Here is a 57177-nt window from a genome sequence, read left to right on the forward strand (position 1 = left end):
AAATTTTTGGGGAAAAAAAAAGGGGGGGGGGGAAAAAAAAGGAAAAACAAAAAAACAAAATTTTCCCCGGGGGCCCCCCCCCCTGGGTGGTGAACAAAGGGCCCCCCACCAAAAAGGGGGGGGGCCCGCCTGCAAGGGGGGCGGGACATCCCAGGGGACAAGCCTTTTTTTTTTTGGGCCCCAGGGGACTAGTTTTTTTTTTTTTTTTTTTTTTTTTTTTTTTTTTTTTTTTTTTTTTTTTTTTTTTTTTTTTTTTTTTTTTTTTTTTTTTTTTTTTTTTTTTTTTTTTTTTTTTTTTTTTTTTTTTTTTTTTTTTTTTTTTTTTTTTTTTTTTTTTTTTTTTTTTTTTTGGGGGGGGGGGGGGGGGGGGGGGGGGGGGGGGGGGGGGGGGGGGGGGGGGGGGGGGGGGGGGGGGGGGGGGGGGGGGGGGGGGGGGGGGGGGGGGGGGGGGGGGGCTTCCTGCTAGCGGTACAGGCTTGGTCGTCCGACACTACTTCACTCACCCCACAACAGCGGCCTTCTAATTCCGAGCCTCGCCTGACATCTGTTGGAATGCTGGAAGTACTACAAGCAATAGCGTCCTACAGGCACGCATGAACTTTTCTTAATTAAGTCAAATTAAACTAAATTAATTAATTAATTAATTAATTATTCAGTTAAATAATTAAATCAATCCTGCTCTGGCTAGAGCTTCTTTCCCTTCCCTCATAGTAGGCAATCCCCAGCCAAGGCTGCTTGTCTTGTTTTATACCAGTAAAGGAGAAAGTGCACGCTCCTGGAAGTACTGCAATACCAGGTCGATGCGTGGAGTGGACGGAGCAAGCCCCTATTCCATCTCCCTGTTCCAAAAATCAATTTAATATATGGTCCCCAGATAGGGGCGTATCAGATATTAAACTGATAAGAACAGATACTACACTTGATCTTAGCCAAAAGGCCGAAGCGATGCCACAAACTCCCCAGGCCAGCCAGCCCCACCGTCTTGCCCATGCGTCAGCTGCATGGTAAGCATCAACTTGGCAGGAGGAAGCAGCTGCCCTAAGACAAGCGCCGAGACGTGAACCCATGTGACATTCCACGGCCTCGTGACAAAAGCGGCCCACCTTGGAGCCAAGGCCTGATACAAAGCCCAAGGGTTGCCACAACGGCGGAAAAACCCTCGGAGTTGTGCGGAAACGAGGTAGCCGATACAGCTGGGAGTGGGAGTGGGCGTGGGGAGGGAGGGACAGTCAGTTGGTCCCTTTGGGTGTTTGGCTCGTGGTGGGATTTGGGGAGGCGGGGTAGACCAGGCAAGGAAGAGGACGGCTTTAAACCACCATCTCCACCTCCATCCCGCCCTAGATGCCCACAAAACAAAGAAGGAGACGTCAGTGAAGAGCGGTGACGAGCTAGATATCCCTCGAGACACCACGTTCACAACTCTTCAGACACCACGTTCACACCTGTTGGAGATTGAAGATGAAAAGGAAAGGCACATCCGGGCCCGCCTGTGTGAACAAGGCCTCGAACACAGGGGGCGCTGCAGCGACATCAGACAGCCTGCAGGACTGCTTCGTGGTTTCTGGGAGCTTAATAAGGCTTCCTGCTAGCGGTACAGGCTTGGTCGTCCGACACTACTTCACTCACCCCACAACAGCGGCCTTCTAATTCCGAGCCTCGCCTGACATCTGTTGGAATGCTGGAAGTACTACAAGCAATAGCGTCCTACAGGCACGCATGAACTTTTCTTAATTAAGTCAAATTAAACTAAATTAATTAATTAATTAATTATTCAGTTAAATAATTAAATCAATCCTGCTCTGGCTAGAGCTTCTTTCCCTTCCCTCATAGTAGGCAATCCCCAGCCAAGGCTGCTTGTCTTGTTTTATACCAGTAAAGGAGAAAGTGCACGCTCCTGGAAGTACTGCAATACCAGGTCGATCGTGGAGTGGACGGAGCAAGCCCCTATTCCATCTCCCTGTTCCAAAAATCAATTTAATATATGGTCCCCAGATAGGGGACGTATCAGATATTAAACTGATAAGAACAGATACTACACTTGATCTTAGCCAAAAGGCGAAGCGATGCCACAAACTCCCCAGGCCAGCCAGCCCCACCGTCTTGCCCATGCGTCAGCTGCATGGTAAGCATCAACTTGGCAGGAGGAAGCAGCTGCCCTAAGACAAGCGCCGAGACGTGAACCCATGTGACATTCCACGGCCTCGTGACAAAAGCGGCCCACCTTGGAGCCAAGGCCTGATACAAAGCCCAAGGGTTGCCACAACGGCGGAAAAACCCTCGGAGTTGTGCGGAAGCGAGGTAGCCGATACAGCTGGGAGTGGGAGTGGGCGTGGGGGAGGGGGACAGTCAGTTGGTCCCTTTGGGTGTTTGGCGCTCGTGGTGGGATTTGGGGAGGCGGGGTAGACCAGGCAAGGAAGAGGACGGCTTTAAACCACCATCTCCACCTCCATCCCGCCCTAGATGCCCACAAAACAAAGAAGGAGACGTCAGTGAAGAGCGGTGACGAGCTAGATATCCCTCGAGACACCACGTTCACAACTCTTCAGACACCACGTTCACACCTGTTGGAGATTGAAGATGAAAAGGAGAAGGCACATCCTGGCCCGCCTGTGTGAACAAGGCCTCGAACACAGGGCGCTGCAGCGACATCAGACAGCCTGCAGGACTGCTTCGTGGTTTCTGGGAGCTTAATAAGGCTTCCTGCTAGCGGTACAGGCTTGGTCGTCCGACACTACTTCACTCACCCCACAACAGCGGCCTTCTAATTCCGAGCCTCGCCTGACATCTGTTGGAATGCTGGAAGTACTACAAGCAATAGCGTCCTACAGGCACGCATGAACTTTTCTTAATTAAGTCAAATTAAACTAAATTAATTAATTAATTAATTATTCAGTTAAATAATTAAATCAATCCTGCTCTGGCTAGAGCTTCTTTCCCTTCCCTCATAGTAGGCAATCCCCAGCCAAGGCTGCTTGTCTTGTTTTATACCAGTAAAGGAGAAAGTGCACGCTCCTGGAAGTACTGCAATACCAGGTCGATGCGTGGAGTGGACGGAGCAAGCCCCTATTCCATCTCCCTGTTCCAAAAATCAATTTAATATATGGTCCCCAGATAGGGGACGTATCAGATATTAAACTGATAAGAACAGATACTACACTTGATCTTAGCCAAAAGGCCGAAGCGATGCCACAAACTCCCCAGGCCAGCCAGCCCCACCGTCTTGCCCATGCGTCAGCTGCATGGTAAGCATCAACTTGGCAGGAGGAAGCAGCTGCCCTAAGACAAGCGCCGAGACGTGAACCCATGTGACATTCCACGGCCTCGTGACAAAAGCGGCCCACCTTGGAGCCAAGGCCTGATACAAAGCCCAAGGGTTGCCACAACGGCGGAAAAACCCTCGGAGTTGTGCGGAAACGAGGTAGCCGATACAGCTGGGAGTGGGAGTGGGCGTGGGGGAGGGGGAGGGGGACAGTCAGTTGGTCCCTTTGGGTGTTTGGCGCTCGTGGTGGGATTTGGGGAGGCGGGTAGACCAGGCAAGGAAGAGGACGGCTTTAAACCACCATCTCCACCTCCATCCCGCCCTAGATGCCCACAAAACAAAGAAGGAGACGTCAGTGAAGAGCGGTGACGAGCTAGATATCCCTCGAGACACCACGTTCACAACTCTTCAGACACCACGTTCACACCTGTTGGAGATTGAAGATGAAAAGGAGAAGGCACATCCTGGCCCGCCTGTGTGAACAAGGCCTCGAACACAGGGCGCTGCAGCGACATCAGACAGCCTGCAGGACTGCTTCGTGGTTTCTGGGAGCTTAATAAGGCTTCCTGCTAGCGGTACAGGCTTGGTCGTCCGACACTACTTCACTCACCCCACAACAGCGGCCTTCTAATTCCGAGCCTCGCCTGACATCTGTTGGAATGCTGGAAGTACTACAAGCAATAGCGTCCTACAGGCACGCATGAACTTTTCTTAATTAAGTCAAATTAAACTAAATTAATTAATTAATTAATTAATTATTCAGTTAAATAATTAAATCAATCCTGCTCTGGCTAGAGCTTCTTTCCCTTCCCTCATAGTAGGCAATCCCCAGCCAAGGCTGCTTGTCTTGTTTTATACCAGTAAAGGAGAAAGTGCACCGCTCCTGGAAGTACTGCAATACCAGGTCGATGCGTGGAGTGGACGGAGCAAGCCCCTATTCCATCTCCCTGTTCCAAAAATCAATTTAATATATGGTCCCCAGATAGGGGACGTATCAGATATTAAACTGATAAGAACAGATACTACACTTGATCTTAGCCAAAAGGCCGAAGCGATGCCACAAACTCCCCAGGCCAGCCAGCCCCACCGTCTTGCCCATGCGTCAGCTGCATGGTAAGCATCAACTTGGCAGGAGGAAGCAGCTGCCCTAAGACAAGCGCCGAGGCGTGAACCCATGTGACATTCCACGGCCTCGTGACAAAAGCGGCCCACCTTGGAGCCAAGGCCTGATACAAAGCCCAAGGGTTGCCACAACGGCGGAAAAACCCTCGGAGTTGTGCGGAAACGAGGTAGCCGATACAGCTGGGAGTGGGAGTGGGCGGGGGGGAGGGGACAGTCAGTTGGTCCCTTTGGGTGTTTGGCGCTCGTGGTGGGATTTGGGGGAGGCGGGGTAGACCAGGCAAGGAAGAGGACGGCTTTAAACCACCATCTCCACCTCCATCCCGCCCTAGATGCCCACAAAACAAAGAAGGAGACGTCAGTGAAGAGCGGTGACGAGCTAGATATCCCTCGAGACACCACGTTCACAACTCTTCAGACACCACGTTCACACCTGTTGGAGATTGAAGATGAAAAGGAGAAGGCACATCCTGGCCCGCCTGTGTGAACAAGGCCTCGAACACAGGGCTGCAGCGACATCAGACAGCCTGCAGGACTGCTTCGTGGTTTCTGGGAGCTTAATAAGGCTTCCTGCTAGCGGTACAGGCTTGGTCGTCCGACACTACTTCACTCACCCCACAACAGCGGCCTTCTAATTCCGAGCCTCGCCTGACATCTGTTGGAATGCTGGAAGTACTACAAGCAATAGCGTCCTACAGGCACGCATGAACTTTTCTTAATTAAGTCAAATTAAACTAAATTAATTAATTAATTAATTATTCAGTTAAATAATTAAATCAATCCTGCTCTGGCTAGAGCTTCTTTCCCTTCCCTCATAGTAGGCAATCCCCAGCCAAGGCTGCTTGTCTTGTTTTATACCAGTAAAGGAGAAAGTGCACGCTCCTGGAAGTACTGCAATACCAGGTCGATGCGTGGAGTGGACGGAGCAAGCCCCTATTCCATCTCCCTGTTCCAAAAATCAATTTAATATATGGTCCCCAGATAGGGGACGTATCAGATATTAAACTGATAAGAACAGATACTACACTTGATCTTAGCCAAAAGGCCGAAGCGATGCCACAACCCCCCCAGGCCAGCCAGCCCCACCGTCTTGCCCATGCGTCAGCTGCATGGTAAGCATCAACTTGGCAGGAGGAAGCAGCTGCCCTAAGACAAGCGCCGAGACGTGAACCCATGTGACATTCCACGGCCTCGTGACAAAAGCGGCCCACCTTGGAGCCAAGGCCTGATACAAAGCCCAAGGGTTGCCAACGGCGGAAAAACCCTCGGAGTTGTGCGGAAACGAGGTAGCCGATACAGCTGGGAGTGGGAGTGGGCGGGGGGAGGGGAGGGACAGTCAGTTGGTCCCTTTGGGTGTTTGGCTCGTGGTGGGATTTGGGGAGGCGGGGTAGACCAGGCAAGGAAGAGGACGGCTTTAAACCACCATCTCCACCTCCATCCCGCCCTAGATGCCCACAAAACAAAGAAGGAGACGTCAGTGAAGAGCGGTGGCGAGCTAGATATCCCTCGAGACACCACGTTCACAACTCTTCAGACACCACGTTCACACCTGTTGGAGATTGAAGATGAAAAGGAGAAGGCACATCCTGGCCCGCCTGTGTGAACAAGGCCTCGAACACAGGGGCTGCAGCGACATCAGACAGCCTGCAGGACTGCTTCGTGGTTTCTGGGAGCTTAATAAGGCTTCCTGCTAGCGGTACAGGCTTGGTCGTCCGACACTACTTCACTCACCCCACCAACAGCGGCCTTCTAATTCCGAGCCTGCCTGACATCTGTTGGAATGCTGGAAGTACTACAAGCAATAGCGTCCTACAGGCACGCATGAACTTTTCTTAATTAAGTCAAATTAAACTAAATTAATTAATTAATTAATTATTCAGTTAAATAATTAAATCAATCCTGCTCTGGCTAGAGCTTCTTTCCCTTCCCTCATAGTAGGCAATCCCCAGCCAAGGCTGCTTGTCTTGTTTTATACCAGTAAAGGAGAAAGTGCACGCTCCTGGAAGTACTGCAATACCAGGTCGATGCGTGGAGTGGACGGAGCAAGCCCCTATTCCATCTCCCTGTTCCAAAAATCAATTTAATATATGGTCCCCAGATAGGGGACGTATCAGATATTAAACTGATAAGAACAGATACTACACTTGATCTTAGCCAAAAGGCCGAAGCGATGCCACAAACTCCCCAGGCCAGCCAGCCCCACCGTCTTGCCCATGCGCCAGCTGCATGGTAAGCATCAACTTGGCAGGAGGAAGCAGCTGCCCTAAGACAAGCGCCGAGGCGTGAACCCATGTGACATTCCACGGCCTCGTGACAAAAGCGGCCCACCTTGGAGCCAAGGCCTGATACAAAGCCCAAGGGTTGCCACAACGGCGGAAAAACCCTCGGAGTTGTGCGGAAACGAGGTAGCCGATACAGCTGGGAGTGGGAGTGGGCGTGGGGGAGGGGGGACAGTCAGTTGGTCCCTTTGGGTGTTTGGCGCTCGTGGTGGGATTTGGGGAGGCGGGGTAGACCAGGCAAGGAAGAGGACGGCTTTAAACCACCATCTCCACCTCCATCCCCGCCCCTAGATGCCCACAAAACAAAGAAGGAGACGTCAGTGAAGAGCGGTGACGAGCTAGATATCCCTCGAGACACCACGTTCACAACTCTTCAGACACCACGTTCACACCTGTTGGAGATTGAAGATGAAAAGGAGAAGGCACATCCTGGCCCGCCTGTGTGAACAAGGCCTCGAACACAGGGCGCTGCAGCGACATCAGACAGCCTGCAGGACTGCTTCGTGGTTTCTGGGAGCTTAATAAGGCTTCCTGCTAGCGGTACAGGCTTGGTCGTCCGACACTACTTCACTCACCCCACAACAGCGGCCTTCTAATTCCGAGCCTCGCCTGACATCTGTTGGAATGCTGGAAGTACTACAAGCAATAGCGTCCTACAGGCACGCATGAACTTTTCTTAATTAAGTCAAATTAAACTAAATTAATTAATTAATTAATTATTCAGTTAAATAATTAAATCAATCCTGCTCTGGCTAGAGCTTCTTTCCCTTCCCTCATAGTAGGCAATCCCCAGCCAAGGCTGCTTGTCTTGTTTTATACCAGTAAAGGAGAAAGTGCACGCTCCTGGAAGTACTGCAATACCAGGTCGATGCGTGGAGTGGACGGAGCAAGCCCCTATTCCATCTCCCTGTTCCAAAAATCAATTTAATATATGGTCCCCAGATAGGGGCGTATCAGATATTAAACTGATAAGAACAGATACTACACTTGATCTTAGCCAAAAGGCGAAGCGATGCCACAACCTCCCCAGGCCAGCCAGCCCCACCGTCTTGCCCATGCGTCAGCTGCATGGTAAGCATCAACTTGGCAGGAGGAAGCAGCTGCCCTAAGACAAGCGCCGAGACGTGAACCCATGTGACATTCCACGGCCTCGTGACAAAAGGCCCACCTTGGAGCCAAGGCCTGATACAAAGCCCAAGGGTTGCCACAACGGCGGAAAAACCCTCGGAGTTGTGCGGAAACGAGGTAGCCGATACAGCTGGGAGTGGGAGTGGGCGTGGGGGAGGGGGACAGTCAGTTGGTCCCTTTGGGTGTTTGGCGCTCGTGGTGGGATTTGGGGAGGCGGGGTAGACCAGGCAAGGAAGAGGACGGCTTTAAACCACCATCTCCACCTCCATCCCGCCCTAGATGCCCACAAAACAAAGAAGGAGACGTCAGTGAAGAGCGGTGACGAGCTAGATATCCCTCGAGACACCACGTTCACAACTCTTCAGACACCACGTTCACACCTGTTGGAGATTGAAGATGAAAAGGAGAAGGCACATCCTGGCCCGCCTGTGTGAACAAGGCCTCGAACACAGGGCGCTGCAGCGACATCAGACAGCCTGCAGGACTGCTTCGTGGTTTCTGGGAGCTTAATAAGGCTTCCTGCTAGCGGTACAGGCTTGGTCGTCCGACACTACTTCACTCACCCCACAACAGCGGCCTTCTAATTCCGAGCCTCGCCTGACATCTGTTGGAATGCTGGAAGTACTACAAGCAATAGCGTCCTACAGGCACGCATGAACTTTTCTTAATTAAGTCAAATTAAACTAAATTAATTAATTAATTAATTATTCAGTTAAATAATTAAATCAATCCTGCTCTGGCTAGAGCTTCTTTCCCTTCCCTCATAGTAGGCAATCCCCAGCCAAGGCTGCTTGTCTTGTTTTATACCAGTAAAGGAGAAAGTGCACGCTCCTGGAAGTACTGCAATACCAGGTCGATGCGTGGAGTGGACGGAGCAAGCCCCTATTCCATCTCCCTGTTCCAAAAATCAATTTAATATATGGTCCCCAGATAGGGGACGTATCAGATATTAAACTGATAAGAACAGATACTACACTTGATCTTAGCCAAAAGGCCGAAGCGATGCCACAAACTCCCCAGGCCAGCCAGCCCCACCGTCTTGCCCATGCGTCAGCTGCATGGTAAGCATCAACTTGGCAGGAGGAAGCAGCTGCCCTAAGACAAGCGCCGAGACGTGAACCCATGTGACATTCCACGGCCTCGTGACAAAAGCGGCCCACCTTGGAGCCAAGGCCTGATACAAAGCCCAAGGGTTGCCACAACGGCGGAAAAACCCTCGGAGTTGTGCGGAAACGAGGTAGCCGATACAGCTGGGAGTGGGAGGGGGCGGGGGGAGAGGGACAGTCAGTTGGTCCCTTTGGGTGTTTGCGCTCGTGGTGGGATTTGGGGGAGGCGGGGTAGACCAGGCAAGGAAGAGGACGGCTTTAAACCACCATCTCCACCTCCATCCCCGCCCTAGATGCCCACAAAACAAAGAAGGAGACGTCAGTGAAGAGCGGTGACGAGCTAGATATCCCTCGAGACACCACGTTCACAACTCTTCAGACACCACGTTCACACCTGTTGGAGATTGAAGATGAAAAGGAGAAGGCACATCCTGGCCCGCCTGTGTGAACAAGGCCTCGAACACAGGGGGCGCTGCAGCGACATCAGACAGCCTGCAGGACTGCTTCGTGGTTTCTGGGAGCTTAATAAGGCTTCCTGCTAGCGGTACAGGCTTGGTCGTCCGACACTACTTCACTCACCCCACAACAGCGGCCTTCTAATTCCGAGCCTCGCCTGACATCTGTTGGAATGCTGGAAGTACTACAAGCAATAGCGTCCTACAGGCACGCATGAACTTTTCTTAATTAAGTCAAATTAAACTAAATTAATTAATTAATTAATTATTCAGTTAAATAATTAAATCAATCCTGCTCTGGCTAGAGCTTCTTTCCCTTCCCTCATAGTAGGCAATCCCCAGCCAAGGCTGCTTGTCTTGTTTTATACCAGTAAAGGAGAAAGTGCACGCTCCTGGAAGTACTGCAATACCAGGTCGATCGTGGAGTGGACGGAGCAAGCCCCTATTCCATCTCCCTGTTCCAAAAATCAATTTAATATATGGTCCCCAGATAGGGGACGTATCAGATATTAAACTGATAAGAACAGATTTTTTTTTGAAAAAATATACTTTATTTACATATATGTTTGGGTAATATATATAAAACACAGTCTAATAGTCTTACAATCTATACCAATCTACAATTCAAACAGAGATGACTGTATTCAGCTATAGACTGATACAGTCTTTCACTATACATTACCTACAACACCTTATTTACATATACAAGGGTAATTTGTATATAAAAATCACAATCTTTACAATCTTACATGCCATATTAAGTGTTTTGTCAATAACATTCGGTTATTTTCCATTACATTCAATACAGTGTTCCACATTCTGTTACTATTTACAAGTTATTGCAGTCTCGACTTGGTCCCGTCCCTGAAAGCTTGTCCTCAAAGAGGGGGCTTTGCCGAAGGCTGCAGTAAACCAAAGGTTACATTAATAAACCTCTTGGAGGGCGAGGTGGTCTTGCATATCCTCAGTTCTTCAAGGAGTCCAGGATAGAATAGTCTTTGAGGAGGCTGCGGATGTATCTGCAGCAGTCCTGGATTGTCATCCTTTCCCTCCTGAGGACGAGGCGGTTCCTGGCGACCCATAGAGCGTCCTTCACGCAGCACATGAGACGCCATGCCTCCTCGGTGGCTTCCAGTGAGTGGGTACCCGGGAAAAGTCCATAGAGCACCGAATGGTGCGAAAGATTGTCTCTGGGTACCGACTCTTCCAATTCCTCTTCCAGGGCGTCAAAGAGTGACTGTGCCACTGGGCATTCCCAGAAGAGGTGCAGTGCGTCTTCTTCCGCTGGATGCACCACGGGCAGTGTCTGTATCTGCACAGATTTCTGGCATGCATGAGCGCGGAGAGGCAGTCCCCCCCGCACAGCCATCCACGCCAGATCCCTGTGCCTGTTTGTCAGTTCTTTGGAGGCTATGTTCTCCCAGACCACCGTGGCTGTCGCTGATGGTAGGGTTCCGATAGGCTCCGTCGTGTCTTTGGCTCTGATGAGCTTGTAGATGGTTTTCGGTTTCCACAGGTCCGGTTTGACTCCCTGAAGTCCGTGTTCCGTTACGAAGCGGACAACATCCGTGTAGAACCATGGAGTGTCCCAGTTGTAAGGGTAGGAGCTGTCCCACTTGTCCCAGCCGAGTCTCTTCCAGACTGGCAGGAGGAAGAAGCGGGACATGGCGTTTCCGGACGATCCGCTGCTGTACTCCGTCAGTGTCCTGCGGATGCAGTTGCAGGCAAAGAAGGCCCTGAGCAGGGTGGGGATGTCGGGGATGCCTTTCCCACCCTTTCGGGGTTCTTTGTACATGACTGCCCGCTTGACTCTGTCCATCTTGGAGCCCCAGATGAAGTGAAAGACTGCCCTGGTGATGGCTCTGCAGACGGTGGCGAGGGGTGGCCATGCCTGGGCCGGGTACTGCAGGACCGGGAGGATCTCATTCCGCAGCACCAGCGCTTTGCCTTCCACGGTGAGGTCCCTGAGGCTCCAGAGCCCGATCTTCTGTCTGACTTTGGCCAGTCTCTCGTCCCACGTCTTCAGGGCCGCTCCCTCTCCGCCGAACCAGCTGCCCAGGATCTTGATGGAGTCCCGTCTGATGGTGAAGGGGAGGGTGGCGGAGGGTGTCAGGTGCCATTCCCCGAGGAGCATCGCCTCTGACTTCCCGCAGTTGACCTTTGCTCCCGAAGCAAGTCCAAAGTCTTCGCAGATCTCCGCCAGCGCCGTCATCGATCTCTGGTCAGCGCAGATCACGGTGACGTCGTCCATGTAGAGGGAGCATCTGATCTCTCTTCTGTCCGGTCCCGGTGCGGTGATCCCTCTGATCTCCGGTCTTCCTCTGATCCGTTCCGCCAGGAGCTCTATACAACAGACAAAGAGAAGAGGGGAGAGAGGGCAGCCTTGTCTGACCCCGGACAGGACCGGGAAGGGGTCAGTTTTCCAGCCGTTCACCAGCACCATGCTGGAGATGTCTCGGTACATCAGGCTGATGTACGAACAGAACGTGTCGCCCATTCCGAGACCTCGCAGAGCCTTGATCATGAACTCGTGGGACACCCGGTCGAAGGCTTTCTCTTGATCTAGGCTGACCAAGGCCGCGGTGATGCGGCGTTCCTTCACGTAGTGCACCGAGTCCCTGATCATGGCCAAGCTGTCGGCGATCCTGCGTCCGGGGATGCCGCAGGTCTGGTCTGGGTGGACGACCTGTCCGATCACCTTTTTTAGCCGGTTGGCTATCACCTTGGCCAGGATCTTGTAGTCCACGTTCAGGAGGGTGATGGGGCGCCAATTCCTCAGCTCGCATCTCTCTCCCTTCTGTTTGTACAAGATCGTGATCATTCCTTCTCTCAACGACGGAGGCATTCTGCCCTCCGCCACCATCTCCCGGTAGAGCTCCAGTAGGTCCGGGCCGATGAGGTCCCACAGCGCGACGTACACTCGGCTGGTAGTCCGTCACTGCCCGGGGTCCTGCCGGCCCTGAAGGATCTGGCGGCAGAGTGCAGCTCCCCCAGCGTCAAGGGTGCGTTCAGAGCAGACTCACCTGTGGGATCCAAGGTTTTGTTAATACCTGTTAGGAACCGGTCGGTTCGTCTGCTTCGGTCGTCTTTGGGGAGTAGAGGCTGCTGTAGTAGTCCCGGACCACTCCCATCACTGCCTCCTTTCCCGTTTGACGACCCTCCATCGTCTCGCAGTTCTCTCAGGGGAGTGTGGCCGGAGTGGAGTTTCCTAAAGAAAAAGGAGTTACACTTCTCACCTTTCTCCAGGTTCTCCACTTTGGATCGAAAGACAATGCGTTTGGATTCCTCCTCAAAGTGCCTCCTCAGGCTCTCCTTGGTCTCCTCCAACTCACGTCTCACGTCCCAGCCGCACTGGTGAAGCTCTTGCAGGGACCACAGCTCCTTCTGCAGTCTGCAGAATTCCCTTTGCCGTTGCACGCCTGCCGTCTTCCTTTGGCCTGAAAGAAACTGCGGAGTTTAACTTTAATAAATTCCCACCAATCGCTTACTTTCTGGAAGTGGCATTTCTCTTCCTTCCAAGCGACGTAAGCGGTCCTTAGCTCCTGCATGACGTCTTCCCTTTCCAGGAGGCTACAATTCAGTTTCCACGACCCCGGGCCATGCGGAAAGTTTTGGCCGAGGATCCCTGGAAGTGAACCGCCCTGTGGTCTGAGAAGAAGCACGGAACCAATGTGTACTTTTCGGCTGTCACTGCTCTGGAGGCAAAGATGAAGTCGATCCGGGAGCGGGTCGAGCCATCGGGCCGGCTCCAGGTGTAGTTGGCCGAGCCCGTCCCGGTAGTCCCCGCCACATCCGACAGGGAAGCTTCCGTCACCATCTCCCTGAGCAGCCTGGATGTGGTGTCCAGTCTGGTGAATGTGCCGGAGCTGAGCCCGTCCTCCTCCAGGGGGCAGTTGAAGTCTCCGGCCATCACCACCGCCCTGGAAGTGGCGAGTTGGGGCCTCAGGGTCTGGAAAAGCTCCAATCGCTCGTTCTTCCCAGGGGGTGCGTACACGCAGATGAGCCGGACAGGCTCACCCGCCCACGAGCCGTCGGCGACCAGCAGCCGCCGCAGGCGAGCTCCCGGACGGAGTCCAGCGTGAACGGTTCCCCCTGACAAGTACGGCAATCCCCGCGGCCTTGTTCTCACCACCTCCCGACCAGTAGGAAGGGCCGTGAGACCACTGTTTGCCCAGGTGGCGGTAGTTTCTAGAGGGTGGGAGGGCACACTCCTGCAGCATGTACACATCGCAGTTCTGAGCGGACAGGAAGGTCATCACCGTCTGTCTCCTCAGTTTGTCCTTGATGCTCCTCACGTTGATGGAAAATGAGAGTAGCCATCTGTGGGAGGAAGGTGGAGAGGTTAGTGTGGGCCAGGCGCCCCTAGTCGTCGCCTCGGTCAGGTGGGACTTCGGGTCTGTCGGCCCCGGGGTCTTCGATCTGAAGCAGCCGTTGATCTGTGCCAGGTTGTCCATGTCGTTGTGGGCAGGCTGGAAGTTTAGAGCTGCTTCGAGAAACAGCTCCTCTTCCATCTGGGTCTCCTCGTCTTCTTGCTGTGGACATTCAGATGGGGGCTCTGCTGTCTTCTTCCTTCTCTGGTCCTCCTCTGGGCTGTTTGGACTTCTCCTCTTCCTTGTCCGATTCCCTGTAGGAGCGACGAGAGGGGGAAAATCCTCCGGGTTGAGGGTGGGTGGGGGAGGTGGAGGTGAGGGCTCTGAAGCAGCATGGGAGGGGGGAGCTGCCTCAGTGGTGGAAGGAGGGAGGGTCGAGGGGGGAGGGGTGGAGTTCTTTGTCTTTCCTCCTTTGTCCTTTTCCTGATTGCCTGTGCCGCCGGTGCTGCAGGGGGACTTCAGTTTGGGCTTCCTTCGGCAGGCAGATTGGGTTTGATCCTCCTCCGTGCAGACTGTTTGAGGTCACAGCGGCGTAGGACTTCTGTCTCTGAGGGCAGTCTTTGTACACATGGCTGGTCTGTCCGCAGAGGGTGCAGGTCTTTTTCCTGGGACAGTCTTTCGTCTCGTGGCCAGTCACCCGGCATTCCTGCAAGCGGCCTCCTTGCATTCCTTCAGCACGTGGCCCATCGCTCCGCATCTCCTGCAGGATTTTGGCTGGTCAGGGTAGTGCAGGATTGCCGCCGAGTTTCCCAAGGAGAAGCTCTGCGGTAGGGGCTGGAGGACGTTTGGAGGCGTTGTCCTTCCATAACCTGACGATGACCGACCACTTACCCGTCCAGAAGCCATTCCCATCCTGGATCTGGGTGGGTTCCCTCACCACCGTGCAGAAGCGCTTCAGGAACGTGGAGATGTCCTTGCCAGGCGTATGGGGATTCCTCATGGCAATCGTCACTCTCCTTTCCTCTCTCTGTATGGGGCAATTCCCCACAAAGCGAGCAAAGGGGGAGTCCGGCATTGCATTCTGGACCATTTCCCAGTAGCGCTTGCAGACCGCAATGGAGGCAAACGTAACATAGAAGAGGCCCAGAGCGAATGTCTGTATGCTCAATGTATCTGCTCTGGAGAATCCCTGCTCCATGACCATTTTCTTCCCAAAGGTCTCTGCACTCATTTCAGGGATCCTTCCCTCCACCTCCTTGAGCCTCAGCACTACCGTCTGCTTCATCCAGGGTTCCAGAGCGGGGGCCATCCTGGAACTTTCGGGCTGGAGTCAGGTGAGCTGCGGCCTGGGACGTAGAAGGGCCAGAAGAGGGCTGATCTTCCAGGCTGGGAGTAGCTGCCTTCTCCTTTCCCAGCTTCTCGGAGGTCTTCCTAGCCGGGCAGAAGCAGAGGTAGGAGCAAGAGCTGAAGCAGGAGCATCAGCAGAAACTGGAGCCAGGGTTAAATCCATTCTTGGTCTTTTCGTAGTCTTTTCTTCTTTCCAGATGGAGGTAGTCTGCAGATGAGAGATGAATCTTTCCTGGAGATATCAGCTCTCTTCTTGGTGGGTGGAGCTATGCAGATGATCCTCCTCAAACTTCTATCTTCTTCTTTTCTGTTTTCTTGGTTTCAAACTCTTGAAGCTTTGTAAAAAGTGGTGGACTCAGCCAACCTACTTTTACTCAGAATCAAGAATTCAATAGCCGTAAAAACAGCTCTTGTGCTTCCTTACTGACTTTGAGAGCAGAGCTTCAATCGCGTCAAAAGGAATTATATCGCAAACAAGATCCCAATGGAATAAAAACAAGCAGTTCTCCACTCTGATAAGAACAGATACTACACTTGATCTTAGCCAAAAGGCCGAGAAGCGATGCCACAAACTCCCCAGGCCAGCCAGCCCCACCGTCTTGCCCATGCGTCAGCTGCATGGTAAGCATCAACTTGGCAGGAGGAAGCAGCTGCCCTAAGACAAGCGCCGAGACGTGAACCCATGTGACATTCCACGGCCTCGTGACAAAAGCGGCCCACCTTGGAGCCAAGGCCTGATACAAAGCCCAAGGGTTGCCACAGCGGAAAAACCCTCGGAGTTGTGCGGAAACGAGGTAGCCGATACAGCTGGGAGTGGGAGGGGTGGGGGGGGAGGGACAGTCAGTTGGTCCCTTTGGGTGTTTGGCGCTCGTGGTGGGATTTGGGGGAGGCGGGGTAGACCAGGCAAGGAAGAGGACGGCTTTAAACCACCATCTCCACCTCCATCCCCGCCCCTAGATGCCCACAAAACAAAGAAGGAGACGTCAGTGAAGAGCGGTGACGAGCTAGATATCCCTCGAGACACCACGTTCACAACTCTTCAGACACCACGTTCACACCTGTTGGAGATTGAAGATGAAAAGGAGAAGGCACATCCTGGCCCGCCTGTGTGAACAAGGCCTCGAACACAGGGGCTGCAGCGACATCAGACAGCCTGCAGGACTGCTTCGTGGTTTCTGGGAGCTTAATAAGGCTTCCTGCTAGCGGTACAGGCTTGGTCGTCCGACACTACTTCACTCACCCCACAACAGCGGCCTTCTAATTCCGAGCCTCGCCTGACATCTGTTGGAATGCTGGAAGTACTACAAGCAATAGCGTCCTACAGGCACGCATGAACTTTTCTTAATTAAGTCAAATTAAACTAAATTAATTAATTAATTAATTATTCAGTTAAATAATTAAATCAATCCTGCTCTGGCTAGAGCTTCTTTCCCTTCCCTCATAGTAGGCAATCCCCAGCCAAGGCTGCTTGTCTTGTTTTATACCAGTAAAGGAGAAAGTGCACGCTCCTGGAAGTACTGCAATACCAGGTCGATGCGTGGAGTGGACGGAGCAAGCCCCTATTCCATCTCCCTGTTCCAAAAATCAATTTAATATATGGTCCCCAGATAGGGGACGTATCAGATATTAAACTGATAAGAACAGATACTACACTTGATCTTAGCCAAAAGGCGAAGCGATGCCACAAACTCCCCAGGCCAGCCAGCCCCACCGTCTTGCCCATGCGTCAGCTGCATGGTAAGCATCAACTTGGCAGGAGGAAGCAGCTGCCCTAAGACAAGCGCCGAGACGTGAACCCATGTGACATTCCACGGCCTCGTGACAAAAGCGGCCCACCTTGGAGCCAAGGCCTGATACAAAGCCCAAGGGTTGCCACAACGGCGGAAAAACCCTCGGAGTTGTGCGGAAACGAGGTAGCCGATACAGCTGGGAGTGGGAGTGGGCGTGGGGAGGGGGGGACAGTCAGTTGGTCCCTTTGGGTGTTTGGCTCGTGGTGGGATTTGGGGAGGGGGGTAGACCAGGCAAGGAAGAGGACGGCTTTAAACCACCATCTCCACCTCCATCCCGCCCTAGATGCCCACAAAACAAAGAAGGAGACGTCAGTGAAGAGCGGTGACGAGCTAGATATCCCTCGAGACACCACGTTCACAACTCTTCAGACACCACGTTCACACCTGTTGGAGATTGAAGATGAAAAGGAGAAGGCACATCCTGGCCCGCCTGTGTGAACAAGGCCTCGAACACAGGGGCTGCAGCGACATCAGACAGCCTGCAGGACTGCTTCGTGGTTTCTGGGAGCTTAATAAGGCTTCCTGCTAGCGGTACAGGCTTGGTCGTCCGACACTACTTCACTCACCCCACAACAGCGCCTTCTAATTCCGAGCCTCGCCTGACATCTGTTGGAATGCTGGAAGTACTACAAGCAATAGCGTCCTACAGGCACGCATGAACTTTTCTTAATTAAGTCAAATTAAACTAAATTAATTAATTAATTAATTATTCAGTTAAATAATTAAATCAATCCTGCTCTGGCTAGAGCTTCTTTCCCTTCCCTCATAGTAGGCAATCCCCAGCCAAGGCTGCTTGTCTTGTTTTATACCAGTAAAGGAGAAAGTGCACCGCTCCTGGAAGTACTGCAATACCAGGTCGATGCGTGGAGTGGACGGAGCAAGCCCCTATTCCATCTCCCTGTTCCAAAAATCAATTTAATATATGGTCCCCAGATAGGGGACGTATCAGATATTAAACTGATAAGAACAGATACTACACTTGATCTTAGCCAAAAGGCCGAGAAGCGATGCCACAAACTCCCCAGGCCAGCCAGCCCCACCGTCTTGCCCATGCGTCAGCTGCATGGTAAGCATCAACTTGGCAGGAGGAAGCAGCTGCCCTAAGACAAGCGCCGAGACGTGAACCCATGTGACATTCCACGGCCTCGTGACAAAAGCGGCCCACCTTGGAGCCAAGGCCTGATACAAAGCCCAAGGGTTGCCACACGGCGGAAAAACCCTCGGAGTTGTGCGGAAACGAGGTAGCCGATACAGCTGGGAGTGGGAGTGGGTGGGGGGGAGGGACAGTCAGTTGGTCCCTTTGGGTGTTTGGCGCTCGTGGTGGGATTTGGTGGAGGCGGCGTAGACCAGGCAAGGAAGAGGACGGCTTTAAACCACCATCTCCACCTCCATCCCGCCCTAGATGCCCACAAAACAAAGAAGGAGACGTCAGTGAAGAGCGGTGACGAGCTAGATATCCCTCGAGACACCACGTTCACAACTCTTCAGACACCACGTTCACACCTGTTGGAGATTGAAGATGAAAAGGAGAAGGCACATCCTGGCCCGCCTGTGTGAACAAGGCCTCGAACACAGGGCGCTGCAGCGACATCAGACAGCCTGCAGGACTGCTTCGTGGTTTCTGGGAGCTTAATAAGGCTTCCTGCTAGCGGTACAGGCTTGGTCGTCCGACACTACTTCACTCACCCCACAACAGCGCCTTCTAATTCCGAGCCTCGCCTGACATCTGTTGGAATGCTGGAAGTACTACAAGCAATAGCGTCCTACAGGCACGCATGAACTTTTCTTAATTAAGTCAAATTAAACTAAATTAATTAATTAATTAATTATTCAGTTAAATAATTAAATCAATCCTGCTCTGGCTAGAGCTTCTTTCCCTTCCCTCATAGTAGGCAATCCCCAGCCAAGGCTGCTTGTCTTGTTTTATACCAGTAAAGGAGAAAGTGCACCGCTCCTGGAAGTACTGCAATACCAGGTCGATCGTGGAGTGGACGGAGCAAGCCCTATTCCATCTCCCTGTTCCAAAAATCAATTTAATATATGGTCCCCAGATAGGGGACGTATCAGATATTAAACTGATAAGAACAGATACTACACTTGATCTTAGCCAAAAGGCCGAAGCGATGCCACAACCTCCCCAGGCCAGCCAGCCCCACCGTCTTGCCCATGCGTCAGCTGCATGGTAAGCATCAACTTGGCAGGAGGAAGCAGCTGCCCTAAGACAAGCGCCGAGGCGTGAACCCATGTGACATTCCACGGCCTCGTGACAAAAGCGGCCCACCTTGGAGCCAAGGCCTGATACAAAGCCCAAGGGTTGCCACAACGGCGGAAAAACCCTCGGAGTTGTGCGGAAGCGAGGTAGCCGATACAGCTGGGAGTGGGAGTGGGCGTGGGGGGGGAGGGACAGTCAGTTGGTCCCTTTGGGTGTTTGGCTCGTGGTGGGATTTGGGGAGGCGGGTAGACCAGGCAAGGAAGAGGACGGCTTTAAACCACCATCTCCACCTCCATCCCGCCCTAGATGCCCACAAAACAAAGAAGGAGACGTCAGTGAAGAGCGGTGACGAGCTAGATATCCCTCGAGACACCACGTTCACAACTCTTCAGACACCACGTTCACACCTGTTGGAGATTGAAGATGAAAAGGAGAAGGCACATCCTGGCCCGCCTGTGTGAACAAGGCCTCGAACACAGGGGCTGCAGCGACATCAGACAGCCTGCAGGACTGCTTCGTGGTTTCTGGGAGCTTAATAAGGCTTCCTGCTAGCGGTACAGGCTTGGTCGTCCGACACTACTTCACCCACCCCACAACAGCGCCTTCTAATTCCGAGCCTCGCCTGACATCTGTTGGAATGCTGGAAGTACTACAAGCAATAGCGTCCTACAGGCACGCATGAACTTTTCTTAATTAAGTCAAATTAAACTAAATTAATTAATTAATTAATTATTCAGTTAAATAATTAAATCAATCCTGCTCTGGCTAGAGCTTCTTTCCCTTCCCTCATAGTAGGCAATCCCCAGCCAAGGCTGCTTGTCTTGTTTTATACCAGTAAAGGAGAAAGTGCACGCTCCTGGAAGTACTGCAATACCAGGTCGATGCGTGGAGTGGACGGAGCAAGCCCCTATTCCATCTCCCTGTTCCAAAAATCAATTTAATATATGGTCCCCAGATAGGGGACGTATCAGATATTAAACTGATAAGAACAGATACTACACTTGATCTTAGCCAAAAGGCCGGCGATGCCACAACCTCCCCAGGCCAGCCAGCCCCACCGTCTTGCCCATGCGTCAGCTGCATGGTAAGCATCAACTTGGCAGGAGGAAGCAGCTGCCCTAAGACAAGCGCCGAGACGTGAACCCATGGGACATTCCACGGCCTCGTGACAAAGCGGCCCACCTTGGAGCCAAGGCCTGATACAAAGCCCAAGGGTTGCCACAACGGCGGAAAAACCCTCGGAGTTGTGCGGAAACGAGGTAGCCGATACAGCTGGGAGTGGGAGTGGTGGGGAGGGAGGGGGACAGTCAGTTGGTCCCTTTGGGTGTTTGGCTCGTGGTGGGATTTGGGGAGGCGGGTAGACCAGGCAAGGAAGAGGGCGGCTTTAAACCACCATCTCCACCTCCATCCCGCCCTAGATGCCCACAAAACAAAGAAGGAGACGTCAGTGAAGAGCGGTGACGAGCTAGATATCCCTCGAGACACCACGTTCACAACTCTTCAGACACCACGTTCACACCTGTTGGAGATTGAAGATGAAAAGGAGAAGGCACATCCTGGCCCGCCTGTGTGAACAAGGCCTCGAACACAGGGGGCGCTGCAGCGACATCAGACAGCCTGCAGGACTGCTTCGTGGTTTCTGGGAGCTTAATAAGGCTTCCTGCTAGCGGTACAGGCTTGGTCGTCCGACACTACTTCACTCACCCCACAACAGCGGCCTTCTAATTCCGAGCCTCGCCTGACATCTGTTGGAATGCTGGAAGTACTACAAGCAATAGCGTCCTACAGGCACGCATGAACTTTTCTTAATTAAGTCAAATTAAACTAAATTAATTAATTAATTAATTATTCAGTTAAATAATTAAATCAATCCTGCTCTGGCTAGAGCTTCTTTCCCTTCCCTCATAGTAGGCAATCCCCAGCCAAGGCTGCTTGTCTTGTTTTATACCAGTAAAGGAGAAAGTGCACGCTCCTGGAAGTACTGCAATACCAGGTCGATCGTGGAGTGGACGGAGCAAGCCCCTATTCCATCTCCCTGTTCCAAAAATCAATTTAATATATGGTCCCCAGATAGGGACGTATCAGATATTAAACTGATAAGAACAGATTACACAGTCTAATAGTCTTACAATCTATACCAATCTACAATTCAAACAGAGATGACTGTATTCAGCTATAGACTGATACAGTCTTTCACTATACATTACCTACAACACCTTATTTACATATACAAGGGTAATTTGTATATAAAAATCACAATCTTTACAATCTTACATGCCATATTAAGTGTTTTGTCAATAACATTCGGTTATTTTCCATTACATTCAATACAGTGTTCCACATTCTGTTACTATTTACAAGTTATTGCAGTCTCGACTTGGTCCCCGTCCCTGAAAGCTTGTCCTCAAAGAGGGGGCTTTGCCGAAGGCTGCAGTAAACCAAAGGTTACATTAATAAACCTCTTGGAGGGCGAGGTGGTCTTGCATATCCTCAGTTCTTCAAGGAGTCCAGGATAGAATAGTCTTTGAGGAGGCTGCGGATGTATCTGCAGCAGTCCTGGATTGTCATCCTTTCCCTCCTGAGGACGAGGCGGTTCCTGGCGACCCATAGAGCGTCCTTCACGCAGCACATGAGACGCCATGCCTCCTCGGTGGCTTCCAGTGAGTGGGTACCCGGAAAAGTCCATAGAGCACCGAATGGTGCGAAAGATTGTCTCTGGGTACCGACTCTTCCAATTCCTCTTCCAGGGCGTCAAAGAGTGACTGTGCCACTGGGCATTCCCAGAAGAGGTGCAGTGCGTCTTCTTCCCGCTGGATGCACCACGGGCAGTGTCTGTATCTGCACAGATTTCTGGCATGCATGAACGCGGAGAGGCAGTCCCCCCCGCACAGCCATCCACGCCAGATCCCTGTGCCTGTTTGTCAGTTCTTTGGAGGCTATGTTCTCCCAGACCACCGTGGCTGTCGCTGATGGTAGGGTTCCGATAGGCTCCGTCGTGTCTTTGGCTCTGATGAGCTTGTAGATGGTTTTCGGTTTCCACAGGTCCGGTTTGACTCCCTGAAGTCCGTGTTCCGTTACGAAGCGGACAACATCCGTGTAGAACCATGGAGTGTCCCAGTTGTAAGGGTAGGAGCTGTCCCACTTGTCCCAGCCGAGTCTCTTCCAGACTGGCAGGAGGAAGAAGCGGGACATGGCGTTTCCGGACGATCCGCTGCTGTACTCCGTCAGTGTCCTGCGGATGCAGTTGCAGGCAAGAAGGCCCTGAGCAGGGTGGGGATGTCGGGGATGCCTTTCCCACCCTTTCGGGGTTCTTTGTACATGACTGCCCGCTTGACTCTGTCCATCTTGGAGCCCCAGATGAAGTGAAAGACTGCCCTGGTGATGGCTCTGCAGACGGTGGCGAGGGTGGCCATGCCTGGGCCGGGTACTGCAGGACCGGGAGGATCTCATTCCGCAGCACCAGCGCTTTGCCTTCCACGGTGAGGTCCCTGAGGCTCCAGAGCCCGATCTTCTGTCTGACTTTGGCCAGTCTCGTCCCACGTCTTCAGGGCCGCTCCCTCTCCGCCCGAACCAGCTGCCCAGGATCTTGATGGAGTCCGTCTGATGGTGAAGGGAGGGTGGAGGGTGTCAGGTGCCATTCCCCGAGGAGCATCGCCTCTGACTTCCCGCAGTTGACCTTTGCTCCCGAAGCAAGTCCGAAGTCTTCGCAGATCTCCGCCAGCGCCGTCATCGATCTCTGGTCAGCGCAGATCACGGTGACGTCGTCCATGTAGAGGGAGCATCTGATCTCTCTTCTGTCCGTCCCGGTGCGGTGATCCCTCTGATCTCCGGTCTTCCTCTGATCCGTTCCGCCAGGAGCTCTATACAACAGACAAAGAGAAGAGGGGAGAGAGGGCAGCCTTGTCTGACCCCGGACAGGACCGGGAAGGGGTCAGTTTTCCAGCCGTTCACCAGCACCATGCTGGAGATGTCTCGGTACATCAGGCTGATGTACGAACAGAACGTGTCGCCCATTCCGAGACCTCGCAGAGCCTTGATCATGAACTCGTGGGACACCCGGTCGAAGGCTTTCTCTTGATCTAGGCTGACCAAGGCCGCGGTGATGCGGCGTTCCTTCACGTAGTGCACCGAGTCCCTGATCATGGCCAAGCTGTCGGCGATCCTGCGTCCGGGGATGCCGCAGGTCTGGTCTGGGTGGACGACCTGTCCGATCACCTTTTTTAGCCGGTTGGCTATCACCTTGGCCAGGATCTTGTAGTCCACGTTCAGGAGGGTGATGGGGCGCCAATTCCTCAGCTCGCATCTCTCTCCTTCTGTTTGTACAAGATCGTGATCATTCCTTCTCTCAACGACGGAGGCATTCTGCCCTCCGCCACCATCTCCCGGTAGAGCTCCAGTAGGTCCGGACCGATGAGGTCCCACAGCGACGCACTTGGCTGGTAGTCCGTCACTGCCCGGGGTCCTGCCGGCCCTGAAGGATCTGGCGGCAGAGTGCAGCTCCCCCAGCGTCAAGGGTGCGTTCAGAGCAGACTCACCTGTGGGATCCAAGGTTTTGTTAATACCTGTTAGGAACCGGTCGGTTGCGTCTGCTTCGGCGTCTTTGGGGAGTAGAGGCTGCTGTAGTAGTCCCGGACCACTCCCATCACTGCCTCCTTTCCCGTTTGACGACCCTCCATCGCCTCGCAGTTCTCTCAGGGGAGTGTGGCCGGAGTGGAGTTTCCTAAAGAAAAAGGAGTTACACTTCTCACCTTTCTCCAGGTTCTCCACTTTGGATCGAAAGACAATGCGTTTGGATTCCTCCTCAAAGTGCCTCCTCAGGCTCTCCTTGGTCTCCTCCAACTCATTTCTCACGTCCCAGCCGCACTGGTGAAGCTCTTGCAGGGACCACAGCTCCTTCTGCAGTCTGCAGAATTCCCTTTGCCGTTGCTGCGCCTGCCGTCTTCCTTTGGCCTGAAAGAAACTGCGGAGTTTAACTTTAATAAATTCCCACCAATCGCTTACTTTCTGGAAGTGGCATTTCTCTTCCTTCCAAGCGACGTAAGCGGTCCTTAGCTCCTGCATGACGTCTTCCCTTTCCAGGAGGCTACAATTCAGTTTCCACGACCCCGGGCCATGCGGAAGGCTTTGGCCGAGGGATCCCTGGAAGTGAACCGCCCTGTGGTCTGAGAAGAAGCACGGGACCAATGTGTACTTCTCGGCTGTCACTGCTCTGGAGACGAAGACAAAGTCGATCCGGGAGCGGGTCGAGCCATCAGACCGGCTCCAGGTGTAGTTGGCTGAGCCTGCCCCGGTAGTCCCCGCCCGTCCGACAAGGAAGCTTCTGTCACCATCTCCCTGAGCAGCCTGGATGTGGTGTCCAGTCTGGTGGATGTGCCTGAGCTGCGCCCGTCCTCCTCCAGGGGGCAGTTGAAGACCCCGGCCATCACCACCGCCCTGGAAGTGGCGAGATGGGGCCGCAGGGTCTGGAAAAGCTCCAAGCGCTCGTTCTTCCCAGGGGGTGCATACACGCAGATGAGCCGGACAGGCTCCCCCGCCCACGATCCGTCGACGACCAGCAGCCGGCCGCAGACGAGCTCCCGGACGGAGTCCAACGTGAACCGGTTCCCCTGACAAGGACGGCGATCCCCGCTGCCTTGTTGTCACCACCTCCCGACCAGTAGGAAGGACCGTGAGACCACTGTTTGCCCAGGTGGCGGTAGTTTCTGGAGGGTGGGAGGGCACACTCCTGCAGCATGTACACATCACAGTTCTGAGCGGACAGGAAGGTCATCACCGTCTGTCTCCTCAGTTTGTCCTTGATGCTCCTCACGTTGATGGAAAATAAAGAAAGAGTAGCCATCATGGGGAGTAAAATGGAGAGGTTAGTGTGGGCCAGGAGCCCCTAGTCGCCGCCGGTCAGGCGGGACTTCGGGTCTGCCGGCCCCGGGGTCCTCGATCTGAAGCAGCCGGTTGATCTGTGCCAGGTTGTCCATGTCGTTGTGGGTAGGCTGGAAGTTTAGAGCTGCTTCGAGAAACAGCTCCTCTTCCATCTGGGTCTCCTCGTCTTCTTGCTGTGGGCATTCAGATGGGGGCTCTGCTGTCTTCTTCCTTCTCTGGTCCTCCTCTGGGCTGTTTGGACTTCTCCTCTTCCTTGTCCGATTCCCTGTAGGTGCGACGAGGGGAAAATCCTCCGGGTTGAGGGTGAGTGAGGGGGGTGGATGTGAGGGCTCTGAAGTAGCATGGGAGGGGGGAGCTGCCTCAGGGTTGGAAGGAGGGAGGGTCGAGGGGGGAGGGGTGGAGTTCTTTGTCTTTCCTCCTTTGTCCTTTTTCTTGATTACCTGTGCCGCGCCCGGTGCTGCAGGGGGGGACTTCAGTTTCTGCTTCCTATCGGCAGGCAGATTGGGTTTTGATCCTCCTGTGTGCACAGTGTTTGAGGTCACAGCGGCGTAGGACTTCTGTCTCTGAGGGCAGTCTTTGTACACATGGCTGGTCTGTCCGCAGAGGTTGCAGGTCTTTTTCCTGGGACAGTCTTTCGTCTCGTGGCCAGTCACCCGGCAGTTCCTGCAAGCGGCCTCCTTGCAGTCCTTCAGCACGTGGCCCATCGCTCCGCATCTCCTGCAGGATTTTGGCTGGTCAGGGTAGTGCAGGATTGCCGCCGAGTTTCCCAAGGAGAAGCTCTGCGGTAGGTGCTGGAGGCCGTTTGGAGAGGCGTTGTCCTTCCACAACCTGACGATGACCGACCACTTACCCGTCCAGAAGCCATTCCCGTCCTGAATCTGGGTGGGTTCCCTCACCACGGTGCAGAAGCGCTTCAGGAACGTGGAGATGTCCTTGCCAGGCGTATGGGGATTCCTCATGGCAATCGTCACTCTCCTTTCCTCTCTCTGTATGGGGCAATTCCCCACAAAGCGAGCAAAGGGGGAGTCCGGCACTGCATTCTGGACCATTTCCCAGTAGCGCTTGCAGACCGCAATAGAGGCAAACGTAACATAGAAGAGGCCCAGAGCGAATGACTGTATGCTCAATGTATCTGCTCTGGAGAATCCCTGCTCCATGACCATTTTCTTCCCAAAGGTCTCTGCACTCATTTCAGGGATCCTTCCCTCCACCTCCTTGAGCCTCAGCACCACCGTCTGCTTCATCCAGGGTTCCAGAGCCGGGGGGCCATCCTGGAACTTTCGGGCTGGAGTCAGGTGAGCTGCGGCCTGGGATGTAGAGGGGCCAGAAGAGGGCTGATCTTCCAGGCTGGGAGTAGCTGCCTTCCTCTTTCCCAGCTTCTCGGAGATCTTCCTAGCGGGGCAGAAGCGGAGGTAGGAGCAAGTGCTGAAGCAGGAGCATCAGCAGAAACTGGAGCCAGGGTTGCAGAATCCATTCTTGGTCTTTTCGTAGTCTTTTCTTCTTTCCAGATGGAGGTCGTCTGCAGATGAGAGATGACTCTTTCCAAAAGATATCAGCTCTCTTCTTGGTGGGCGGAGCTATGCAAATGATCCTCCTCAAACTTCTATCTTCTTCTTTTTTTCCTTTCTGTTTTCTTGGTTTCAAATTCTAGAAACTTTGTAAAAAGCGGTGGACTCAGCCAACCTACTTTCACTCAGAATCAAGAATTCAATAGCCGTAAAAACAGCTCTTGTGCTTCCTTACTGACTTTGAGAGCAGAGCTTCAATGCCGTCAAAAGGAATTATATCGCAAACAAGATCCCAATGGAAAAATCAAGCAGTTCTCCACTCTGATAAGAACAGATACTACACTTGATCTTAGCCAAAAGGCGAGAAGCGATGCCACAAACTCCCCAGGCCAGCCAGCCCCACCGTCTTGCCCATGCGTCAGCTGCATGGTAAGCATCAACTTGGCAGGAGGAAGCAGCTGCCCTAAGACAAGCGCCGAGACGTGAACCCATGTGACATTCCACGGCCTGCGTGACAAAAGCGGCCCACCTTGGAGCCAAGGCCTGATACAAAGCCCAAGGGTTGCCACAGCGGCGGAAAAACCCTCGGAGTTGTGCGGAAAGCGAGGTAGCCGATACAGCTGGGAGTGGGAGTGGGCGTGGGGGAGGGACAGTCAGTTGGTCCCTTTGGGTGTTTGGCTCGTGGTGGGATTTGGGGAGGCGGGTAGACCAGGCAAGGAAGAGGACGGCTTTAAACCACCATCTCCACCTCCATCCCCGCCCTAGATGCCCACAAAACAAAGAAGGAGACGTCAGTGAAGAGCGGTGACGAGCTAGATATCCCTCGAGACACCACGTTCACAACTCTTCAGACACCACGTTCACACCTGTTGGAGATTGAAGATGAAAAGGAGAAGGCACATCCTGGCCCGCCTGTGTGAACAAGGCCTCGAACACAGGGGGCGCTGCAGCGACATCAGACAGCCTGCAGGACTGCTTCGTGGTTTCTGGGAGCTTAATAAGGCTTCCTGCTAGCGGTACAGGCTTTGTCGTCCGACACTACTTCACTCACCCCACAACAGCGGCCTTCTAATTCCGAGCCTCGCCTGACATCTGTTGGAATGCTGGAAGTACTACAAGCAATAGCGTCCTACAGGCACGCATGAACTTTTCTTAATTAAGTCAAATTAAACTAAATTAATTAATTAATTAATTATTCAGTTAAATAATTAAATCAATCCTGCTCTGGCTAGAGCTTCTTTCCCTTCCCTCATAGTAGGCAATCCCCAGCCAAGGCTGCTTGTCTTGTTTTATACCAGTAAAGGAGAAAGTGCACGCTCCTGGAAGTACTGCAATACCAGGTCGATGCGTGGAGTGGACGGAGCAAGCCCCTATTCCATCTCCCTGTTCCAAAAATCAATTTAATATATGGTCCCCAGATAGGGGACGTATCAGATATTAAACTGATAAGAACAGATACTACACTTGATCTTAGCCAAAGGGCCGAGCGATGCCACAAACTCCCCAGGCCAGCCAGCCCCACCGTCTTGCCCATGCGTCAGCTGCATGGTAAGCATCAACTTGGCAGGAGGAAGCAGCTGCCCTAAGACAAGCGCCGAGACGTGAACCCATGTGACATTCCACGGCCTGCGTGACAAAAGCGGCCCACCTTGGAGCCAAGGCCTGATACAAAGCCCAAGGGTTGCCACAACGGCGGAAAAACCCTCGGAGTTGTGCGAGAAGCGAGGTAGCCGATACAGCGGGGAGTGGGAGTGGGCGTGGGGGAGAGGGAGGGGGACAGTCAGTTGGTCCCTTTGGGTGTTTGGCGCTCGTGGTGGGATTTGGGGGAGGCGGGTGGACCAGGCAAGGAAGAGGACGGCTTTAAACCACCATCTCCACCTCCATCCCCCCCTAGATGCCCACAAAACAAAGAAGGAGACGTCAGTGAAGAGCGGTGGAGCTAGATATCCCTCGAGACACCACGCTTCACAACTCTTCAGAGACAGCGTTCACACCTGTTGGAGATTGAAGATGAAAAGGAGAAGGCACATCCTGGCCGCCTGTGTGAACAAGGCCTCGAACACAGGGGGCGCTGCAGCGACATCAGACAGCCTGCAGGACTGCTTCGTGGTTTCTGGGAGCTTAATAAGGCTTCCTGCTAGCGGTACAGGCTTGGTCGTCCGACACTACTTCACTCACCCCACAACAGCGGCCTTCTAATTCCGAGCCTCGCCTGACATCTGTTGGAATGCTGGAAGTACTACAAGCAATAGCGTCCTACAGGCACGCATGAACTTTTCTTAATTAAGTCAAATTAAACTAAATTAATTAATTAATTAATTATTCAGTTAAATAATTAAATCAATCCTGCTCTGGCTAGAGCTTCTTTCCCTTCCCTCATAGTAGGCAATCCCCAGCCAAGGCTGCTTGTCTTGTTTTATACCAGTAAAGGAGAAAGTGCACGCTCCTGGAAGTACTGCAATACCAGGTCGATCGTGGAGTGGGCGGAGCAAGCCCCTATTCCATCTCCCTGTTCCAAAAATCAATTTAATATATGGTCCCCAGATAGGGGACGTATCAGATATTAAACTGATAAGAACAGATACTACACTTGATCTTAGCCAAAAGGCGGCGATGCCACAAACTCCCCAGGCCAGCCAGCCCCACCGTCTTGCCCATGCGTCCAGCTGCATGGTAAGCATCAACTTGGCAGGAGGAAGCAGCTGCCCTAAGACAAGCGCCGAGCCGTGAACCCATGTGACATTCCACGGCCTCGTGACAAAAGCGGCCCACCTTGGAGCCAAGGCCTGATACAAAGCCCAAGGGTTGCCACAGGAAAAAAACTCGGAGTTGTCGGCGAGAGGTAGCCGATACAGCTGGGAGTGGGAGTGGGCGTGAGGGAGGGGAGGCAGTCAGTTGGTCCCTTTGGGTGTTTGGCTCGTGGTGGGATTTGGGAGGCGGGGTAGACCAGGCAAGGAAGAGGACGGCTTTAAACCACCATCTCCACCTCCATCCCGCCCTAGATGCCCACAAAACAAAGAAGGAGACGTCAGTGAAGAGCGGTGGCGAGCTAGATATCCCTCGAGACACCACGTTCACAACTCTTCAGACACCGCGCTTCACACCTGTTGGAGATTGAAGATGAAAAGGAGAAGGCACATCCTGGCCGCCTGTGTGAACAAGGCCTCGAACACAGGGAGCTGCAGCCATCAGACAGCCTGCAGGACTGCTTCGTGGTTTCTGGGAGCTTAATAAGGCTTCCTGCTAGCGGTACAGGCTTGGTCGTCCGACACTACTTCACTCACCCCACAACAGCGCCTTCTAATTCCGAGCCTGCGCTGACATCTGTTGGAATGCTGGAAGTACTACAAGCAATAGCGTCCTACAGGCACGCATGAACTTTTCTTAATTAAGTCAAATTAAACTAAATTAATTAATTAATTAATTATTCAGTTAAATAATTAAATCAATCCTGCTCTGGCTAGAGCTTCTTTCCCTTCCCTCATAGTAGGCAATCCCCAGCCAAGGCTGCTTGTCTTGTTTTATACCAGTAAGGCACTCTGATACCAACGTCATGAGATAGCAAGCCTATTCATCTCCTTCAACATTTAATATAGTCCCAGGGAGATCAGTAAACATGATATACACTTGATCTTGAAAGGCGAGGCTTATTAACTCCCAGGCCAGCCAGCCCATGCCTGCCCCTGCATTTGGGAAAAAAATGGAGGAGGGGGCAGCTCCCAAACCCCGCAACCCCCTTTTAAATTAGGCCGAAAAGGGGACCTTAGAACCCGATAAAAGCCCAAGGGTTGCCAAACGGCGGAAAACCCCGGGGGGGAAACGTTTTTTAACCCGCTGGGGGGTGGGAGTCGGGGGGGGGGGGACAGCGTTGGCCCGGGGTTTTCCGGGGATTGGGGGGCGGGGGGACCAGGAAAGGGAAAACTTTAAACCAATTCCACCCCACCCCCTTTTAAAAAAAGAAAGGGGCGCAGTGGGAAAAGGGGGAAATGAAGAAACCCCTTCCCTTTGGCACCTGTTGGGATTAAAGGGGGGAGAAGGCCAGGGCCCGGTTAACAACCCCCAACCAGGGGGCCCGAGCCAACAGGAGGAGCGTGGGCGGGGCTTAATAAGGTTCCCCGGAAGGCTTGGGCGTCCCCCACTCTTACCACCCCACCGGGGTTTAATTAGCCCCTGCCTGTTGGAAGCTGAAGCTCAAGCAATAGCGCCTCGGGGCGCTAATTTTCTTTAAATTGTAAATTTCTAAATTTAAAATTTTTTTTCGAAATTTAAAAAAACCCCCGCAGGTTTTTCCCCCCTCATGTGGAATCCCCCCAAGGCTCGCTTTTTTTCCTAAGGAAAAGGCACCGTTAAATATAATAAAATTAAGGGTTTTAGTTTTATTATCTCCTGTTCCAAAACTTTAATATAGGTCCCCAGAAAGGGGGGAAACAAATTTTAACGTAAAAGAATCATTGATTTTCCAAAAGGCGGAAAGGGCCACAAACCCCCACCACCGCCCACCCTTTTATGGCCCCCATGGGCTAATCAGGAAAATGTAAGACAAACCCCGCAACCCAAAAAGGCATTCCCCCTTTTGGCAAAAGCCCCCCTTGGGCCAAGGCCATACAAAGCCCCGGGGGCCCCCCTTTAAAAAAACCCCGAGGGAACCCCGGGGACGCTGGGAGGGGGGGGGAGGGCGTCAGGGGCCCGGGTGGGGGGGTTTTGGGTTTGGGGGAGGGGGGGTAGACCAGGAAGGAAAAGGGGGAAAAACCCCTTCCCCCTTCCCCCCTGTGCCCCAAAAAAAAAAAGGGGGGGAAAACGGGGGAGGTACCCCAAAACACCCCCCCAACCTTTTAGCCCAAGCCCCCAGTTGGGGGAAGATGAAAAGGGAAAGGGAATCCCCCCCCCGTAAAAACCTCGAACCGGGGCCCCGGGGAAAAGAAGTGAGGAGCCTGGCCCCGGGAGAGGGGTTTTTAAAAGGGGCAGGGGGTCGCCCAAATCTTAAAAACCCCCGGGCCTTTAATTCCGGCCGACAGTTGGTGTGGGAATACTTTCAATCCCACCGTGAAATTTTTTTAATTAAACTTAACCCAAATTTTTTAATTTTTACAGAAATTTAAAACAACCCCTTTTGGTGAGCCTTTTTCCCCCCCATTGGAAAAATTTTCTTTTTTTAACCATGGGGGAAAATCCCCTTTCCCAATAGCAATCCAGGCGCGTGGGTGGAAGGAGAAGCCCCCCCTCCCCGTTTCCAAAAAAAATTTTAAAATTGGTCCCCCGAAGGGGGGGTTATTTCTGTAAAACAATTAAATTTTCAGAAAAGGCGGGTTTTAAAACTCCCCGGGAGCCCGCCCCCCCGCCTTTTCCCACCCCCGCCAGGAAACCAACTTGGCAGGGGAAACGCGTAAGAAACGGGAGGGGTGAAACCCTTGGGCAAAGGGCCGGGCAAAACCCCCCCTTGGGGGGCCCGGCCGTACAAAGCCCCCGGGGGCCCAAAGGGGGAAAAACCCCGGGTTGTGGGGAAAAGAGGGCCCCGGGGGGAGGGGAGGCGTGGGGAGGGGGGTAGTGGGGGGGGGTTTGGCCCTTTTGGGGGTTTGGGGGGGGGGTGGGGAAAGGGGGAAAAACCCGGAAAACCCCCCCCCCACCCCATCCCCCCCTAAACCCCCCAAAAAAAAGGGGGGCCCAAAAAAAGGGGGCGAGTGAACCCCCGAGCAACCCTCAACCTTCAACCCCGACACCGTTAATTGAGATGAAAGGGGAAAAAGGACACCGGCCGCCTGTGTGAACAAGGCCTGAACACAGGGGGCTGCGGAAACAGACAGCCCCGGGGCTGCCCTGGGTTTTTGGGAGCTTAATAAGGCTTCCCGCTAGCGGTACAGGCTTGAGTCCCACACTCCACTCACCCCACAACAGCGGCCTTCTAATTCCAGCCTCGCCTGACATCTGTTGGAATAAAAAAATAAAACAATAGCGCCACGGCCGATGAACTTTTTAATTAAGTCAAATTAAACTAAATTAATTAATTAATTAATTATTCAGTTAAATAATTAAATCAATCCTGCTCTGGTGACTTCTTTCCCTTCCCCATAGTAGGCAAACCCCCGCCAAGGCTGTTGTCTTGTTTATACCAGTAAAGGGGAAAGTGGCTCCTGGAAGTACCTACCAGGTCGCGGGTGGGGAGCAAGCCCCTATTCCATCTCCCCCTCAAAAAAGGGGTTCCAAAAAACTTGAAAAATTAATATTTAAAAAGGGGGGGCCCAAAATAGGGGGGACCCCCCCCCCCCCCCCCCCCCCCCCCCCCCCCCCCCCCCCCCCCCCCCCCCCCCCCCCCCCCCCCCCCCCCCCCCCCCCCCCCCCCCCCCCCCCCCCCCCCCCCCCCCCCCCCCCCCGGGGGGGGGGGGGGGGGGGGGGGGGGGGGGGGGGGGGGGGGGGGGGGGGGGGGGGGGGGGGGGGGGGGGGGGGGGGGGGGGGGGGGGGGGGGGGGGGGGGGGGGGGGGGGGGGGGGGGGGTTGGAAAAAATTTTTTTTTTAAAAAAGGGGGGGAAAAATAATACACTTGGGGTCCCCCCTTTTTTCCCCCCAAAAAGGCCCCGAAAGGGGGGCGAAAAAAGCTTTGGGGGGGGAAAAATCCCCCCCAGGCCACCGCCCCATGGGGGGCCCTTGCGTGACATTCCACGCCCTGTGACAAAGCGGCCCACCTTGGGCAAGGCCTGATCAAAGCCAAGGGTTGCTGCGCGGAAAACCGGAGGGGGAACAGGTAGCGATCAGCTGGAGGTGGCTGGGGAGGGGGGGACAGCAAGTGGTCCTTTGGGTGTAAACTCGGATGGTTGGGAGGAGGACCAGCAGGAGGGGGGGGTGAGGCAGGACCGTCCAGCCTGTCCCTTTAATAGTGGGTGGGAGGGGGTGCAGCAAGCCGGAAGACGTTTAAACCCATCCCACCGCACCCCTGCAGTGACTGAAAAAGAAGGAGATCCTGAGACGGTGAACAGCCTGAACCCTCGGACACGCAGCCCATTCGCACCGTCACCTGTTGGAATAAGACAAAGGAGAAGGCTACACGCGCCCTTTAATAAGCCTCGAACACAGGGCCAGGCCTCAATCAGCCTGCAGACTTTGGTTCTGGGAGTTAAAGGTGCTCTACGGCAGGCTGGACTTGTCCTAATAATCATCAACCAAAAGATTATTAATTCACTAAAATTGACAATCCTGTTGGAAGATTATCCCTTCCCAGACAATCCCAGCAGGACTTTTCTTAATTAATCAAATAAAGAAAATTACATATATATTCTAGCAAAATAAACAATCCGCTCGGCAAGCTCTTTCCTCTCCCTCATTAGGCAAATCCCCAGCAAGGCTGTGTCGTTTACCATAAGGAGTAAACTGAAACCGAACTACTGACTACCAAGGCGAGAGGTGAGATCGGCAAGCCCTTCCACTCCCTCTTGTCCTAGGAACATTCATATAGGTCCAGATGGGGAGGACAGTGCTAAGAAAGAAGACTGACCTTGATTCCAGGCCAGAGGCAAAAGCGCCCCAGGCCAGCCAAGGCCTTCAAGCCCAGGGTCCACTGCATGGAAACCTTTGGGAGGTGAGAGCTGCCAGACCGAACAGCTGGAGTGGGACCCTGGGAGAGTCGTGCCCTTTGAGGTGCTTGGGCCATGGTGGATAGGCGCAGGTGCCGTAGACCAGGCAAAAACCCTCGGGTTTAAACACAGTCCCCATCCCTGGCCTGGAGGGGCCGGAGAGGGACAGGCTAGTGAGCCGTTCGGCTTGTAGCTTTGGGAGCGGTAACTCTAAGAGACACGCTTTAACACCTGTGGACATTCAAATCGAAAAAGAGCCCACATACAAAGGCGCCAGTAGAAAGGCCTGAACAGGACCTGCAGACACATCTACACCTGCAGACGCTCCGCGGTTTTGGAGTTGAATAAGAAGTAAGCTACGCTCCGCTTGAGCCCACACACGTATCACCCCACAACAGCGCCTCATTCCGGCCTCTTACTGTTTTGGAAGTGAAGGCTTCCAGCAATGGCCTACAGGCACATGACTTTTCACTCACCCCAAATTAAGCGACATTAATTATTAGTCCTAATTATCAGTTGAAATTAGAATCAATCCTGCTCTGGCAGAGCTTCCTCCGTCCCTCATGTAGCAATCCACAAGGCTGCTTTTTGATTTTATACAGTAAGAAAGTGCAACACTCCTGAAGCTCTGGATACCAGGTTCTTCCGTAGTAGGCAACCAGCCAACTATTCTCTTGCTCTTGTTCAAAATCAATGTAAAATGGCCCAGATCGGACGTATCTGAATTAAAACGGATAGAACGTGTACTGACATGTCTTACCAAAGGCCGAACTGTGCCACAAACTCCCAGTAACAGGTCCCCGTCGGACATGCAGCTGATGTAACATCAACTGGCAGGACGTAAGCATGCTGCCAAAAGGCCGAAAGCGATGCCCAAACCCAGGACCATTCCCCGCCTGCTGACCAAGCGGCCCAGCTTGGGCTCAAGCCTGGATGGAGAAGCCAAACGTCCAAGCCCGACGTGAACCCTGGACTTCACGGCAGTAGCCGACAAGCCGCTGGGAGAAGGCCTGATGAGCGGGACAGTCAGTGGCCCATTGGTGTATAGCTCTGAGGGATTTGGGAAAGGGTAGACCAGGCTAGGGAGGAGTGGCGGCTTTAACAGGACCCCCTCCATCCCCTTCTGTCCCACAAACAAAGAGGGGGTCAGTGAAGAGCGGTGCAGGTAGAACGAGACCACGTCACAACTCTTCAGACACCACCTCCATCTCGCCTAGATTTCACAGAAAAAGAGAAGGACACATCCTGGGCCGGCTTGGCAACAAGGCCTCGAAACAGCGCTGCACAATCAGACCTGCAGGACTGCTTGTGGTTTCTGGAAGCTTGAAAGGCTTCCTGCTAGCCGCCTGTGTAAAGGCCCGAACTACGCACTTCAGCCCCAACAGCCTCTAATTCCCAGCCTGCTGCTTTCTGGGAATTGGATACTACAGTAAAGCGTCCTACAAGGGCGATACTTTTCTAATTACTCAAATTAAACATATTAATTATCTATTTTTGAGTTAATAATTAAATCAATCCTGCTCTGGCAGGCTTCTTCCTTTCCCTCATTAAAGTCACCAATACTTGCTTGTTAATTATTCCATTAGTTAAATAAGTGCAACGACTCCTGGTATGACTGAATTCCCTTCATGTAGGCAACAGCCCCTATGCCAATCTTGTCTTGTTTAAAATAATTTAGAAATGCAGGTCCCAGATAAGCGTACAGATAGAGTTAAACTGATAAGAACGTATTCACATTGATCTTAGCCAAAAAGTCGAAATTGCCACAAATCCAGGGCCAGCCCACGCTGCCTAGCGTCCAGCTGCATGGTAGCATCAACTTGGCAGGAGGAAGCAGCTGCCCCCAAGACAAAACGCCGAGCGTGAACCCATGTGACATTCCACGGCCTGCGTGACAAAAGCGGCCCACCTTGGGGCCAAGGCCTGATACAAAGCCCAAGGGTTGCCAACGGCGGAAAAAACCCCGGGTTGTGGAAACGAGGTGCCGAACAGCTGGGAGGGGGGGTGGGGGGGGGGAGGGACAGTCAGTTGGTCCCTTTGGGTGTTTGGGCTCGTGGTGGGATTTGGGGAGGCGGGGGGACCAGGCAAGGAAGAGGGCGGCTTTAAACCACCATCTCCACCTCCATCCCCCCCCTAGATGCCCACAAAACAAAGAAGGAGGCGCAGTGAAGAGCGGGGGCGAGCTAGATATCCCTCGAGACACCAGCTTTACAACTCTTCGAACACCCGTTCACACCTGTTGGAGATTGAAGATGAAAAAGGGGAAGGCACATCCTGGCCCGCCTGTGAACAAGGCCTCAACACAGGGCGGCAGCGACATCAGACAGCCTGCAGGACTGCCGTGGTTTCTGGGAGCTAATAAGGCTTCCTGCTCGGGACAGGCTTGGTCCCACACTACTTCACTCACCCCACAACAGCGGGCCCTTTTAATTCCGAGCCTCGCCTGACATCTGTTGGAATGCTGGAAGTACTACAAGCAATAGCGCCTAGACGCAATGAACTTTTCTTAATTAAGTCAAATTAAACTAAATTAATTAATAATATATTCAGTTAAATAATTAAATCAATCCGCTCTGGCTAGAGCTTCTTTCCCTTCCTCATGTAGGAACCCAGCCAAGGCTGTTCTTGTTTTATACCAGTAAAGGAGAAAGTGCACGCTCCGGAAGTACGCAATACCAGTCGTCCGTGGAGGACGAGCAAGCCTATTCCATCTCCCTGTTCCAAAAATCAATTTAATACATGGTCCCCAGATAGGGGCGACAGATATTAAACTGATAAGAACAGATACTCACACTTGATCTAGCCAAAGGCGAGACTGCCACAAACTCCCCAGGCCAGCCATCCCCACCGCTTGCCCATGTCAGCTGCATGGTAAGCATCAACTTGGCAGGAGGAAGCAGCTGCCCTAAGACAAAGACGCCCGGACTGCCCGCGTGACATTAAACGGCCGGCTGACAAAGCGGCCCCTTGGCCCCAGGCCTGATCAAACAAGAGGACCCGGGTGGAAAAGCCGGAGTGGTGGAGCAGGACCGCAGCTGGGAGTCCTGGGGGTGAGGGACAGTCAGTGGTCCCTTGGGTGGACCAGGTGGGACTGTTAGCCTGCCAGGCACGAGACGCCGGATTAACAAAAAGCTCCACCTCCACCTGACAGATTCCCACAAACAACAGCGTCAGGCAGCGTGCTGAGCAGATCCTCGAGACGAGTTAAACATCAGACACCCTCACCCGTTGATTGAATAAAGGCGAAGGCACATGGCCCGCCTGTGTGAACAAGGCCTCGAACACAGGGCGCTGCAGCACATCAGACAGCCTGCAGGACTGCTTCGTGGTTTCTGGGAGCTTAATAAGGCTTCCTGCTAGCGTACAGGCTGTCCGACACTACTTCACTCACCCCACAACAGCGCCTTCTAATTCCAGCCTCGCCTGACATCTGTTGGAATGCTGGAAGTACTACAAGCAATAGCGCCTACAGGCACGCATGAACTTTTCTTAATTAAGTCAAATTAAACTAAATTAATTAATTAATTAATTATTCAGTTAAATAATTAAATCAATCCTGCTCTGGCTAGAGCTTCTTTCCCTTCCCTCATAGTAGGCAATCCCCAGCCAAGGCTGCTTGTCTTGTTTTATACCAGTAAAGGAGAAAGTGCACCGCTCCTGGAAGTACTGCAATACCAGGTCGATGCGTGGAGTGGACGGAGCAAGCCCCTATTCCATCTCCCTGTTCCAAAATCAATTTAATATATGGTCCCCAGATAGGGGCGATCAGATATTAAACTGATAAGAACAGATACTACACTTGATCTTAGCCAAAAGGCCGGCGATGCCACAAACTCCCCAGGCCAGCCAGCCCCACCGTCTTGCCCATGCGTCCAGCTGCATGGTAAGCATCAACTTGGCAGGAGGAAGCAGCTGCCCTAAGACAAGCGCCGACGTGAACCCATGTGACATTCCACGGCCTCGTGACAAAAGCGGCCCACCTTGGAGCCAAGGCCTGATACAAAGCCCAAGGGTTGCCACAACGGGAAAAACCCTCGGAGTTGTGCGGAAGCGAGTTAGCCGATACAGCTGGGAGTGGGAGTGGGCGTGGGGGAGGGGGACAGTCAGTTGGTCCCTTTGGGTGTTTGGCGCTCGTGGTGGGATTTGGGGGAGGCGGGGTAGACCAGGCAAGGAAGAGGACGGCTTTAAACCACCATCTCCACCTCCATCCCCGCCCTAGATGCCCACAAAACAAAGAAGGAGACGCCAGTGAAGAGCGGTGACGAGCTAGATATCCCTCGAGACACCACGTTCACAACTCTTCAGACACCACGTTCACACCTGTTGGAGATTGAAGATGAAAAGGAGAAGGCACATCCTGGCCCGCCTGTGTGAACAAGGCCTCGAACACAGGGGGCGCTGCAGCGACATCAGACAGCCTGCAGGACTGCTTCGTGGTTTCTGGGAGCTTAATAAGGCTTCCTGCTAGCGGTACAGGCTTGGTCGTCCGACACTACTTCACTCACCCCACAACAGCGGCCTTCTAATTCCGAGCCTCGCCTGACATCTGTTGGAATGCTGGAAGTACTACAAGCAATAGCGTCCTACAGGCACGCATGAACTTTTCTTAATTAAGTCAAATTAAACTAAATTAATTAATTAATTAATTATTCAGTTAAATAATTAAATCAATCCTGCTCTGGCTAGAGCTTCTTTCCCTTCCCTCATAGTAGGCAATCCCCAGCCAAGGCTGCTTGTCTTGTTTTATACCAGTAAAGGAGAAAGTGCACGCTCCTGGAAGTACTGCAATACCAGGTCGATGCGTGGAGTGGACGGAGCAAGCCCCTATTCCATCTCCCTGTTCCAAAAATCAATTTAATATATGGTCCCCAGATAGGGGACGTATCAGATATTAAACTGATAAGAACAGATACTACACTTGATCTTAGCCAAAAGGCCGAAGCGATGCCACAAACTCCCCAGGCCAGCCAGCCCCACCGTCTTGCCCATGCGACCAGCTGCATGGGAAGCAACAACTTGGCAGGAGGAAGCAGCTGCCCTAAGACAAGCGCCGACGTGAACCCATGTGACATTCCACGGCCTCGTGACAAAAGCGGCCCACCTTGGAGCCAAGGCCTGATACAAAGCCCAAGGGTTGCCACAACGCGGAAAAACCCTCGGAGTTGTGCGGAAACGAGGTAGCCGATACAGCTGGGAGTGGGAGTGGGCGGGGGAGGGGACAGTCAGTTGGTCCCTTTGGGTGTTTGGCTCGTGGTGGGATTTGGGGAGGCGGGGTAGACCAGGCAAGGAAGAGGACGGCTTTAAACCACCATCTCCACCTCCATCCCGCCCTAGATGCCCACAAAACAAAGAAGGAGACGTCAGTGAAGAGCGGTGACGAGCTAGATATCCCTCGAGACACCACGTTCACAACTCTTCAGACACCACGCTCACACCTGTTGGAGATTGAAGATGAAAAGGAGAAGGCACATCCTGGCCCGCCTGTGTGAACAAGGCCTCGAACACAGGGGCTGCAGCGACATCAGACAGCCTGCAGGACTGCTTCGTGGTTTCTGGGAGCTTAATAAGGCTTCCTGCTAGCGGTACAGGCTTGGTCGTCCGACACTACTTCACTCACCCCACAACAGCGGCCTTCTAATTCCGAGCCTCGCCTGACATCTGTTGGAATGCTGGAAGTACTACAAGCAATAGCGTCCTACAGGCACGCATGAACTTTTCTTAATTAAGTCAAATTAAACTAAATTTAATTAATTAATTAATTATTCAGTTAAATAATTAAATCAATCCTGCTCTGGCTAGAGCTTCTTTCCCTTCCCTCATAGTAGGCAATCCCCAGCCAAGGCTGCTTGTCTTGTTTTATACCAGTAAAGGAGAAAGTGCACCGCTCCTGGAAGTACTGCAATACCAGGTCGATGCGTGGAGTGGACGGAGCAAGCCCCTATTCCATCTCCCTGTTCCAAAAATCAATTTAATATATGGTCCCCAGATAGGGGACGTATCAGATATTAAACTGATAAGAACAGATACTACACTTGATCTTAGCCAAAAGGCCGAGAAGATGCCACAAACTCCCCAGGCCAGCCAGCCCCACCGTCTTGCCCATGCGTCAGCTGCATGGTAAGCATCAACTTGGCAGGAGGAAGCAGCTGCCCTAAGACAAGCGCCGAGACGTGAACCCATGTGACATTCCACGGCCTCGTGACAAAAGCGGCCCACCTTGGAGCCAAGGCCTGATACAAAGCCCAAGGGTTGCCACAACGGCGGAAAAACCCTCGGAGTTGTGCGGAAACGAGGTAGCCGATACAGCTGGGAGTGGGAGTGGGCGTGGGGGGGAGGGGACAGTCAGTTGGTCCCTTTGGGTGTTTGGCGTGGTGGGATTTGGGGAGGGCGGGTAGACCAGGCAAGGAAGAGGACGGCTTTAAACCACCATCTCCACCTCCATCCCGCCCCTAGATGCCCACAAAACAAAGAAGGAGACGCCAGTGAAGAGCGGCGACGAGCTAGATATCCCTCGAGACACCACGTTCACAACTCTTCAGACACCACGTTCACACCTGTTGGAGATTGAAGATGAAAAGGAGAAGGCACATCCTGGCCCGCCTGTGTGAACAAGGCCTCGAACACAGGGCGCTGCAGCGACATCAGACAGCCTGCAGGACTGCTTCGTGGTTTCTGGGAGCTTAATAAGGCTTCCTGCTAGCGGTACAGGCTTGGTCGTCCGACACTACTTCACTCACCCCACAACAGCGGCCTTCTAATTCCGAGCCTCGCCTGACATCTGTTGGAATGCTGGAAGTACTACAAGCAATAGCCCTACAGGCACGCATGAACTTTTCTTAATTAAGTCAAATTAAACTAAATTAATTAATTAATTAATTATTCAGTTAAATAATTAAATCAATCCTGCTCTGGCTAGAGCTTCTTTCCCTTCCCTCATAGTAGGCAATCCCCAGCCAAGGCTGCTTGTCTTGTTTTATACCAGTAAAGGAGAAAGTGCACCGCTCCTGGAAGTACTGCAATACCAGGTCGATGCGTGGAGTGGACGGAGCAAGCCCCTATTCCATCTCCCTGTTCCAAAAATCAATTTAATATATGGTCCCCAGATAGGGGACGTATCAGATATTAAACTGATAAGAACAGATACTACACTTGATCTTAGCCAAAAGGCCGAAGCGATGCCACAAACTCCCCAGGCCAGCCAGCCCCACCGTCTTGCCCATGCGCCAGCTGCATGGTAAGCATCAACTTGGCAGGAGGAAGCAGCTGCCCTAAGACAAGCGCCGAGGCGTGAACCCATGTGACATTCCACGGCCTCGTGACAAAAGCGGCCCACCTTGGAGCCAAGGCCTGATACAAAGCCCAAGGGTTGCCACAACGGCGGAAAAACCCTCGGAGTTGTGCGGAAACGAGGTAGCCGATACAGCTGGGAGTGGGAGTGGGCGTGGGGAGGGAGGGGACAGTCAGTTGGTCCCTTTGGGTGTTTGGCGTGGTGGGATTTGGGGAGGCGGGGTAGACCAGGCAAGGAAGAGGACGGCTTTAAACCACCATCTCCACCTCCATCCCCGCCCCTAGATGCCCACAAAACAAAGAAGGAGACGTCAGTGAAGAGCGGTGACGAGCTAGATATCCCTCGAGACACCACGTTCACAACTCTTCAGACACCACGTTCACACCTGTTGGAGATTGAAGATGAAAAGGAGAAGGCACATCCTGGCCCGCCTGTGTGAACAAGGCCTCGAACACAGGGGGCGCTGCAGCGACATCAGACAGCCTGCAGGACTGCTTCGTGGTTTCTGGGAGCTTAATAAGGCTTCCTGCTAGCGGTACAGGCTTGGTCGTCCGACACTACTTCACTCACCCCACAACAGCGGCCTTCTAATTCCGAGCCTCGCCTGACATCTGTTGGAATGCTGGAAGTACTACAAGCAATAGCGTCCTACAGGCACGCATGAACTTTTCTTAATTAAGTCAAATTAAACTAAATTAATTAATTAATTAATTATTCAGTTAAATAATTAAATCAATCCTGCTCTGGCTAGAGCTTCTTTCCCTTCCCTCATAGTAGGCAATCCCCAGCCAAGGCTGCTTGTCTTGTTTTATACCAGTAAAGGAGAAAGTGCACCGCTCCTGGAAGTACTGCAATACCAGGTCGACGTGGAGTGGACGGAGCAAGCCCCTATTCCATCTCCCTGTTCCAAAAATCAATTTAATATATGGTCCCCAGATAGGGGACGTATCAGATATTAAACTGATAAGAACAGATACTACACTTGATCTTAGCCAAAAGGCCGAAGCGATGCCACAAACTCCCCAGGCCAGCCAGCCCCACCGTCTTGCCCATGCGCCAGCTGCATGGTAAGCATCAACTTGGCAGGAGGAAGCAGCTGCCCTAAGACAAGCGCCGAGACGTGAACCCATGTGACATTCCACGGCCTCGTGACAAAAGCGGCCCACCTTGGAGCCAAGGCCTGATACAAAGCCCAAGGGTTGCCACAACGGCGAAAAACCCTCGGAGTTGTGCGGAAACGAGGTAGCCGATACAGCTGGGAGTGGGAGGGGTGGGGGAGGGGGGACAGTCAGTTGGTCCCTTTGGGTGTTTGGCCGTGGTGGGATTTGGGGAGGCGGGGTAGACCAGGCAAGGAAGAGGACGGCTTTAAACCACCATCTCCACCTCCATCCCCGCCCCTAGATGCCCACAAAACAAAGAAGGAGACGTCAGTGAAGAGCGGTGACGAGCTAGATATCCCTCGAGACACCACGTTCACAACTCTTCAGACACCACGTTCACACCTGTTGGAGATTGAAGATGAAAAGGAGAAGGCACATCCTGGCCCGCCTGTGTGAACAAGGCCTCGAACACAGGGCGCTGCAGCGACATCAGACAGCCTGCAGGACTGCTTCGTGGTTTCTGGGAGCTTAATAAGGCTTCCTGCTAGCGGTACAGGCTTGGTCGTCCGACACTACTTCACTCACCCCACAACAGCGGCCTTCTAATTCCGAGCCTCGCCTGACATCTGTTGGAATGCTGGAAGTACTACAAGCAATAGCGTCCTACAGGCACGCATGAACTTTTCTTAATTAAGTCAAATTAAACTAAATTAATTAATTAATTAATTATTCAGTTAAATAATTAAATCAATCCTGCTCTGGCTAGAGCTTCTTTCCCTTCCCTCATAGTAGGCAATCCCCAGCCAAGGCTGCTTGTCTTGTTTTATACCAGTAAAGGAGAAAGTGCACGCTCCTGGAAGTACTGCAATACCAGGTCGATGCGTGGAGTGGACGGAGCAAGCCCCTATTCCATCTCCCTGTTCCAAAAATCAATTTAATATATGGTCCCCAGATAGGGGACGTATCAGATATTAAACTGATAAGAACAGATACTACACTTGATCTTAGCCAAAAGGCCCGAAGCGATGCCACAAACTCCCCAGGCCAGCCAGCCCCACCGTCTTGCCCATGCGCCAGCTGCATGGTAAGCATCAACTTGGCAGGAGGAAGCAGCTGCCCTAAGACAAGCGCCGAGCGTGAACCCATGTGACATTCCACGGCCTCGTGACAAAAGCGGCCCACCTTGGAGCCAAGGCCTGATACAAAGCCCAAGGGTTGCCACAACGGCGGAAAACCCTCGGAGTTGCGCGGAAACGAGGTAGCCGATACAGCTGGGAGTGGGAGTGGGGGGGGGAGGGGACAGTCAGTTGGTCCCTTTGGGTGTTTGGCTCGTGGTGGGATTTGGGGAGGCGGGGTAGACCAGGCAAGGAAGAGGACGGCTTTAAACCACCATCTCCACCTCCATCCCCCCTAGATGCCCACAAAACAAAGAAGGAGACGCCAGTGAAGAGCGGTGACGAGCTAGATATCCCTCGAGACACCCACGTTCACAACTCTTCAGACACCACGCTCACACCTGTTGGAGATTGAAGATGAAAAGGAGAAGGCACATCCTGGCCCGCCTGTGTGAACAAGGCCTCGAACACAGGGGCTGCAGCGACATCAGACAGCCTGCAGGACTGCTTCGTGGTTTCTGGGAGCTTAATAAGGCTTCCTGCTAGCGGTACAGGCTTGGTCGTCCGACACTACTTCACTCACCCCACAACAGCGGCCTTCTAATTCCGAGCCTCGCCTGACATCTGTTGGAATGCTGGAAGTACTACAAGCAATAGCGTCCTACAGGCACGCATGAACTTTTCTTAATTAAGTCAAATTAAACTAAATTAATTAATTAATTAATTATTCAGTTAAATAATTAAATCAATCCTGCTCTGGCTAGAGCTTCTTTCCCTTCCCTCATAGTAGGCAATCCCCAGCCAAGGCTGCTTGTCTTGTTTTATACCAGTAAAGGAGAAAGTGCACCGCTCCTGGAAGTACTGCAATACCAGGTCGATGCGTGGAGTGGACGGAGCAAGCCCCTATTCCATCTCCCTGTTCCAAAAATCAATTTAATATATGGTCCCCAGATAGGGGCGTATCAGATATTAAACTGATAAGAACAGATACTACACTTGATCTTAGCCAAAAGGCCGAGAAGCGATGCCACAAACTCCCCAGGCCAGCCAGCCCCACCGTCTTGCCCATGCGTCAGCTGCATGGTAAGCATCAACTTGGCAGGAGGAAGCAGCTGCCCTAAGACAAGCGCCGAGCGTGAACCCATGTGACATTCCACGGCCTCGTGACAAAAGCGCCCACCTTGGAGCCAAGGCCTGATACAAAGCCCAAGGGTTGCCACACGGCGGAAAAACCCTCGGAGTTGTGCGGAAACGAGGTAGCCGATACAGCTGGGAGTGGGAGTGGGCGGGGGAGGGAGGGGACAGTCAGTTGGTCCCTTTGGGTGTTTGGCTCGTGGTGGGATTTGGGGAGGCGGGGTAGACCAGGCAAGGAAGAGGACGGCTTTAAACCACCATCTCCACCTCCATCCCGCCCTAGATGCCCACAAAACAAAGAAGGAGACGTCAGTGAAGAGCGGTGACGAGCTAGATATCCCTCGAGACACCACGTTCACAACTCTTCAGACACCACGCTCACACCTGTTGGAGATTGAAGATGAAAAGGAGAAGGCACATCCTGGCCCGCCTGTGTGAACAAGGCCTCGAACACAGGGGGCGCTGCAGCGACATCAGACAGCCTGCAGGACTGCTTCGTGGTTTCTGGGAGCTTAATAAGGCTTCCTGCTAGCGGTACAGGCTTGGTCGTCCGACACTACTTCACTCACCCCACAACAGCGCCTTCTAATTCCGAGCCTCGCCTGACATCTGTTGGAATGCTGGAAGTACTACAAGCAATAGCGTCCTACAGGCACGCATGAACTTTTCTTAATTAAGTCAAATTAAACTAAATTAATTAATTAATTAATTAATTATTCAGTTAAATAATTAAATCAATCCTGCTCTGGCTAGAGCTTCTTTCCCTTCCCTCATAGTAGGCAATCCCCAGCCAAGGCTGCTTGTCTTGTTTTATACCAGTAAAGGAGAAAGTGCACCGCTCCTGGAAGTACTGCAATACCAGGTCGACGTGGAGTGGACGGAGCAAGCCCCTATTCCATCTCCCTGTTCCAAAAATCAATTTAATATATGGTCCCCAGATAGGGGACGTATCAGATATTAAACTGATAAGAACAGATACTACACTTGATCTTAGCCAAAAGGCCGAAGCGATGCCACAAACTCCCCAGGCCAGCCAGCCCCACCGTCTTGCCCATGCGTCAGCTGCATGGTAAGCATCAACTTGGCAGGAGGAAGCAGCTGCCCTAAGACAAGCGCCGAGACGTGAACCCATGTGACATTCCACGGCCTCGTGACAAAAGCGGCCCACCTTGGAGCCAAGGCCTGATACAAAGCCCAAGGGTTGCCACAACGGCGGAAAAACCCTCGGAGTTGTGCGGAAACGAGGTAGCCGATACAGCTGGGAGTGGGAGTGGGCGTGGGGGAGGGGGACAGTCAGTTGGTCCCTTTGGGTGTTTGGCGCTCGTGGTGGGATTTGGGGGAGGCGGGGTAGACCAGGCAAGGAAGAGGACGGCTTTAAACCACCATCTCCACCTCCATCCCCGCCCCTAGATGCCCACAAAACAAAGAAGGAGACGTCAGTGAAGAGCGGTGACGAGCTAGATATCCCTCGAGACACCACGTTCACAACTCTTCAGACACCACGCTCACACCTGTTGGAGATTGAAGATGAAAAGGAGAAGGCACATCCTGGCCCGCCTGTGTGAACAAGGCCTCGAACACAGGGCGCTGCAGCGACATCAGACAGCCTGCAGGACTGCTTCGTGGTTTCTGGGAGCTTAATAAGGCTTCCTGCTAGCGGTACAGGCTTGGTCGTCCGACACTACTTCACTCACCCCACAACAGCGGCCTTCTAATTCCGAGCCTCGCCTGACATCTGTTGGAATGCTGGAAGTACTACAAGCAATAGCGTCCTACAGGCACGCATGAACTTTTCTTAATTAAGTCAAATTAAACTAAATTAATTAATTAATTAATTAATTATTCAGTTAAATAATTAAATCAATCCTGCTCTGGCTAGAGCTTCTTTCCCTTCCCTCATAGTAGGCAATCCCCAGCCAAGGCTGCTTGTCTTGTTTTATACCAGTAAAGGAGAAAGTGCACCGCTCCTGGAAGTACTGCAATACCAGGTCGACAGTGGAGTGGACGGAGCAAGCCCCTATTCCATCTCCCTGTTCCAAAAATCAATTTAATATATGGTCCCCAGATAGGGGACGTATCAGATATTAAACTGATAAGAACAGATACTACACTTGATCTTAGCCAAAAGGCCGAGAAGCGATGCCACAAACTCCCCAGGCCAGCCAGCCCCACCGTCTTGCCCATGCGTCAGCTGCATGGTAAGCATCAACTTGGCAGGAGGAAGCAGCTGCCCTAAGACAAGCGCCGCGTGAACCCATGTGACATTCCACGGCCTCGTGACAAAAGCGGCCCACCTTGGAGCCAAGGCCTGATACAAAGCCCAAGGGTTGCCACAACGGCGGAAAAACCCTCGGAGTTGTGCGGAAACGAGGTAGCCGATACAGCTGGGAGTGGGAGTGGGCGTGGGGAGGGGAGGGGACAGTCAGTTGGTCCCTTTGGGTGTTTGGCTCGTGGTGGGATTTGGGGAGGCGGGGTAGACCAGGCAAGGAAGAGGACGGCTTTAAACCACCATCTCCACCTCCATCCCCGCCCCTAGATGCCCACAAAACAAAGAAGGAGACGCCAGTGAAGAGCGGTGACGAGCTAGATATCCCTCGAGACACCACGTTCACAACTCTTCAGACACCACGTTCACACCTGTTGGAGATTGAAGATGAAAAGGAGAAGGCACATCCTGGCCCGCCTGTGTGAACAAGGCCTCGAACACAGGGCGCTGCAGCGACATCAGACAGCCTGCAGGACTGCTTCGTGGTTTCTGGGAGCTTAATAAGGCTTCCTGCTAGCGGTACAGGCTTGGTCGTCCGACACTACTTCACTCACCCCACAACAGCGGCCTTCTAATTCCGAGCCTCGCCTGACATCTGTTGGAATGCTGGAAGTACTACAAGCAATAGCGTCCTACAGGCACGCATGAACTTTTCTTAATTAAGTCAAATTAAACTAAATTAATTAATTAATTAATTAATTATTCAGTTAAATAATTAAATCAATCCTGCTCTGGCTAGAGCTTCTTTCCCTTCCCTCATAGTAGGCAATCCCCAGCCAAGGCTGCTTGTCTTGTTTTATACCAGTAAAGGAGAAAGTGCACCGCTCCTGGAAGTACTGCAATACCAGGTCGATGCGTGGAGTGGACGGAGCAAGCCCCTATTCCATCTCCCTGTTCCAAAAATCAATTTAATATATGGTCCCCAGATAGGGGACGTATCAGATATTAAACTGATAAGAACAGATACTACACTTGATCTTAGCCAAAAGGCCGAGAAGCGATGCCACAAACTCCCCAGGCCAGCCAGCCCCACCGCCTTGCCCATGCGTCAGCTGCATGGTAAGCATCAACTTGGCAGGAGGAAGCAGCTGCCCTAAGACAAGCGCCGAGGCGTGAACCCATGTGACATTCCACGGCCTCGTGACAAAAGCGGCCCACCTTGGAGCCAAGGCCTGATACAAAGCCCAAGGGTTGCCACAACGGCGGAAAAACCCTCGGAGTTGTGCGGAAACGAGGTAGCCGATACAGCTGGGAGTGGGAGTGGGGGAGGGGGAGGGGGACAGTCAGTTGGTCCCTTTGGGTGTTTGGCGCTCGTGGTGGGATTTGGGGAGGCGGGTAGACCAGGCAAGGAAGAGGACGGCTTTAAACCACCATCTCCACCTCCATCCCCGCCCCTAGATGCCCACAAAACAAAGAAGGAGACGTCAGTGAAGAGCGGTGACGAGCTAGATATCCCTCGAGACACCACGCTCACAACTCTTCAGACACCCACTCACACCTGTTGGAGATTGAAGATGAAAAGGAGAAGGCACATCCTGGCCCGCCTGTGTGAACAAGGCCTCGAACACAGGGGCTGCAGCGACATCAGACAGCCTGCAGGACTGCTTCGTGGTTTCTGGGAGCTTAATAAGGCTTCCTGCTAGCGGTACAGGCTTGGTCGTCCGACACTACTTCACTCACCCCACAACAGCGGCCTTCTAATTCCGAGCCTCGCCTGACATCTGTTGGAATGCTGGAAGTACTACAAGCAATAGCGTCCTACAGGCACGCATGAACTTTTCTTAATTAAGTCAAATTAAACTAAATTAATTAATTAATTAATTAATTATTCAGTTAAATAATTAAATCAATCCTGCTCTGGCTAGAGCTTCTTTCCCTTCCCTCATAGTAGGCAATCCCCAGCCAAGGCTGCTTGTCTTGTTTTATACCAGTAAAGGAGAAAGTGCACCGCTCCTGGAAGTACTGCAATACCAGGTCGATGGAGTGGAGTGGACGGAGCAAGCCCCTATTCCATCTCCCTGTTCCAAAAATCAATTTAATATATGGTCCCCAGATAGGGGACGTATCAGATATTAAACTGATAAGAACAGATACTACACTTGATCTTAGCCAAAAGGCCGAAGCGATGCCACAAACTCCCCAGGCCAGCCAGCCCCACCGTCTTGCCCATGCGCCAGCTGCATGGTAAGCATCAACTTGGCAGGAGGAAGCAGCTGCCCTAAGACAAGCGCCGAGCGTGAACCCATGTGACATTCCACGGCCTCGTGACAAAAGCGGCCCACCTTGGAGCCAAGGCCTGATACAAAGCCCAAGGGTTGCCACAACGGCGGAAAAACCCTCGGAGTTGTGCGGAAACGAGGTAGCCGATACAGCTGGGAGTGGGAGTGGGCGGGGGGGGAGGGGACAGTCAGTTGGTCCCTTTGGGTGTTTGGCCGTGGTGGGATTTGGGGAGGCGGGTAGACCAGGCAAGGAAGAGGACGGCTTTAAACCACCATCTCCACCTCCATCCCGCCCTAGATGCCCACAAAACAAAGAAGGAGACGTCAGTGAAGAGCGGTGACGAGCTAGATATCCCTCGAGACACCACGTTCACAACTCTTCAGACACCACGCTCACACCTGTTGGAGATTGAAGATGAAAAGGAGAAGGCACATCCTGGCCCGCCTGTGTGAACAAGGCCTCGAACACAGGCGCTGCAGCGACATCAGACAGCCTGCAGGACTGCTTCGTGGTTTCTGGGAGCTTAATAAGGCTTCCTGCTAGCGGTACAGGCTTGGTCGTCCGACACTACTTTCACTCACCCCACAAAAGCGCCTTCTAATTCCGAGCCTCGCCTGACATCTGTTGGAATGCTGGAAGTACTACAAGCAATAGCGTCCTACAGGCACGCATGAACTTTTCTTAATTAAGTCAAATTAAACTAAATTAATTAATTAATTAATTATTCAGTTAAATAATTAAATCAATCCTGCTCTGGCTAGAGCTTCTTTCCCTTCCCTCATAGTAGGCAATCCCCAGCCAAGGCTGCTTGTCTTGTTTTATACCAGTAAAGGAGAAAGTGCACGCTCCTGGAAGTACTGCAATACCAGGTCGATCGCGTGGAGTGGACGGAGCAAGCCCCTATTCCATCTCCCTGTTCCAAAAATCAATTTAATATATGGTCCCCAGATAGGGGACGTATCAGATATTAAACTGATAAGAACAGATACTACACTTGATCTTAGCCAAAAGGCCGAAGCGATGCCACAAACTCCCCAGGCCAGCCAGCCCCACCGTCTTGCCCATGCGTCAGCTGCATGGTAAGCATCAACTTGGCAGGAGGAAGCAGCTGCCCTAAGACAAGCGCGAGGCGTGAACCCATGTGACATTCCACGGCCTCGTGACAAAAGCGCCCACCTTGGAGCCAAGGCCTGATACAAAGCCCAAGGGTTGCCACAACGGCGGAAAAACCCTCGGAGTTGTGCGGAAACGAGGTAGCCGATACAGCTGGGAGTGGGAGTGGGCGTGGGGGAGGGGGACAGTCAGTTGGTCCCTTTGGGTGTTTGGCGCTCGTGGTGGGATTTGGGGGAGGCGGGGTAGACCAGGCAAGGAAGAGGACGGCTTTAAACCACCATCTCCACCTCCATCCCCGCCCCTAGATGCCCACAAAACAAAGAAGGAGACGCCAGTGAAGAGCGGTGACGAGCTAGATATCCCTCGAGACACCACGTTCACAACTCTTCAGACACCACGCTCACACCTGTTGGAGATTGAAGATGAAAAGGAGAAGGCACATCCTGGCCCGCCTGTGTGAACAAGGCCTCGAACACAGGGGCTGCAGCGACATCAGACAGCCTGCAGGACTGCTTCGTGGTTTCTGGGAGCTTAATAAGGCTTCCTGCTAGCGGTACAGGCTTGGTCGTCCGACACTACTTCACTCACCCCACAACAGCGGCCTTCTAATTCCGAGCCTCGCCTGACATCTGTTGGAATGCTGGAAGTACTACAAGCAATAGCGTCCTACAGGCACGCATGAACTTTTCTTAATTAAGTCAAATTAAACTAAATTAATTAATTAATTAATTATTCAGTTAAATAATTAAATCAATCCTGCTCTGGCTAGAGCTTCTTTCCCTTCCCTCATAGTAGGCAATCCCCAGCCAAGGCTGCTTGTCTTGTTTTATACCAGTAAAGGAGAAAGTGCACCGCTCCTGGAAGTACTGCAATACCAGGTCGATGCGTGGAGTGGACGGAGCAAGCCCCTATTCCATCTCCCTGTTCCAAAAATCAATTTAATATATGGTCCCCAGATAGGAAACGTATCAGATATTAAACTGATAAGAACAGATACTACACTTGATCTTAGCCAAAAGGCCGAGAAGCGATGCCACAAACTCCCCAGGCCAGCCAGCCCCACCGTCTTGCCCATGCGCCAGCTGCATGGTAAGCATCAACTTGGCAGGAGGAAGCAGCTGCCCTAAGACAAGCGCCGAGACGTGAACCCATGTGACATTCCACGGCCTCGTGACAAAAGCGGCCCACCTTGGAGCCAAGGCCTGATACAAAGCCCAAGGGTTGCCACAACGGCGGAAAAACCCTCGGAGTTGTGCGGAAACGAGGTAGCCGATACAGCTGGGAGTGGGAGGGGGGGGGGGGGACAGTCAGTTGGTCCCTTTGGGTGTTTGGCCGTGGTGGGATTTGGGGGAGGCGGGGTAGACCAGGCAAGGAAGAGGACGGCTTTAAACCACCATCTCCACCTCCATCCCCGCCCCTAGATGCCCACAAAACAAAGAAGGAGACGTCAGTGAAGAGCGGTGACGAGCTAGATATCCCTCGAGACACCACGCTCACAACTCTTCAGACACCACGTTCACACCTGTTGGAGATTGAAGATGAAAAGGAGAAGGCACATCCTGGCCCGCCTGTGTGAACAAGGCCTCGAACACAGGGGGCGCTGCAGCGACATCAGACAGCCTGCAGGACTGCTTCGTGGTTTCTGGGAGCTTAATAAGGCTTCCTGCTAGCGGTACAGGCTTGGTCGTCCGACACTACTTCACTCACCCCACAACAGCGGCCTTCTAATTCCGAGCCTCGCCTGACATCTGTTGGAATGCTGGAAGTACTACAAGCAATAGCGTCCTACAGGCACGCATGAACTTTTCTTAATTAAGTCAAATTAAACTAAATTAATTAATTAATTAATTATTCAGTTAAATAATTAAATCAATCCTGCTCTGGCTAGAGCTTCTTTCCCTTCCCTCATAGTAGGCAATCCCCAGCCAAGGCTGCTTGTCTTGTTTTATACCAGTAAAGGAGAAAGTGCACCGCTCCTGGAAGTACTGCAATACCAGGTCGATGCGTGGAGTGGACGGAGCAAGCCCCTATTCCATCTCCCTGTTCCAAAAATCAATTTAATATATGGTCCCCAGATAGGGGACGTATCAGATATTAAACTGATAAGAACAGATTTTTTTTGAAAAAATATACTTTATTTACATATATGTTTGGGTAATATATATAAAACACAGTCTAATAGTCTTACAATCTATACCAATCTACAATTCAACAGAGATGACTGTATTCAGCTATAGACTGATACAGTCTTTCACTATACATTACCTACAACACCTTATTTACATATACAAGGGTGATTTGTATATAAAAATCACAATCTTTACAATCTTACATGCCATATTAAGTGTTTTGTCAATAACATTTGGTTATTTTCCATTACATTCAATATAGCGTTCCACATTCTGTTACTATTTACAAGTTATTGCAGTCTCGACTTGGTCCCCGTCCCTGAAAGCTTGTCCTCAAAGAGGGGGCTTTGCCGAAGGCTGCAGTAAACCAAAGGTTACATCAATAAACCTCTTGGAGGGCGAGGTGGTCTTGCATATCCTCAGTTCTTCAAGGAGTCCAGGATAGAATAGTCTTTGAGAAGGCTGCGGATGTATCTGCAGCAGTCCTGGATTGTCATCCTTTCCCTCCTGAGGACGAGGCGGTTCCTGGCGACCCATAGAGCGTCCTTCACGCAGCACATGAGACGCCATGCCTCCTCGGTGGCTTCCAGTGAGTGGGTACCCGGGAAAAGTCCATAGAGCACCGAATGGTGCGAAAGATTGTCTCTGGGTACCGACTCTTCCAATTCCTCTTCCAGGGCGTCAAAGAGTGACTGTGCCACTGGGCATTCCCAGAAGAGGTGCAGTGCGTCTTCTTCCCGCTGGATGCACCACGGGCAGTGTCTGTATCTGCACAGATTTCTGGCATGCATGAACGCGCGGAGAGGCAGTCCCCCCCGCACAGCCATCCACGCCAGATCCCTGTGCCTGTTTGTCAGTTCTTTGGAGGCTATGTTCTCCCAGACCACCGTGGCTGTCGCTGATGGTAGGGTTCCGATAGGCTCCGTGTGTCTTTGGCTCTGATGAGCTTGTAGATGGTTTTCGGTTTCCACAGGTCGGTTTGACTCCCTGAAGTCCGTGTTCCGTTAAGCGGACAACATCCGTGTAGAACCATGGAGTGTCCCAGTTGTAAGGGTAGGAGCTGTCCCACTTGTCCCAGCCGAGTCTCTTCCAGACTGGCAGGAGGAAGAAGCGGGACATGGCGTTTCCGGACGATCCGCTGCTGTACTCCGTCAGTGTCCTGCGGATGCAGTTGCAGGCAAAGAAGGCCCTGAGCAGGGTGGGGATGTCGGGGATGCCTTTCCCACCCTTTCGGGGTTCTTTGTACATGACTGCCCGCTTGACTCTGTCCATCTTGGAGCCCCAGATGAAGTGAAAGACTGCCCTGGTGATGGCTCTGCAGACGGTGGCGAGGGGTGGCCATGCCTGGGCGGGTACTGCAGGACCGGGAGGATCTCATTCCGCAGCACCAGCGCTTTGCCTTCCACGGTGAGGTCCCTGAGGCTCCAGAGCCCGATCTTCTGTCTGACTTTGGCCAGTCTCTCGCCCCCGTCTTCAGGGCCGCTCCCTCTCCGCCGAACCAGCTGCCCAGGATCTTGATGGAGTCCCGTCTGATGGTGAAGGGGAGGGTGGCGGAGGGTGTCAGGTGCCATTCCCCGAGGAGCACGCCTCTGACTTCCCGCAGTTGACCTTTGCTCCCGAAGCACGTCCAAAGTCTTCGCAGATCTCGCCAGCCGCCATCGATCTCTGGTCAGCGCAGATCACGGTGGCGTCGTCCATGTAGAGGAGCATCTGATCTCTCTTCTGTCGGTCCCGTGCGGTGATCCCTCTGATCTCCGGTCTTCCTCTGATCCGTTCCGCCAGGAGCTCTATACAACAGACAAAGAGAAGAGGGGAGAGAGGGCAGCCTTGTCTGACCCCGGACAGGACCGGGAAGGGGTCAGTTTTCCAGCCGTTCACCAGCACCGTGCTGGAGATGTCTCGATACATCAGGCTGATGTACGAACAGAACGTGTCGCCCATTCCGAGACCTCGCAGAGCCTTGATCATGAACTCGTGGGACACCCGGTCGAAGGCTTTCTCTTGATCTAGGCTGACCAAGGCCGCGGTGATGCGGCGTTCCTTCACGTAGTGCACCGAGTCCCTGATCATGGCCAAGCTGTCGGCGATCCTGCGTCCGGGATGCGCAGGTCTGGTCTGGGTGGACGACCTGTCCGATCACCTTTTAGCCGGTTGGCTATCACCTTGGCCAGGATCTTGTAGTCCACGTTCAGGAGGGTGATGGGGCGCCAATTCCTCAGCTCGCATCTCTCTCCCTTCTGTTTGTACAAGATCGTGATCATTCCTTCTCTCAACGACGGAGGCATTCTGCCCTCCGCCACCATCTCCCGGTAGAGCTCCAGTAGGTCCGGACCGATGAGGTCCCACAGCGCGCACACTTCGGCTGGTAGTCCGTCACTGCCCGGGGTCCTGCCGGCCCTGAAGGATCTGGCGGCAGAGTGCAGCTCCCCAGCGTCAGGGTGCGTTCAGAGCAGACTCACCTGTGGGATCCAAGGTTTTGTTAATACCTGTTAGGAACCGGTCGGTTGCGTCTGCTTCGGTCGTCTTTGGGGAGTAGAGGCTGCTGTAGTAGTCCCGGACCACTCCCATCACTGCCTCCTTTCCCGTTTTGACGACCCCTCCATCGTCTCGCAGTTCTCTCAGGGAGTGTGGCCGGAGTGGAGTTTCCTAAAGAAAAAGGAGTTACACTTCTCACCTTTCTCCAGGTTCTCCACTTTGGATCGAAAGACAATGCGTTTGGATTCCTCCTCAAAGTGCCTCCTCAGGCTCTCCTTGGTCTCCTCCAACTCACGTCTCACGTCCCAGCCGCACTGGTGAAGCTCTTGCAGGGACCACAGCTCCTTCTGCAGTCTGCAGAATTCCCTTTGCCGTTGCACGCCTGTCTTCCTTTGGCCTGAAAGAAACTGCGGAGTTTAACTTTAATAAATTCCCACCAATCGCTACTTTCTGGAAGTGGCATTTCTCTTCCTTCCAAGCGACGTAAGCGGTCCTTAGCTCCTGCATGACGTCTTCCCTTTCCAGGAGGCTACAATTCAGTTTCCACGACCCCGGGCCATGCGGAAAGTTTTGGCCGAGGGATCCCTGGAAGTGAACCGCCCTGTGGTCTGAGAAGAAGCACGGAACCAATGTGTACTTTTCGGTTGTCACTGCTCTGGAGACGAAGATGAAGTCGATCCGGGAGGGGCGAGCCGTCGGGCCGGCTCCAGGTGTAGTTGGCGAGCCCGTCCCGGTAGTCCCTGCCGTGTCCGACAAGGAAGCTTCCGTCACCATCTCCCTGAGCAGCCTGGATGTGGTGTCCAGTCTGGCGAATGTGCCGAGCTGCGCCCGTCCTCCTCCAGGGGGCAGTTGAAATCTCCGGCCATCACCACCGCCCTGGAAGTGGCGAGTTGGGGCCTCAGGGTCTGGAAAAGCTCCAATCGCTCGTTCTTCCCAGGGGGTGCGTACACGCAGATGAGCCGGACAGGCTCACCCGCCCACGAGCCGTCGACGACCAGCAGCCGGCCGCAGACGAGCTCCCGGACGGAGTCCAGCGTAAAACGGTTCCCCCTGACAAGTACGGCAATCCCCGCGGCCTTGTTCTCACCACCTCCCGACCAGTAGGAAGGGCCGTGAGACCACTGTTTGCCCAGGTGGCGGTAGTTTCTAGAGGGTGGGAGGGCACACTCCTGCAGCATGTACACATCGCAGTTCTGAGCGGACAGGAAGGTCATCACCGTCTGTCTCCTCAGTTTGTCCTTGATGCTCCTCACGTTGATGGAAAAAATAAGAGAGTAGCCATCTGTAAGGAGGAAGGTGGAGAGGTTAGTGTGGGCCAGGAGCCCTAGTCGCCTCGGTCAGGTGGGACTTCGGGTCTGTCGGCCCCGGGGTCTTCGATCTGAAGCAGCCGGTTGATCTGTGCCAGGTTGTCCATGTCGTTGTGGGCAGGCTGGAAGTTTAGAGCTGCTTCGAGAAACAGCTCCTCTTCCATCTGGGTCTCCTCGTCTTCTTGCTGTGGACATTCAGATGGGGGCTCTGCTGTCTTCTTCCTTCTCTGGTCCTCCTCTGGGCTGTTTGGACTTCTCCTCTTCCTTGTCCGATTCCCTGTAGGAGCGACGAGAGGGGGAAAATCCTCCGGGTTGAGGGTGGGTGGGGGAGGTGGAGGTGAGGGCTCTGAAGCAGCATGGGAGGGAGCTGCCTCAGTGGTGGAAGGAGGGAGGGTCGAGGGGAGGGTGGAGTTCTTTGTCTTTCCTCCTTTGTCCTTTTTCCTGATTGCCTGTGCCGCGCCCGGTGCTGCAAGGGGGGACTTCAGTTTGGGCTTCCTTTCGGCAGGCAGATTGGGTTTCGGTCCTCCTCCGTGCAGACTGTTTGAGGTCACAGCGGCGTAGGACTTCTGTCTCTGAGGGCAGTCTTTGTACACATGGCTGGTCTGTCCGCAGAGGTTGCAGGTCTTTTTCCTGGGACAGTCTTTCGTCTCGTGGCCAGTCACCCGGCAGTTCCTGCAAGCGGCCTCCTTGCATTCCTTCAGCACGTGGCCCATCGCTCCGCATCTCCTGCAGGATTTTGGCTGGTCAGGGTAGTGCAGGATTGCCGCCGAGTTTCCCAAGGAGAAGCTCTGCGGTAGGTGCTGGAGACCGTTTGGAGAGGCGTTGTCCTTCCATAACCTGGACGATGACCGACCACTTACCCGTCCAGAAGCCATTCCCATCCTGGATCTGGGTGGGTTCCCTCACCGTGCAGAAGCGCTTCAGGAACGTGGAGATGTCCTTGCCAGCGTATGGGGATTCCTCATGGCAATCGTCACTCTCCTTTCCTCTCTCTGTATGGGGCAATTCCCCACAAAGCGAGCAAAGGGGGAGTCCGGCATTGCATGGACCATTTCCCAGTAGCGCTTGCAGACCGCAAT

The 57177-nt window shown here is 52.9% G+C and overlaps 28 non-coding genes and 5 pseudogenes across 28 annotated transcripts; all 33 read right to left on the reverse strand.

The window, feature by feature from the left end:
• Window positions 1-760: 760 nt before the first annotated feature.
• On the reverse strand, window positions 761-947 carry LOC120519749. Its single transcript, XR_005631649.1, has one exon. It is a non-coding gene; the product is annotated as a U2 spliceosomal RNA (small nuclear RNA).
• A 932-nt stretch (window positions 948-1879) lies between these two features.
• On the reverse strand, window positions 1880-2065 carry LOC120519751. Its single transcript, XR_005631651.1, has one exon. It is a non-coding gene; the product is annotated as a U2 spliceosomal RNA (small nuclear RNA).
• A 932-nt stretch (window positions 2066-2997) lies between these two features.
• LOC120519736 lies at window positions 2998-3185 on the reverse strand. The gene has a single exon (XR_005631636.1). It is a non-coding gene; the product is annotated as a U2 spliceosomal RNA (small nuclear RNA).
• A 941-nt stretch (window positions 3186-4126) lies between these two features.
• On the reverse strand, window positions 4127-4315 carry LOC120519731. The gene has a single exon (XR_005631631.1). It is a non-coding gene; the product is annotated as a U2 spliceosomal RNA (small nuclear RNA).
• A 930-nt stretch (window positions 4316-5245) lies between these two features.
• Window positions 5246-5433, reverse strand: LOC120519737. The gene has a single exon (XR_005631637.1). It is a non-coding gene; the product is annotated as a U2 spliceosomal RNA (small nuclear RNA).
• Window positions 5434-6362: 929 nt separating this feature from the next.
• Window positions 6363-6550, reverse strand: LOC120519738. Its single transcript, XR_005631638.1, has one exon. It is a non-coding gene; the product is annotated as a U2 spliceosomal RNA (small nuclear RNA).
• A 935-nt stretch (window positions 6551-7485) lies between these two features.
• LOC120519753 lies at window positions 7486-7671 on the reverse strand. Its single transcript, XR_005631653.1, has one exon. It is a non-coding gene; the product is annotated as a U2 spliceosomal RNA (small nuclear RNA).
• A 930-nt stretch (window positions 7672-8601) lies between these two features.
• On the reverse strand, window positions 8602-8789 carry LOC120519739. The gene has a single exon (XR_005631639.1). It is a non-coding gene; the product is annotated as a U2 spliceosomal RNA (small nuclear RNA).
• Window positions 8790-9723: 934 nt separating this feature from the next.
• LOC120519756 lies at window positions 9724-9893 on the reverse strand (annotated as a pseudogene).
• A 5491-nt stretch (window positions 9894-15384) lies between these two features.
• Window positions 15385-15567, reverse strand: LOC120519759. Its single transcript, XR_005631655.1, has one exon. It is a non-coding gene; the product is annotated as a U2 spliceosomal RNA (small nuclear RNA).
• Window positions 15568-16496: 929 nt separating this feature from the next.
• On the reverse strand, window positions 16497-16683 carry LOC120519747. Its single transcript, XR_005631647.1, has one exon. It is a non-coding gene; the product is annotated as a U2 spliceosomal RNA (small nuclear RNA).
• Window positions 16684-17611: 928 nt separating this feature from the next.
• On the reverse strand, window positions 17612-17802 carry LOC120519730. The gene has a single exon (XR_005631630.1). It is a non-coding gene; the product is annotated as a U2 spliceosomal RNA (small nuclear RNA).
• A 929-nt stretch (window positions 17803-18731) lies between these two features.
• Window positions 18732-18918, reverse strand: LOC120519748. The gene has a single exon (XR_005631648.1). It is a non-coding gene; the product is annotated as a U2 spliceosomal RNA (small nuclear RNA).
• Window positions 18919-19846: 928 nt separating this feature from the next.
• LOC120519745 lies at window positions 19847-20037 on the reverse strand. Its single transcript, XR_005631645.1, has one exon. It is a non-coding gene; the product is annotated as a U2 spliceosomal RNA (small nuclear RNA).
• Window positions 20038-20962: 925 nt separating this feature from the next.
• LOC120519757 lies at window positions 20963-21141 on the reverse strand (annotated as a pseudogene).
• Window positions 21142-26582: 5441 nt separating this feature from the next.
• LOC120519760 lies at window positions 26583-26762 on the reverse strand (annotated as a pseudogene).
• Window positions 26763-27694: 932 nt separating this feature from the next.
• Window positions 27695-27881, reverse strand: LOC120519744. The gene has a single exon (XR_005631644.1). It is a non-coding gene; the product is annotated as a U2 spliceosomal RNA (small nuclear RNA).
• Window positions 27882-28821: 940 nt separating this feature from the next.
• LOC120519750 lies at window positions 28822-29010 on the reverse strand. Its single transcript, XR_005631650.1, has one exon. It is a non-coding gene; the product is annotated as a U2 spliceosomal RNA (small nuclear RNA).
• A 7586-nt stretch (window positions 29011-36596) lies between these two features.
• LOC120519758 lies at window positions 36597-36773 on the reverse strand (annotated as a pseudogene).
• An 819-nt stretch (window positions 36774-37592) lies between these two features.
• On the reverse strand, window positions 37593-37781 carry LOC120519754. Its single transcript, XR_005631654.1, has one exon. It is a non-coding gene; the product is annotated as a U2 spliceosomal RNA (small nuclear RNA).
• A 928-nt stretch (window positions 37782-38709) lies between these two features.
• LOC120519740 lies at window positions 38710-38897 on the reverse strand. Its single transcript, XR_005631640.1, has one exon. It is a non-coding gene; the product is annotated as a U2 spliceosomal RNA (small nuclear RNA).
• Window positions 38898-39822: 925 nt separating this feature from the next.
• On the reverse strand, window positions 39823-40013 carry LOC120519752. Its single transcript, XR_005631652.1, has one exon. It is a non-coding gene; the product is annotated as a U2 spliceosomal RNA (small nuclear RNA).
• A 926-nt stretch (window positions 40014-40939) lies between these two features.
• Window positions 40940-41128, reverse strand: LOC120519732. Its single transcript, XR_005631632.1, has one exon. It is a non-coding gene; the product is annotated as a U2 spliceosomal RNA (small nuclear RNA).
• Window positions 41129-42062: 934 nt separating this feature from the next.
• On the reverse strand, window positions 42063-42249 carry LOC120519742. The gene has a single exon (XR_005631642.1). It is a non-coding gene; the product is annotated as a U2 spliceosomal RNA (small nuclear RNA).
• A 928-nt stretch (window positions 42250-43177) lies between these two features.
• Window positions 43178-43366, reverse strand: LOC120519734. The gene has a single exon (XR_005631634.1). It is a non-coding gene; the product is annotated as a U2 spliceosomal RNA (small nuclear RNA).
• A 924-nt stretch (window positions 43367-44290) lies between these two features.
• LOC120519762 lies at window positions 44291-44480 on the reverse strand. Its single transcript, XR_005631657.1, has one exon. It is a non-coding gene; the product is annotated as a U2 spliceosomal RNA (small nuclear RNA).
• A 933-nt stretch (window positions 44481-45413) lies between these two features.
• On the reverse strand, window positions 45414-45600 carry LOC120519743. Its single transcript, XR_005631643.1, has one exon. It is a non-coding gene; the product is annotated as a U2 spliceosomal RNA (small nuclear RNA).
• Window positions 45601-46539: 939 nt separating this feature from the next.
• On the reverse strand, window positions 46540-46729 carry LOC120519733. Its single transcript, XR_005631633.1, has one exon. It is a non-coding gene; the product is annotated as a U2 spliceosomal RNA (small nuclear RNA).
• Window positions 46730-47665: 936 nt separating this feature from the next.
• Window positions 47666-47856, reverse strand: LOC120519741. The gene has a single exon (XR_005631641.1). It is a non-coding gene; the product is annotated as a U2 spliceosomal RNA (small nuclear RNA).
• A 935-nt stretch (window positions 47857-48791) lies between these two features.
• Window positions 48792-48981, reverse strand: LOC120519735. The gene has a single exon (XR_005631635.1). It is a non-coding gene; the product is annotated as a U2 spliceosomal RNA (small nuclear RNA).
• A 926-nt stretch (window positions 48982-49907) lies between these two features.
• LOC120519746 lies at window positions 49908-50096 on the reverse strand. The gene has a single exon (XR_005631646.1). It is a non-coding gene; the product is annotated as a U2 spliceosomal RNA (small nuclear RNA).
• A 932-nt stretch (window positions 50097-51028) lies between these two features.
• LOC120519761 lies at window positions 51029-51219 on the reverse strand. The gene has a single exon (XR_005631656.1). It is a non-coding gene; the product is annotated as a U2 spliceosomal RNA (small nuclear RNA).
• Window positions 51220-52147: 928 nt separating this feature from the next.
• LOC120519755 lies at window positions 52148-52318 on the reverse strand (annotated as a pseudogene).
• Between the last annotated feature and the right edge of the window lie 4859 nt (window positions 52319-57177).

The sequence above is a fragment of the Polypterus senegalus genome, unplaced genomic scaffold (assembly GCF_016835505.1).
Source record: "Polypterus senegalus isolate Bchr_013 unplaced genomic scaffold, ASM1683550v1 scaffold_2409, whole genome shotgun sequence".
Lineage (NCBI taxonomy): Eukaryota > Metazoa > Chordata > Cladistia > Polypteriformes > Polypteridae > Polypterus > Polypterus senegalus.